A 72,089-nucleotide genomic window follows, 5' to 3' on the forward strand; every position below is an offset into this window, starting at 1 on the left:
ATGACTTTTGTAGTAATTATGATTTCAAGTTATGTATGCAAAAATGTAATTATAGATTTTTACAGGAATTGATGATTAAAAAAAATTAGTATTAAAAAAAATTTAATTTTTTAATTATTAGTGAAGGATTCAAATTCGTCACTAATAGTAGTGTATTAATGACGAATTAAAAAATCGTCACTAATAGTGAACTATTAGTAAATGATTCAAAATCGTCACTAATAGTAGAGTATTGGTGATGGTTTTCAAATTCATCATTACTAATAGGCTATTAGTAACGAATTTAAATCTTTCACTAATACCGTACTATTAGTGACAAATTTGTAATTCGTCACTAATAGTAATCAACACTAATACCCTACTATTAGTGACGAATTTGAATCATTCACTAATACCCTACTATTAGCGACGAATTTGAGTAAAACCGATATAGAATTTATAGTGACGGTATTAGGGTTTTCGTGACAATTATAATCGTTCACTAATATTGTATTATTAGTGACGAATTTAAAATTCATCACTAATAGTTAGTAATAACCGCAAATATAGCAACTAGTTTAAAATCATCACTAATACTGATAAATTTGTCACTGGTACTATTAGTGATGAAATTAGTGACGAATTTATAAGTATTAGTGACAGATTTGATCATTCACTAATACCCTAATTTTTTGTAGTGATCATATCCATTGCTATATATAGGTGTGTGTGTGTGTGTGTGTGTGTGTGTGTGTGTGTGTGTGTGTGCGCACGCGCGCATGTGTGTGTGTGTGTGGTGTGTAGTGTGTAATGTAGAAGAGGGGAGTAACCAGTGAGAAGAAGAATTCTGTATTTTGAGTGTGTTTGTAATTTTCATATTATTATTGAAATCAAAGAGTGTTTTGTGTGCAATTGAGGGTTTCCTCACTGAGTTCAATCACAATCAATGATTGAGTGAGTCTACTCCACCCATCACCTATGACTTGTTTGGCTCGAAAAAAATAGTTATTTATTGGAATAAGATGAAATATAATTTAAATTTTGAGAATCAATGAGTTTTTTTTCTTATATATTCCTAATATTTTCATTGAACATCTAACAAGAAAGTAATAGACACTCTCACGATGAAATTTGAGAATAGTTATTCTTTATTTATTTCTTATTATGGACTCATAAAATGATTCACATTGTTATTTATTTTATGGTACCAACATAATTTCTTATATAACTAATTTTAACTAACCTATTAAAATTAATATATTTTTGAGAATAGGTATTCCGCAACCCAAACATAACCTTAAAAAACTAAAATCGAGACTTGGGATAATTGACCACAGTATCATCCGTCCGAGAAAAGAAAAATAAAAGAAAAGTACATTAATGAATTTGTACACCTCTCCCTGAAATACAGGAGGGAGAGAGAGAAGGGGGGGGGGGGGAACTTCTCCCTTCCTAAAATCACCAAAAATTTTAAAAAATTTAAATGAATAAATAAATAAATAAATAACGAATGGGAAATTGGGAGTGTGTTTGCTTCATGGACTACCGATGCTAAACTTGACCAAGGTTCTATTAAATGCAATAAATCTAACATTCCTATCTAATAAAAAACCTTAAGTCACATTTGCCATTGAAACAAATGTAGCACAAAGATACAAATTTTATGACTCAATGGTGCTCCAATTTCTTAACTCAAATTACTCTCACATGTACAAATTTACAAATTTCCTGTAAAAGTCAACGCCAATCTGGAAAGTCTAAGCATGTGGTATTTGCACCCTCAAAGAGAAAAGGAAAAAAGAAAAGAAAAGAAGAAAGGTCCCTTGAAAGTAACCCAAAAATAACAGTAGATGAAGGATGCTGAAATTGCACGACTGCCAGTCTACGGTCTACCAATATATACTTTGATCTGCCCGACCAGTTGCTTTCGCCATCGCCATGTAGATGTGTATATTTTGACATGCAGGAGCTGAGGCTACTCATCCATCCGTCCATGTTAAAAAATTGTAAAACGCAAAAAGTGAAATGAAAGCTATTAGAGCACAAGGGAAGAAGAGGGTGATGGATGGATGGATGCATGCTTGGATTTTAAGTTCCCACAACCCAAGTCAAACCCTCCCAACCCCTGTTAGGCTGTTCAGTTGGTGCATGCCTCTCAATCACCCTTACGCATTCTAATTATTTGACACCCCACCCCACAATACTCAATCACCCATACACAGTCTCCTCTCATGTGACACTTTAATTTATTTTTTAATACTATTCACATCTTATACTTCTTCCTGTCATTCTCAAATCGAAACTTTTAATTTTAATCTCTTGTAACCGGTTATTTGCTTGATTTTCATTTATTTTTTATACTATTCACATATTATTTTTCCGAGTTTCGAAGTAGAGGCTTTCAATTGTACAAATTTTAGCAATTGGGATGTTTCCTACTAGCCTTTTAACATTAATAGTTTTACAAGTTAATTTGAGTTTTATAATTTTTAATTAGTATAGTTTGTAAAATTAATTAAATTTTAATTATTTTATTATTTTTATATTTTATAAATAATTTAACATATTAAATTATGCATATTTAATATTATTTTATAAATGAAGCCGTATTGAACATGAACAAATCGGGCTCCATTAAGTTGACCATGAATTTTAAGAACTATTGATTCAGACCCTTCAGTTAACAATCATCAGGTGGAGCAAATTCGAACCTAAAATCTTCAAAAGATTTGAATCATGTTGTCAATTACTTGAATCGATTGAATTCAGAATACACTGCAGTATTTGATCATCCACCATTTCTAATTATTTTTTATCCTTGCTTAGATACAGAGAACAGATCTACACACAGCAAGCCATCCTACCTCGCATGCTATTCTGGGTTAAAGCTCAAAAAGAGCAACGAGCCCAAACCAAAAAAACAAATCAATGATTTAACTAATTTTTGGATTTTGAATTTGTATTTTAGAGATGAAAAAGTTTATTGTTAACCCTCCCCAAAAATTTTAAAAAATGAAGAAAGACACTTCTTAAATTCTTGCTTTCTTAAATAATGAAAATACATATTCAACCACATTTTAACATAACATGTTGTCAACAATGTGTTGTATACGCTGTTTGCTAAAAAAAACTGATACATCATGGATTGATTAGAAATGAATCTTATTCATAATAGTTCAATAAAAAAGTACTGATCAATTTATAATCCAAAATCCAGGCTGCATCAGAAATTAAGACCAAATACAGTTTATGCGCAACCTTTCCTTGATAGGGTTGATATTTTGAAAGTCACTCCACCTCCAACAAAACCTGCATCGACATCAGAGACCACATGAAAGGGAAATTTTACTTTGATAGGTGAAACAAGAGAACCAACCCTTTTTAAGGGGAGAGATACCAACAGGCTACAGTTCCAAAACTGAACTTACCATTGCATAGTGCTGAATCAATCCATTTCTGAAATATCAGCGAACAAGAAGCGTACTTTGCACATAACCAGCAGTAAAATTAAATAGTTCGCATATGTTTTGCCTATAAACATCACATCTAAAACGCATTTCTACAACTAGGCGCTCCTTTCAAAATTAGCAGTAGCTGGAAAATACAAAGGTTGCTTCTGCTATTAAAATAAAATTCAAATAAATATACCCTCGTACAAAATGTACCATCTACACTACCTATACACATACATTTCAAGATTTCCGATGCTGCCTGGGCTGAAAAATACAAATGCAGATTATGCACTATGTAATCTTTAAAACCCCTTACGAAGCTCTCGCTGCACTCAGACAGCAGTCACTTGGTGCACTCAGACAGCAGCCGAGACTTCGGTTGTCATTGATTTTTCGCTTTTCTTGGGTGGTTCTTGAGCTTTCTGCTCTTGAGCTTTCTGTAGAACTAACTTATTTGGAACCAAAACTATGTTCATGTTCCTCTCACGGAAGTTTTTGCTCTCCTCTGTAGCTACCTGCAAATCATCCCAGCAATCAGGAAGTAAGAAACAAGCCACGTACTCCAGTCAAAAAGAGTGAAAACAGAATTAGATGCATCTAACATATATTGGTTCTTCAAGTGAAAAAATAAATAAAAAAATAAAGGAAATCTTGGATGGTATTGATGCATAAATCTAATACAAACTCGTGCGAAGTGTAACAGATATATGCCAACCAAAGTTTGTTTTTTCTTCTTCCTTGAAGTTTGTGCTTCCAATACTATTGCAGTTTTATAGTCAAACTTCATTTCAGATCCTCTGTTACAAGTTACTATGCCATTCCTCGAAGAGCACAAGAAAATGAAACAGTTTTTCTTACCCCAGAAAAATATTCAGCTGACAGAAGTGAAAACACCTCTGTTGACCAACCTATATCAATATGCATCTCAAACCAAGAATGTTCACAGGATGTGTCCATTTAATACAACCCAAGCAGGTGAACTAATTGATGCAACAATGTGAGCAGTTCAACATCACAGTACATTGAAAAAGGTTAGGGGATGAACCTGACAAATTTTCCCTCGCATTTCGATAAGTCATTTTTTTTCACCAAAATAATTTTAAAAAACAAAATTCAACAATTTACAAAGTGATTTTCCATGATAATTTATAATGGAACAACTATATTCTATAATGGCTCCATTTAAAATTTGGCATTTTCTGAGAGATAAAACAGAAAACAAATGGAACAGTTCAATCACTATGATAACAAACATGCCCCAATACACAATGCATCCCAAATGATATATTTGTCAATATACAATCCAGATTGATATTTGTAACTAACTTGTCCTGATGAAATTCAGAGGTGATAAGCAAAAATTGTTTTACTAAATTAGTTGTTCTGAGAAAACTAATTGCCAGAATAGGTGCTTCTGAAACTTGAAAACTAGTCTTGTTTGGGAAAAGTTAGCATGAAATAAAAACCTGATTTTTGTTGGCAACATATGAATGGGCCCCAACCAAAAAAGAAGACCTGACTTCTGTTAACAGTAGATGCTAGTGCGGCTCAATTAAATAAAATAAAATTTGGATGTTGAAAATCCAAAATTTGGTTCTCTGGCCTGACACCACACCTGTCTGCCAAAAGCAGCCATCATTTTCAAAAAAATAAAATAAAAAGCAAAGGATGAAGCTGAATTTGGAAGTTGAACTACTTTAGCTTTGACTTCCTACCAACTTTAGCTTTGACTTCCTACCTATTCTTACCCACCGTTTGATTGGTAGAATCAGGCCTGGAATGGAATCAACCTACATTTGGTTTGCAGAATTAAGGGTAGAATTGTATTCCGACCAGAATACGATTCCTGTGAATGGGAGAATCATGATTCCAATTTACATGGGCGGGAATTGATCTTCATTCCATGAAATCAAACTCATTTTATAATAAAAAAATATATATTCTAAAAAGCATTCGTGCTATAGGGGATGCCGAGGCTACACATAACTTTGTGTCCAGATGAAGCACAGAAACTCAACTTGAAGCTAGATAAGGACTCAAGATGCATGAAAGTAGTTAACTCTGCAACCCTACCTCCATTAAGAGTAACCAAGCACGTGAATGTGCAACTTGAACAGTGTTTAGGACATGCAAACTTCACACTTGTTCCGATAGATGATTTCCAAATGATACTTCGGAATAAAATTCTTAAGGAAGAGGAAGGTGGCACGATACCATTTGTTGATACCCTTTACTAGATGGATGATCACCCTTGCATAGTCAAGTTGTGGCACAAAAAGGATATAACGAGAAGGTCCTCCCTGCCATGCAACTCAAGAAAGGATTAAGGAGGGGTAAACCAACTTGTCTTGCCTCGTTGGTGGTGGATGAATATGTAGAACAAGAGTCGGTCCATACTACCATCCAAGATGTGTTGGATTATTATAAAGTTGTAATGTCATATAATCTAGCACACGATTTGCCTCTATGACGAGGTGTGGGGCATGAGATCGGAGTTGTTACTGAGGGTGAAGTCTCTTGCTACAAGACCATATTGAATGGCGCTCTAGAGTTGGCAAAATTACATAAGCAACTCGATGAGTTATTATAAGTAGGTTCTATACATCCTTCCAAAGCAGCATTTGGAGCACTGATGTTGTGTTAAGGAAACATGATGAGAGCATGCAAATGTGTATAGACTACCGCGCGTTCAAGAAAGAGACTATGCATAATAAGTATCCCATTCCAATAATCGCTAATTTGTTTGATTAGCTAAGTCATGTCAAGTATGTCACCAAACTTGATTAGCAATCATGTTACTATCGAGTAAGGATAGCAAAAGGTAATGAACCGAAGACTACTTGCATGATGAGGTACGCAACATATGAATTCTTAAGGATGCCCAATGGGCTAATGAATGTGCTAGCAACTTAGTGCACATTGATGAATCAAGTGTTTCATGACTACCTCAACAAGTTTGTCATGGTATATTGGATGACATTGTTATCTATAGTTCAACTCTGGAGAAATACGGAAAGCATCTAGGGAAGGTGTTTGATGGGCTAAAGGACAAAAGGTTTTATGTGAAGAAAGAGAAGTTCTCTCTTGCTCCAAAGAGTATAAAATTCCTTGGCCATATGGTTGAACAAGGTTGTATCTAGATGGATATGGGGAAGTTCAGAGTTGCTCAATATTGGAAAATCTGAATGACAATCAAAGAGCTCCATTCCTTTCTTGTATCCACAAACTACTATTGCAAGTTCATTGGGGGTATTTGAAGAGGATTGCCCCATTAATTGCATTGTTGAAGGGGGGTCATGGAACTAGACACAAGAATGCCAAAGAGCCTTTGACACCTTGAAAGAAGCCATGATAAAGGATCCAATACTTGCTCTTTAGGACATGACGCCCTCTAAAGTACAAATAGATGCATCCATAGTTGTTAAATCGAGATGAATTGAAATTCCAAATTTGGGAATCAAGAATCGAATTGATAGCATGGTTTGATAAAATTTTCCGAAATCAATTCTAAATGACATGCTTATGTTGATATACAAACAAGAAGGGAAATAGTATAATAAATTTAAATTTTGAAAATATAAAAAAAAAAAATCATATTTCATGTGTATTGTTTCCCTAAACAAATGAAAAACAAGGGAATGAGTTGAGAAATACTAACAAAAAAATGAACTGTATGCTGTTTAAGGTAAGGAATAAAGAAAAAACAATAAAAAATTGAACTTTTGATGTTTATGAACAATCAAAAGATATATATATATATATATATTTCAGGCATATTCTTCCTAAAATTAAAAAGAAAACAAATATTTAATTTTATAAATGATAATAATTGAACAAACTACTTAAAAAAACCAACTTTTGAATCTTAACAACACAATGAAAAAAGAGTACCACCATAGCCTATGATTGTTATGCTCCTTCTTAATGGTAAAAAACTATACTCCTCCAAGAGTGAAGAACAGTTTTGCGAAGGCAACATAAGATCTAAAGTTCCATTTCGCCTCTTTTTTAGCACGAAATTGACGTAAACAAGGAATGGAAGGTAGTTGTGTAAAACTAAAAGCAATAAAAAAAAATGTTGTTTTGGGAGTTTTAAACTAGTCTATCACAATATAATAGGTCTAGAATCGTGTGAATCAATGAATTCAGATCAATGAATTAGATTCATGAAGTGAACTGAGATTCGACAATGATTCAGCTGTTTATAGAATCACTAGTAAGATTCGAATCAATTTTGTGTGGAATTATACAATTCATATGAATCAAATCGCTAATCATAAGATTCTAACAACTACGGGTGCATCAAACTATGCCTTCAATTAAGTTTTATTGCATGATGGGCATCCTGTTGCATACGACAGTCATAAGCTTGGCAAGATTAAGCAGAAGTACACAACTCAAGAAAGGATATGTTATTAATGATTCATTAGTGGAGAGCTCTAAGTTTGTGGTGAAGAAGGATAACTAGGTTTTCAACCATTTCTTTATACAACCTAAAGCATCCCCTCGCATGTTGGTAAGAATTCCCACCTGATGGCAAGCTACCATGACAATGCAAGGGCACATTAAAGAAAACATTTCAAAGATCCAATTGCCCAAACCCTCATAAAGTTGGTGGAAGCTAGTGGAAAATAGCAAAGCGCTAATTTTGATTAGAAGATTGTCTATCTTGACACATGGAAGCTTTGTGCCTTGAGCTAGTGACCTTAGAAACACATTGTTGCAAGAGCATCAGGACATCACATAGTGTCACGGTCCGCCTTTTTCACACCGTTGTGAAGGGCCGTGCGGCGCTAGCTAAAGCACTCTTGCTTAACTAGCCAGCCTTTTGTTTACCAACATTCATCCACGGAACACTTTCATTAACATTCAATCAGATAGCAGCGGAAATTATAATCAATTCATGAAAGCCGTGGCAACCAAGCAGTAAATATTGAAGCAAACGTAATTCATTAACAAATCCTCCGTTGACATGTTGTACTTAGCGAGGGAGGCAAGTAGGCTAAGCACGTTGACAATTGCTAGTGAGTTTTACAATGATTGATGAACACTCACCCTCCCCTAAAGAGCTTTCTAGGCCATTCTCACTCTAGCACTAGGAAACATCAAAGTGACCGAGGAGTCATACTGCCTTATTTGGCTTACAATGAAAGAAATACTAGAAAATAACCCTACACTAGTATTTACATGATGGAAACCCATCCCAAACACACGAGATAAGCGGTCATAGGCAAGCATAATGCCCTGAACAAGCTTAGCCCGTGACATTCTCCCCCACTTATGCGGTCGACGTCCTCGTAGACTTTTGGCGGTAGGTACACTTCAAATTTGTCCACGAACAATTGAATATCTTCCGCAGAAATCCAGCTGATTTCTTTGTCATCAAGGCGCTTCCACTTCACTAGGAACTTCTGCCGCTTCTTCCTTGAGGATATGAACTTTCTGCCTGCAAGGATCTCTTCAACATCATGTCTGTCAGGTTGCACTGTCTTCAACTCTGCGCTGTTTGACTGACTTCTGCTCAGGTCACTGGTGTTGGCGTTGAATGGCTTGAGGCAATTGACGTGAAATTGCGGTTTTCTCTGTTGATCTGCCCACTTCTTCATCTGCTCAAAAGCTTTCTCCAGATAGGCTTGGGCAAACTCTACATTCTGTCCTCCTTCACTGGTGAAGATGTATGCCTTAGGACTCTTTCGTCTGTACGGCTCGCCCACTGTGTGAGGTAACAGCGGCAGCTGGTCTATAACAAGCTCAAAAGGGCTCTTTTTGGTTGTTGAGCGCCTTTGGGCGTTGCCACAGAAAGGAGCCACATCAAGTAGTTGCACGCCATTCTTCTGGTTGTCATTGACACAATGGCGCAAGTACTCATCTAGTAGCTCTTTGAATCCCTTCATCTGTTCGTCTGTCTGTCGATGATAACTCGAAGAGATGTCAAGATGTGACCTGAATATCCTGAAAAACCCTGTTAAGAAGTTGTCAGTGAACATTAAATCTTGGTCACAAATAATAACTTGGGGAAAACCCCAAAGTTTCACAATGGTCACAAGGAACAATTGTGTCGTCCCCTCTGCCGAACAGTACTTTGGTGCGGCCATGAAAGTACCATACTTCTTCCGCTCCCCCTTGTCTTGTTGGCAAGTGAGACAAGTTTTGGTATAATTAACCACATCATCCCGCGTGTGCGGCCAATAATACCTTCCCAGTAGTCCTGTCATTGGAGTCATTCTCCGCGAATACCCCTTAACGAACTTCCTGCAGTAACCAGTAAGGCCAAGAAAGGAACGCAACTCCTTCACTGTCGTGGGGATCTTCCGTTCTTGAATCCTCCTTACCTTCTCCATACCCCTCCGGATACGACCTTGTTCAACGACTTGACCAAGGAATTTGTTGCTCCACCGAGCGAAAGAGAAATTCTCCTTCTTTACATTCAGACTGTTTCCCTTCAGCCTGTCGAACACCTTCCGTAGATGCTCTTCATGTTTCCTCTGAAACGACACCGATGCTCCCAACGGTGTTTTGGAAGGGCGAACGCATCCCGCTTCCACTTCATCAAGCTGTTTCCCCAACTCTACTATCTCTCTAGGCGCAATCCAACATGGCCTTTTAGTAGGTGATTTCACTCCTGATAACAACTCGATCTCTTGCTCCACAGTCCGTCGTGAAGGCAAATTTTGAGGCAGCTTATCCAGCAACACCTCCTTATCCTCATCCAACACCGCTTGGATGGTCGTAGGCTCCAGCTCTTGGCCTACTTCTTTGTCTACCACCACTGTGGCTAGACGTGTCTGCTCACCCTAACCCAATCCTTCATTGAGTTGTATGGCTGAAAGGGACTTCCCTTCGTCTCCTTTCGTTGCAACGACTTGCACCATGCACGAGTGATCTCCCATCAGACACAGGGAACCAGCCGAAGGCATCAGCACTGCCCTCGTCCCCATTAGGAACTCCGTTCCTAGAATGACTGGATAGTCATCCAATGGAACTGCTGTGAAATTCGCATGACCTTCCCACTGTCCAAGCTTTATAGCCACTTGCTTGGCTACTCCCAGAGTAGGCTGGGCTACAGAGTTAACTGCTTTCACGCGTCCTGTATCCTTCTCTAAGGATAAGTTGAGTCTTCCTGCTTCCAACTGCGAAACAAAATTATGAGTAGCTCCCGTATCCACCATAGCGCGAGTACTCTTCCCATTTATCCTCAAGTCCACAAACATTAACCCTTTTGCTCGTGTAACTTTCGGTAGTTTGGCCTGCTTTTCCAATGCGTTCACCAACCGCACTGAACCCACCCTCGGGGCTTCATCCTCTTCCCCATCGTCTTCCACTGCCTGTTCTACAATGGAAGCCTGTAAGGCATTAAGTGATGCTTTGTGAGGGCACTCAAAAACTCTATGAGGACCTCGACACAAGAAACACTCAATTTTACTCTTCCCCTTTCCATTGGGTGTGTTGAACCCTCGAGACGACGAAGCTTCTTGTGAGGTTGATGAATTAGGGTCGGCTCCCCCACTCTTGGGTTTGCCATTCTTGAAAGACTTTCCACCGTTTCCCTCTCCGCCAAACCGTTTGGACGAAGTGGTCTCATCACCAGCGTAGTCTGTCAAGCGTTCTGCAGCCGCTTGTGCAGTTGACAAGTCTTGAACCCTTTGTCTATGAAGTTCAGTTCTTGCCCACGGTTTCATCCCCTCTAGAAAATAGAACAACTTGTCCTTCTCCGACATATCCCGAATATCCAACATTAAAGCAGAAAATTGTTTCACATAGTCACTGATTGAACCCGTATGCTTGAGATCTCTCAGTTTTCTCCTTGCATTATACTCAACATTTTCAGGAAAGAATTGGGCCTTGAGCTCTCTCCTCAAGTCTGCCCAACTATCAATCACACAGTTTCCATTTTCAATTTCTCTGTACTTGGTACGCCACCACAGTTTGGCATCACCAACCAAGTACATGGTCGCAGTATCCACCTTTGCCTGTTCTGAGGCCATCCTCACAACGCGAAAGTACTGCTCCACATCAAACAAGAAGTTCTCTAACTCCTTGGCATCTCGGGCACCCCCATACGTCCTGGGTTCTGGCACCTTGGTCTTGCTAACTCCCGGAGTGTTGGAGTTCCCCATAGCAAGAACCATCACATTTACCTTTGCATCCAGATCTGCCATCCGGGCTTGCAAAGTTTCCACAGTGTGGCGAAAGTCCTCTGACATGTCGCCTATCAAACCTGCTTGATGTTTTTGTGATCCCCTCACTTCATCAACAAGTTCTCTCATCTGGGCCACCTCCGCGGCCATAGTGTTGGTTGACTCTTCAACCTGTGCTTCCAGCACGCTGATCCTCTCAGCATTGTTTGGTGCCATGGTCACTTACCAAAGCTTTCCAAACCCAACAACGAAGGCAATCGAATTCACGTAGCAACTCAACCTTGGGCTCTCACCAAGTGTCACCGACTTGGGCTCTGATACCAAATGTCACGGTCCGCCTTTTTCACACCGTTGTGAAGGGCCGTGCGGCGCTAGCTAAAGCACTCTTGCTTAACTAGCCAGCCTTTTGTTTACCAACATTCATCCACGGAACACTTTCATTAACATTCAATCAGATAGCAGCGGAAATTATAATCAATTCATGAAAGCCGTGGCAACCAAGCAGTAAATATTGAAGCAAACGTAATTCATTAACAAATCCTCCGTTGACATGTTGTACTTAGCGAGGGAGGCAAGTAGGCTAAGCACGTTGACAATTGCTAGTGAGTTTTACAATGATTGATGAACACTCACCCTCCCCTAAAGAGCTTTCTAGGCCATTCTCACTCTAGCACTAGGAAACATCAAAGTGACCGAGGAGTCATACTGCCTTATTTGGCTTACAATGAAAGAAATACTAGAAAATAACCCTACACTAGTATTTACATGATGGAAACCCATCCCAAACACACGAGATAAGCGGTCATAGGCAAGCATAATGCCCTGAACAAGCTTAGCCCGTGACACATAGGCAGGTCACCCAGGATGCCATTGGGCTTCGACATTGTTGAATTAAAGGTACTACTAGCCACACATGCGGTATGGGGTGATTGATGCCAGCACGATGAGATTGAGCGAAAGAAAACTGCAAAGTTGTTTGAGCCTCTTCAAGTACCAATTAAATCGTGGGAGAGTGTCTCACTTGACTTCATCTTTTCAACACAGTCAAATAGAAGAACTGGGCGTAACTACTCAAAGCAGATAAATTCAGTTTCAACGCCTAAAAGGGATCAACAATTAATAAGAATCCTTTTAATCTTATATAACACCATTGTTACTCTTAGATTACCATGTTAGCTCACCACTTTACCTAAAAGATTAAGCTATTAGGTTATGGACCAACAACATGCACAAGCTTCAACACTCCCCCGCACATGCAGCCCAACAGCATAGGTAGAGATATACACACATGATATATTACATCCATTACAGGAATATAATAATTTTTTAAACACCACATAATAAAAGCAGGCAATGAGACTAGAACCCAAGACCTCCTAGTAACCAGCTTTGAACCATGTTAGATTACTACTTCCCCTAAAAGCTTAAGTTGTTAAGTTGTCAGTCAACGTGTCAATGGAACAGCAAACAGCAAAAGATTTCTTTCCTTATTTCAGCCCACAATTTTTTCCTTATTTCTTCATTCATTATTTTTTACAGTTAACATATATTTAGTTTACATGTATAGGGCTTGACATATTATAGTTTACATGTATAGGGCTAAAATCATGCTAGAACTTATTTACTTTTCATGTATAGCATTCTTGTAAAGTCTATATATAATATATAAAACTCAAGGTCAAACCATTCGGCCATTCACACAATACTTTGACATGGTATCCAAGCCTGCTGACTGCTAATTTTTTTTCCCCTCGAATTTTGTTTTTTTGTCTTCTTGGTTTAGAAGGTGTCTCGCTTTTTGTGCCTGTTGTGGGTCTATTCTCTTCTGGAATTTTTTGTTTCTCTGTTTTTTCAGTATTTCTATGGATGAGTGGCTGTCGGAACAGCTTTCTGTTGCTGTTCCAGTGCTTCTCTGTCCTCGTGATTCTCAACACAGCAGGTTTCTTGGTTTGCAATTTATTTTTAGTGCAGGCAGGTTGATCGGAACAGCTTTCTGTTGCTGTTTCTGGTGCTTCTCTGTCCTTGTGATTCTTGGCACAGCAGGTTTCTTGGTTCAAAATTTATTTTTTAGTGTAGGAAGGTTATCTTGGTTCTTTCTGTTGCTGTTTTCGGTGCTTCTCTGTCTTTGTGATTCTCGTCACAGCAGGTTTCTTGGTTCAAGATTTATTTTTTAGTGCAGGTCAGTTGATCTTGGTTTCTTTGTACCTGCGGTGATTTATTTTTGGGCTTCTTGATTTTCTGGTAGTATTTTTCTTTCGGCAGCGTCTATTTTTTTTTTTTTGTGCTTCTCTGTTTTTTTTTTTTTTTTTTTTTGGGGGCTTCTCAATTTTCTCCTTTATTTAGCATGGACTCCACACCTGTGTGCCAAGTTTACGGGCAACAATTATTCTACATGAGCTTTCAATTTGAACTTTTCCTAAAGGGAAAAGATCTTTGGTGTCATATTGATGGCACGGATTGTGCACCTAATCCTGATAAATCCAAGGATTCGGTGGCTTGTCCTTCATGGGTTGTGCTTGATGCTCAGATTATGTCTTGGCATCTTGGTTCGGTTGAGCCACATACTGTCCCCAACTTGCGATCTTATTGCACTGCTCAATCCATGTGGGCTTATTTAAAAACAATTAAAAAAAGTATATCATCAAGATAACGGTACCCATCATTTTCAGTAAGAGCAAGTGATTGCCATGTTTCAACATGACAATCGTTCCATCCAAAACTATTATTTGGCGTTTCTGACTCTTTGGAACGAATATTTTGATCTGGTTACCGCAGATGTTCCTGTTGCTTCTCTTCCCATTATTCAACGTCTTCACGAGACTAGTCGTCGTGATTAGTTTCTTATGAAACTCCACCCCGAGTATGACTCAGTTTGCTCTTCTCTGCTGAATCGCTCTCCTATTCCTTCTCTTGATGTTTGTTTTAGTGAGTTACTTCGTGAAGAACAATGGCTTCGTAATCAAGTTACTCTGGCACAATCTCATGGTAGTTCAAGGTCCGTCCCCATGGCTTATGCTGCTCAACGATGAGAACTACCTACGCATTCTAGCACCTTGCAGTGTTTTTACTGCAAAGAATTTGGGCATATCGCTACTAATTGTTCCAAAAAATACTGCTTTTATTGCAAGAAGGGTCACATTATCAAAGACTGTCGTATCCGCCCGCAAAATCGTCAAGCCCACGCATTAAAAACTTTTGTCATTGTAACCCCCCCTCCCCCCCACAATGACTTTTGAGGCCCCTGGCTCTTCAAGTGACTCCTCTATTCCTGCACCTCCTATAGCGAATTACTACACACCCAAAATGGTGTGGTGCAACAGATGCTAATTTCGGCATTATCAGCAATGGGGCTCTAAGGTAACAATTCTACTAAACTCTTGTATGTGGATTCGGGTGCCTCTAATCACATGACGAATAATCCCACTACTCTGTCATGTTCGGCCCTACGCTGGTCAATCTGCTATTCAGATTACCAATGGCAGTTCTTTGTCAATAGCTGTTGTCGGAGATGCCTCTTCTAAGTTCACTGATGTGTTTCTTGCTCCTCAACTTTCCACGAATTTTATTTCTGTTGGTCAATTAGTTGATAACAATTGTGCTATTAATTTTTCTAGTGATGGTTGTGTTGTGCAAGACCCGGAAATGGGGGAGCCGATCGCGAAGGGACCTAAAGTGGGGCGCTTGTTTCCATTACTTTTTCCTATTCCAGCACTTTCTCTAGTTTCTTCTATTAAGTCTTTTTCTTGTAATAATGTTTCAGATCTTAGTATGGTGTGGCATCGTCGCATCTCTTAAGTGTGCTTCTTGCAATTTGGTAAAAGCAAAACTCTTCACTGCCCTTTGCATGCTAGTAGAGCTTCTCAGTGCTTTGATCTAAACCATAGTGATGTTTGGGGACCTTCCCCGGTTTGTTCACATGGAAAATTTAAATACTTGACTTTCATTGATGATCATAGCAGATTTACTTGGGTCAACTTTCTTCACTCTAAATCTGAGGTTTTTCGTACTTTCACTGCGATTTTAGCGTATGTTGACAATCAATTTTCTGCTTCTATTAAGACATTACGAACAGATTCCGGTGGTGAATATTTGCCTACTGAGTTTTAGGCATTTTTGGCTTCTAAAGGTATTATTCATCAACGTTCATGTCCCGCTACTCCCCAACAGAATGGAGTAGCCCAACGCAAAAATTGTCATCACCTAGATGTGGTACATACTCTCTTGCTGGAATCCTCTATTCCATCCTTGTTCTAGGTTGAGGCTTTGAAAACTGTTACTTGATTAATCGTTTACCTTCTCAAGTCCTACTCATGGAGTCTCCCTATTTCCACTTATTTGCTAAGCAACCTAGTTACGATAACCTCCGTACCTTTGGTTGTGTATGTTTTGTTCATTTACCTCCTCATGAGTGACATAAATTATCTGCTCAATATGTTCAATGTGCATTCCTGGGATATAATGTGTGTCAAAAGGGATTTGTTAGCTATGATCCTATATTATATTGTACACGCATTTCTAGGAATGTTATTTTCTTTGAAAATCTACATTTCTTTCTTGTGTCCTCTATACCCTCCTCTTCTACTGTGATTCTCCCGTCCTTTGAGGAGTAGTTCTCTGATCCTCATCAAATCAGTTCTCGTTTTAAACCAGGTATTGTGTACACGCGACGCTCTTGCCCACAATCTCTTCCGGTGGCTCATCTGATATCCGATCCTAACACGCTCCAGATTTAGTCAGTGGTAGCACCTCCAGAGCCTTTGGTACATCGCTTTCCTTGAGTGTCGGTACCCTTGGATAGGCATGGGTTTCCCTCTTCCAGTGTTGGCAATTCTGTTTCAGCTCTTACTGCTACATTGTCCAATTTATATATTCCCACATCTTACTCACACGATGCCAAGCATGATTGTTGGCGACAAGCTATGCAGGAAGAAATTGCTGCTCCAGAGGCCAATCACACCTGGGACATTGAGCCTTGTCCTCCCACCATTGTTCCTCTGGGTTGTAAATGGGTTTACTCAGTTAAGGTCTGATCTGATGGAAGTATGGATCGTTACAAAGCCTGCCTTATTGCACTTGGGAATAATCAAGAATATGGTGTCAATTATGAAGAGACCTTTGCTCCTGTGGCTAAGATGACTACTGTTCATACGATTCTGGCAATTTCTGTTTCAAGTGATTGGCCACTACATCAAATGGATGTCAAGAATGTTTTCCTTCACGGGAATCTTAAAGAGTGTATTTATATGAAGCCACCCCCAGGCTTGTTTCCCTCTACGACTTCATATGTGTGTAAGCATCGTCGATTTCTTTATGGTCTTAAACAAGTTCCGAGGGCCTAGTTTGTTAAATTTTGCACCACTTTATTACAACTTTCATTTAAGCAGAGCAAGTATGACACTTCATTGTTTCTTCAGAAATCAGACATGGGTATTGTTGTTCTTTTGGTTTATGTTGATGATATTGATTCAACTTTACTTGCTCAGCTTAAGACTCATCTCTTAGAGTCCTTTCATATGAAAGATCTTGGGTCTCTCACATATTTTCTTTGACTTGAGGTGAATCGTAGTCCCTCTGGTATTTCACTCAATCAACATAAGTATGCTAATGAATTGGTGGCTACAACTGGGCTTCAGGAGGGTACTTCTATTGATACTCCTATGGAATTAAATGTCAAGCTTCGCAAAGAAGAGGATGACTTACTTGCTAATCCCAGTTTATACAGAAAGTTGGTGGATAGTCTTGTCTATCTCACCATTACTTGACTAGACATTTCTTTTGTTGTACAGCAAGTCAGCCAATTTCTTCAGACTCCTCGTCATCTTCATTTGGCTGATGTCCATAGGATCATACGCTATGTTCAAGGCACTTCTGCCCGTGGTTTATTCTTCCCTACAGGCAATTCTACTCGCCTTGCTGCTTATAGCAATGCTGATTGGGCAGGTTGTGCGGTTACACGTCGTTCCATCACTAGTTTATGTCTGTTCTTAGGTGATGCATTGATCTCTTGGAAGAGTTTGACGGAATTTGAATACCGAGCGATGTCTCTTGCTTGTTTTGAAATTTTTTGGCTTCGACGTTTGCTTGCTGAGCTAGATTTGTCTAAGACCGACCCTACACCTCTACATGCGAACAATACAAGTGCTATCCAGATCACGGCCAATCATGTCTATCATAAGCGCACAAAGCACATTGCAGTCGATTGTCACTCTATCCGTGAAGCATTTGAAGCTCGTGTTATCACTCTTCCACATATATCCACTGAATTACAAGTTGTAGATATCTCTACCAAGGCTCTCACTCGTCATTGACATTGCTTCCTAAGCAGCAAATTGATGCTTGTTGATCAACCCACGATAAACAAGCATCAATTTGAGGGGGGCTGTCAACGGAACAGCAAACAACAAAAGAATTCTTTCCTTATTTCAGCCCATAATTATTTCCTTATTTCTCCATTAATTATTTTGTAAAGTTGGCATATATTTAGTTTACATGTATAGGGCTTGACAGATTATAGTTTAAATGTATAGGGCTTGAATCATGCTAGAACTTATTTACTTTCCATGTATAGCATCCTTGTAAAGTCTATATATAATATACAGAACTCAAGGCCAAACCATTCGGCCATTCACACAATACTTTGACACAACAATATATAATAGGCCTTAAAAGTAACCTCACACAATGGACGATCCGTACAAAGGAAGGTGCCCAACAGCGTACATCTTCACCCAAAAAAATGGAGACAGAACATTGCCCAAGCCTAATTGGAAGAAGCTTTCAAATGGATGAAGAAAAGCATAGAAGACGGTTGAACTCTAATGTGAATGACTTGGTACTTGGGTAGAGATAGGAAATTATTTCAAGAACAGTCCCCTCTTCAGTTCTTTTTCACTTCTTCATCTTCTTCTTTTTCACTTCTTCTTTTTCAGTTCTTCTTCTTCTTCTTCCTCCCCTTCTTCTCCTTCTTCTTCTTCTTCTTCTTCTTTCTGCTGCCTGCTGCCTGCTGCCTGCTGCTTCTTCTTATAATATTATATGTAATTAAATATGTAGTTTAATGCAAGTTTATATCTAATACATAATACTTTTTCTTGCTGAATTTAGCCACTGTTTTGTAATTTGTTTTGTACTCTTTTATTTTGATATTGAACTATGTTGAATTGTTGATGTTTTTGGCCTTGGCAATTTCATTAAATTTTCAATTTTTCTATTGAATGTTTTGGCATTATAAATTCTAATATTACTACATATTCATATGTTCATAGATCAATTACCCCAAATAGGCATTTTACAGCATTTTAATAGTTGTACGCCTCACGATCGTGAGGCACACGCCTTCACCTCGCGCCTTGCGCCTCTGACTACTATGGGTGGAGTTCCTATTACCACAGACAAGTTCAAGTGCTTTTGGCCTTGTAATTTGTTTTCTTCTGCTGCCTGCTTCCTGCTGCCTGCTGCTGCTGCTTCTTCTTATAATATTATATGTAAATAAATATGTAGTTTAATGCAAGTTTATAACTAATACATAATACTTTTTTTACTGAATTTTGCTACTGTTTTGTAATTTGTTTTGTACTCTTTTATTTTTATGTTGAACTATGTTGAATTGTTGATGCTTTTGGCCTTAGCAATTTCATTAAATTTTCAATTTTGCTATTGAATGTTTTGGCATTTTAAATTCTAATATTACTAGATATTCATATGTTCATAAATCAATTACCCCAAATAGGCATTTTACAGCATTTTAATAGTTGAGCACCTCACCTTCGTGAGGCGTGTGCCTTCGCCTCGCGCCTTGGCTTCAAATACCCTTTGCGCCTCAGCTCGCCTTGCGCCTCTAACTACTATGGGTGGAGTTCTTGTTACCACGAACAAGTTCAAGCATCGCTTGAACTTGGTTTACGTCTCCAGGTGTTAGACGAGAGGCGGCCCCAATCTACTGTCACAGGTGGAGCAATGGTTATGCTTTCATTTTTCTCCAAAGCGGTGAATATTCGCCAAGGTGGAGATTGTTGGGTTTGTGGCTCATATTTTGAGTGGAACACATGCACCGAGAAAGCATCGTGAAGCGAAGAACAAGAGAGAAGTCTGTAGGATGAGGGATAACTGTCGACTATTTCAGGCAGAATGCAAGGAATTCTTCTCAACTTCAAACCATTGATGGTTTCGTTCGGCGCAAGCCACAAATTTTGAATCGGAGGCCAATAGATTGGGAGATTTTGGAGCATTGTCCTCCGAGGAATCGCTACAGAAGTGTTTTAGATGTAATCTAAGTCTTCTGTACGCATAGGGTTAGTATTTAATCATATTTTGTAACCCTAGTTTGATAAACTTGACGTAAGCTTCATTGTGATAGTGAAAATTCAGTTGCTGCTCCCATGGACGTAGGCAAATTGCCGAACCACGTAAATCTTGTGTCTTTGATTATTGCTTTCATTGATTCTCATTGTTGAGTGATTGCTTATTTTGTATAGTTCATTATTGAGTGATTGCATTGCTTGTTCTGTGATTGTTTCGAGTTTGTGTGAGGGCTTCCGCTGCGCGCATTCGGCAACAACAATTTCCATGGGGCAAAGGCCTCTATATAAACTCTATGAAAACCTTTTCAAAATGGGTTAAAGGTCAAATGTTCTATTTGAAAAAACTAAATAAAATATATATTAAAAAAAAAAAAAGTTGCAGTAGGTGGTCAACTGGCCCTCTATAGATCAACTGGCAAATGTTGCAAGTGGCTTTTTTCACTAATTTCCAATATTTTTCTCAAAATTTGAACTTCAAAATGGGAGACACACACTCACATAAGATAAGTGGAGTAACCATTCTTAGAATGGGTACTTTAGGGTGCTATGTCTTTTAAACCTTATTCAAAGAAGGTTCAAAAGTCTACCTTCTCTATTCACAATAGTACACTCGAACCAAATCTCTTTTAAAAAGGTCTTACTTTATTTTACCATTTCAAAAACTTAAATGAGTGGCGATCCGTTTTTGTAAACAAAAAGGATAAGTAAGGGAACCAACGATTTGGTTCATCTCGCTTGATTTTCATTAGTCACCAAAATGTTGAGAACCAAAATGGGCCACCAAGCCTCGTGTTGATAGCAAGCACACGTATGCTTGCATATATACACTCATGGCATGTAACAAGGATGTATGTAAACACACATGTATGAGTGCAAAGTTTATATATATCAATGATTTGAAAGGCGTAATTAAGGCGCGCCTCTTGAGGTGATTTTGGCCTAAAACGCACCAAGGCGGAAGTGAAAAAGTGTAAGTCCACAAAGGCGTACGCCTCAAGTGAGAAGGCGTACACATTAGGCAAAAAAAAACTCACTTTTTTACGCCTCAGATGCAAGGCGTACGCTTTTTGGGATTCTTGGTTTAAAGCATATATTTAAAAAGCCAGAACCCAGAACGCACGTGAAACCCTATCCTCCCTCTCTCTCCCGCGAAGCTTCTTCTCCTCTGCTCTCTCGACGAAGCCTCTACCCTCTCTTTGAAGCCTCAACAGAAGCACTCTCTCAACGATTCCTCTCTCAGCGAAGCTTCTTCTCCCTCTCCGACGATTTGACAACTGCCTCCAACAATTCGTCCAAGCTTCGTTGAGAGAGCCTGGCTAGCTTCGTGCTGACTGCCTACATTTACTTTTCACTTTTTATCTATCCAACATATATAAAGCAAATTTTAAAAAAAAAATATCTTTTAAATGTATATATAGATATAAGAAATTGAAAGGATGTGATATTTTGTATTAAAAATTGGAATCAAAATATAAATTATTTTTTTTACAACTAAAAATTTTGAGGCATGTTGTAGAAAATAATTCTTATTTAAATTTTTAATTGTGTAAAATTATAAAATAATAATTGAATTTCCAGTTTTTTCAACATTTATATAAGAAACATAGCAAATATATGTTTTTAAGGATTTGTTTGATAAATATTTAAAAATTAAAAGAAAATTTTATAATATATATAATTTTTTTATTTATTAATTATTTTAAAAAATACAGTCCCAAAATGCTTACGCCTCAACGCCCTAAGGCTTATGCCTCGCCTCCCGGAGGGTAAAACAGCGTGCCTTACGCTTTCAACTTTTAAAACACTGATATATATAAACACACGTGTATAAAGAAATTTTCAATAGGACAATTTTCTGTGCTAATGGAAATTAACTCCACCAACCAAGTATTTTCAAAAAACATGCGAGGTGTAGTACCATTTTTAAAAAACTTAATGGGATATCAAAGGATTTTATCCTATTTTCGATAGTAATATTAATACAATTTTTTTATTTCTTTAAATAGTATTATGAATCACGCTATATATTATTATCAATAGTATAAGCATAAGGTCAAAGCTAAAGTTAGAGGTCAACCTCCAAATTCAGTTTCAACTTTCAAATAAAATTGGAGGTTCAAATCAGAGGATGAACCTAGGATTTGTGCTTATGTTGCTTCCCTTTTTTTTTTAAATTGCAGCAGGCTTTGCCTGACATAACTAGTGTCAGGAAATTGAAATTGATTTTTATTTTCTCAAAATTTTTTCTTGCAACAGTTGAAATAACATGAGGCAAGGGTGAAGGGCCCACATGCACAAAAAGTCGGCAAAAATTGAGGCCCACTTGACGTAATCCTGATTAATGCACCTTTACAAATTTGGTCAAAAAATCAAAGAGGTAGTGCTTAGAAGTTAGAAAATGAATAGAAGTGTAAAATTCGAAGAGCAAGTACAAAGAAAAGAATATGGTCCCAGATAGATTGAAATTCTTAGAAGAGGATGCTGAAGCTGATATCGATTAACAGAGTTAAAAATTTGAATCATAAAACTTGTGCAAATCTTAATCCAAGTCTTTAGGTCTACGAGCCTTTCAAGAAAAATCTCGAACCTTCTTCCCACTATGAAGTCCTATAGTGAGTACAAAGCAAGCACTAAGCAGCAGGACGAGCTGCACAACAAATATCAACCCAAAATGCAAAGGATCCCCATCACCCTGGGCTAATATAGAAACAAATACAGATCCAGATGCAGCATCAATGGCATCCAGCACTTGTCTGAAAACTGTTTTATGACTCAAAACATGCACAAGTTCACAATATTATGGTATTGAACAATTTATGATATTCCACACATAAGGATATATGCAGCGCAAAACCTAAAAAGAAAAAGCAAGTCATGCATACCTCCCCAACATCATTTTGAAAACGTTTGATAAGCTCTACAGCAATATTCCTAAACTCATTTTCACGACCCTTCAAGTTCACTATAACCTTGACCTGCATGAAATAGCCAATAATTTAGTAAATCCAAAGACACAACCGATGATATGAACGTGCAAGCCAAAAATTTATAAGCTAACATCATGAGAACTTTCGAAGCTACCTTGTGGCCATCTTTCAAAAATTTCTTTGCAGCCTTTAGACGGACAGAATAATCATGTGAATCAATGTTGTAACTGTCCAAACAAAAGAACTCATTAAATAAAACATAAATTCCCCTGATGAGCAAAACATTATTAGCATTCTACATCTTTTGGGGTAAAAAAATGCAACACTCAATGCACAGAGCTCCAATGCCACATCAGGGTCTAGGCAGGGCATGATATATGATTCTGTGCAGCCTTACCTCCACATTTTGGAGGTATTTCCTTTGAAAATAAGAAAGTTTTCAAGAATAAGCATTCGATTAAACTGCACAATACATGCACATGTAGAAACTAATTTGAACAACTTGGGACTTAACCTTTTGCAAGTACAGAAGTAACTAACAGCAACTTGGAACCATGGTTCGAAATCGCGGTCGTGGGTAACGTTGCGTAACGGTCGCGGGTGTCGCGGGAAGCGGGAGACGCAGGTGTTACAAAACGGGAAGCGGGCATAATGGTTGTGAATTTTTTTCACACATGCATAACCATGCCAAAATCGAAAAAAAAGCATGAAATCCATTAATACATGATTTTTAATGAATTTTAAAGGTCTTCATTCAACCTACAAATGTTTTTAATAGGCATTATGATTTTTATATTAATTTTAGTGCGCTGTTTACAAAAAAAAAAACATATTTTTTAACAATTTACATTACTTTAAAATTTACAATTTAACAAAATAAATATGAAATTGTAAATCTTACAATTTAATTATTTAAATGGTAATAGACTTGAACTTGAGTCACTTAAGAGTTGAGACTTGACTAGTTGTGTACAAATTAGAATTTATTATAAATTGTAGATCTAATATTAAATTATTAATTGTCAAGGACCTCAAGGTATTAAAAAAAATAAATATGTAGAATATTAGTTAATAATTTTTTACTAAATCTATACTCTAAGTTTCTAAATTCTAAGTTCTAGGTTCTAACTCTCTAAGAGTCTAAGTAATTCTATAAATTTTATATTTTAAAAATTTTATACTATTTTTTTTATTTTAATTAAAAAATTCTACTTATACAATCATTAATAATTCACAATTGTTAACTTGTATTCTAATTAAATAATAAATAAACTAAATTTATATACTAATTATATTTATAAACTGAAATTTTAAAACAAAATTTACGACTTATATACTAATTAGTAATTAAATAAACTGAAATTTATAATTTATATAAACTATAAATTGAAATTATAAAACAAACTAAATTTAAAACTGAAATTTACAATTTATATACTAATTAAATGAACTGAAATTTACAATTTATATACTAATTAAATAAACTGAAATTTAAAACAAATTGAAATTTACAATTTATATAAAGCAATAAAGCATAAATTGAAATAATAAAACAGAATAAATTATTAAGCAATAAAACATAAATTGAAACAATAAAACAACAAACATACTACATACCCACTGGCCACCACCCACTTCCCAGTTACCACTTACCCACTCCTGACTCCCACTCCCACGGAAGCTGCGACCCTACGACTGCGAGAGAGCTGCTGGCTTGCTGCAGCTGCAACCTGCAAGCCTCCAAATTTTGGAGGAATCAAAGGCTTGCTGATTTTTGGGTTCTTGGACGAAGGAGACGAATGACGGACTGAGGGAGACGAAGCTGTACGAAGCGGATTTTGGGGGTTTTAGGGATTTCGAAGCTTCAAATCAGTAGATCGAAGCTGTACGTATGAAGGAGGCGAAGAATCGAAGAGTGATCAAGTGAAGAGGGAACTGAACTCAGCTTGCGGACAACAGATGTAAGGGTTTGAAGGCTCGAAGCTGCGTAACGGACGTTACGTTCCGTAACGTTAGTGTAACGGCCGTTACGGGCCGTTACGTTTCCGTAACGGCCGTTACCCATGTGAATTTTTGGCTCGCCGCTAATACGGCCTGAAACAGTTTCAGAGACCTATTTTCCGTTACGTAACGGCCGTTAATACCATGCTTGGAACTCCATCTTTTACAAATATAAAAGTAACTAACAATGTCCCTATTATTAAGAAGAAAAAAAAGCCAATCAAGAAAGTGTCCTTTGTTGTCTCCCCCCCCCCCCCCCCCTCTTTTTTCATCGCCATTTCCTGGGGTTGCTTGAACAGGCTTTTGAAAACTACCACAACAAAGACAGCACCTTTAAGAGATATGTATGGGAAGAATGACCAACATGGAAAATTTCAAACCTTGAGAAAGTGTGGTGTTTTACAAATACAATATCAGTGTTTAATTGCCTGTTCCCAACATCCAACTGATGCATATCCACAAATTGCAACAGACCAAAATTTGAACAGAAATATACAAGAATATAAATAAATAATAAATGATAAAATATTAAGAGATATGCCTGGTATAGATATAGTTAGTGTCATATATTTTATTGATAAGGGAACAACCAGGAAATAAAAAATAAGAACATATTTGGGCTGAAAGCAGAATGATAAATTAAAACATCAAGACAAAGTACTTACCCCATTTTAAGCTCCTTCAAATCCATGCGATTGGCTAGAATTCAAGAGCAGAGTTCTGTCAGTATTTTTTCCCATAACTGAAATTTTTACTCATAAACCAAAGAAAGCCAGCAAGTTCTAAACAGAAAAAAAGGGTTCACCCACACCTTTTTTCTGCTGTCCTTTTTTCTTCTTTTGCTGTTCATATCTATATTTGCTGTAAGAAAAGTAAGATAAAATGTTCATATATATCAAGTTTGAAGAGTTTCCAAAGCCAATAGGGGGGAAAAGGAATAAGGCATAAAAAAATAAAAAATTTAGAGAGTTGATTCCAAAAGAATTACTTTACATGACTTGAACACCCCTCTTAGTCCAAAGACTAAGAAAATTTCATCTAAAATATGACAATGCTATTTCTTCAATACTTTGTTCAATTTGTGTGCTCATGTAGAAACTTTCAATGTGTCAATTAAGATATCTGAAATCACAGCAGACAGGCACTAAAAAGAATGATCTGGTGCAAATTAGAACTGTAACACGGGATATGGGAAAGGCAGGGATTGAAAAAGAAGAAAGGTCACTGCCATCAGAGCATAAATATGACTTAACAGGAGCCTATAAGTGGAGAAGATGGACTTCATTAACTTGGATATAAAAAATATGAAAGTAGAAGATAAAAATGGCATGAAGTTAATAGTAAATGTAAAATTCAAGCACCATGCATTTTCTTCTCAAGACTACACCCACAGTAAAATGTTAGTAGGTTTGCCCTTCGACTGAAGATGATATAAATTAGGGAAGGCAGTAACAACAAAGATGCTATGGAATCTCAGAATATTAGTCTACTAAGATATTTTCTTTTATTTGTTTAAATGAGTGAGTCCCCCTAGATTTTTATTTTTTCCTTTCACAACCCTGGAACTCTTGACTTGGAATCAGGGATGCTCCAAGTTGCCAATAATTGCCCAAAAATACACAATGGAGGGCCACTAACGGAGACCTTTAGGAACTTATATTGCAGCTGTAGATTTAGAAATTAGGTTTTAGTTTGGAAATTTTGGTTATTTTAGATTACACAGCTATGTGTAGTTTTTGGTTAAGAGTGCAGCCGCACACTTTGAATTGAACTCCCCTCTCTTCCTGTCACTCCCTCTTCCATTCCTTCATCTTCTTTCATATTATCCTATCCTCCCTTCTTGTATTATCTCTTCTTTCCCCCCATTTCTCTCTCTGACAATATAAGAATCATCCTAAATTCAAACCACAACCACAGAAATTTATTGCTGCATCAGTCACAAACCAGAGCCACTTCAAATTCTTGTCCATTGCATACTGTTCATCATCTGCATATTTTCCAGAAGATTGCAATCACTGCCCATGGTCTTCAAACATCACTTTGTGTTTTCACAACACCTCCACCACCAAGAGAAACAGAGTTCCCTCCAAAAGGCTCCTTCCTAAATTTTCATTGCTGTCTGATCACGTGTGTGATCCCATGAGCCATCTGAAAATTTTTAGACAGCCACCCATTTATTTTTCCACTTTGGCTGGAGTTAATTTGACACACCACCACCATCAATAGGCTCACTGTGCCCCAATCTGTCTGCATCCAGAAGACCATTGCCGGAAGCTCTCACACCATCAATGCAAGTGTGTTTTTTCAACCTTTTGATGCTTCCAGTATAGTAAAAAGTTAATTCCAAACATGAGAAATTGGAAATTTTCCATGATATTTTGACCTATACTGTAGGATCTTGAACTGCCAGTGCATATTTCAGAGCTTTGGAGGATGAATTAACCCTGCCAGCATTCATATTGAGACTCAACTGCGATATTTTGAGATTTACTGGGCAGTTGGTGAATTTATGCGAGAGATATTTAGAATTAGTGTTGAAAATTTGAAGGAACTAGAAGTGGGAACCAGCATTTGTAATACTTGGTAGGACGTGAATTTGGGAAATGTTACATGGGTTTCAATGCCTGCCTTGAGGATAATCACCTGTTCCAACAGTAATTTTCCTAGAGAAAATTTTTAGATTATATGTTTTATCTTGACCTTTATTTTGATTGTGATGGAGTATCAGAAGTAAAAAGGAGTTGATTTGCGTCTTGTAAGCTTGTGAGCTTAGTGGCTGAGTTGTGGGATGGAAATGGAATTTGTAGAATATATGCTTTATCTTGATCTTTATTTTGAATGCAATTGAATATAAGAAATAAAAAGGACTTGATTTGCATCTTGTAAGCTTGTGGGCTAAGCAGCTGGGTAGAGGGATGGAAAACATTACTACAACAGAGAGCGAAGCAAAACTCAAACTTACTTTTGGTCAAGAATCAAAATTTTGCTAATATCATAGATTATGATAAGATCTTTCTCCATCTCAGGAGAAACAGTTCTTATTTTGAGCAACACGAGCTTGACATTTCACAACAGCCAATCAAAGATTAACAAAAAATATTGCCCTTTTAGCTAAGTGGTTATGGCTTTTCCCCTTATAAGATCACTCTCATTCACATAGTCTGATTAGAAGCAAATACGGGATGGGTGAGAATGGGTGGGATACCAATGGTAGTTTGAGATGTTCACCGGAGAGCCCTTGGAGATATTTTTCAAATTTATCCCTTGTTTACACCTCACATTAAATTTGTAGTGGAGAGGGGTTCTCAGATATGATTTTGGAAAGATCTGTGGTTGGGGAATGATATTCTAGCCACATCTTTCCCATTTCTATTTCGTTTGAGCTCAGGGCAAGATAGTATGATTTCTTTCTTTGTGGTTGATTTGGGTAGCCCTTCGGTTTCTTGGAATTTTCATTTCAAAAGACCTCTTCATGATTGAGAACTATTGGAACTATCATCCTTGTTATGGTTATTGGACAAGTGTCATCTTTCTTCAGATAGGGATACTTGTTCTTGGGTTTTGGATCATTCAAGGGTATATTCTTATAAATCATTTTTTGAGTTTTTGAGCAATTCTAAATTTTGTTTTCCCCTATATTCATCTATTTGGAAGGCAAAAGCTCCCCCAATAATTAAGGCTTTCAAATGGCTGATTTTGCTTAATAAAATCAACACTAATAACCTATTGCAGGTCAAGAGACATTTGAAGGCCTTATCTCCAGAAGTATGCGTGTTATGCTATGTGAATTCTGAGATGGTATTTTTACACTGACAATGCTTGGAGAATTTGGAATTATTTATTAGGTGATGGGAGAATCTTGGGTCTATTTGGCATCGGTGGAGACATTGTTGTCTATTTCTTTTCAGGGGCTTAGTAGATGGAAGGAGAGGACAACACTGCAGAAATATGGCATTTTTGCAGTGTTGTGGGGATTATGGTTGGATCATAACGCACATATTTTTTCAGGGAAAAAATTGAATTGGCAGCTGGATTGGGAGAAGATTTATTACCTGATCTCTTTATGGTGTGTTGGGTTCGGTTGCTTTAAGGGAGTTAGTTTTTGGGATATTCAGTGAGATTGGAGGAATCTTTTGTTCTGATTTTTATGCATATTTCCAGTTTTGTTTTATCAGTTTGTTTTTCCTGGATTTTTCAAGAATTTTGATAAGAGAAGTCATTTTATCCTTTTTGTAAATTCTCCTCTTATCAATGAAATCTCTTCTTTTTTTATTATAAAAAAATAATTAATAAAAATATAATTTAAAACAAAATGAACAAAAAATATAGTTGTTATGGACTACATATGATCACATTTAAGAGGAAATTGCCAGTGAACCCGAAATTATTATTGTCATGGATTATCACTGTGTAAATGAAGATTTTATTGACTCGGGATAATAGATCACACAATCCTAGAAAAGCAAGCAAATATAGTGGAACACAACGCTGTTCATGGCCTACAAGAGACCAAGAGCATGCAGCAAAGTTCAATGTATAAGTTAGGAAATCAATTCAAAATAAAAAAATTTTGGACAATCTTATGTTGAGTCTGCAACACATTGGCCTCATGCCTTGATTCATCTTCCAAACTGCGACAATCTCTACTTATCAACTTCACTAGGATTGCAAATCTTGATGAGAATTTCAGTAATCAATTTCTGATACATGCATGTAATATGAAATTGAAGTTGCATGTTGAAGGGTTCATGGATACATTATCCCATTTATGTTGCACCATAAATGGGATTCCGATGGAGAATTGCCATTGGAGAACAACATTAGGCACTTATATTGTAGTTGTAGACTTAGAAATTTGGATTTTATTTTGGTTTTGAAATTTGGGTTATTTTAGAAATTTTAGCTTATTTAGGATTTTTTTTTTTTTTGAGAATTTTAGTTCATTAGGTTGCTTTATAATTATTTGTTTTACTTTTAAGTGAGGTGTATAATGCTATCCTAATGTGTATTATGTGGGTAAAATCCAGATGTAAACTTTGAACCAAACTTCCCTCTCATAGTCTCCCTACCTCCTTTTCGTTCCTTCTTCATCTTCCTTGTTCTCCTCTCTTCTTTTCTCCTTTTATTATCACTTCTTCCCCCCTACTACTCTCTCTAATCTCCTCTATTTCTTCTTTCTCCCTTCATTCTCTTGGCTGTCCTACATCAATATGTTGCACAAAATATAAAAAATGGGAATTCACATACACACTGTTAAACAATCATCTGTACTCATTCTTTGAGAATATGCTCAAAAAACAGTGGCAGGACAAAAATTTCTGTACTTCAAACTAGTAGAAGGGCAAAACTAAACATGTAAAATATATCATACCTGTAATCCATTATTCTGACAACAGGGGGATCTGCATCAGGGGATAATATAACCTGCAAAAGCAGCAACAAAACATTAAAACAAAGTTTCAAATAACCCAATAGCACTATTCCTTAGTCACATAAGATCACAAGGAAAATTTTTGAAATTTCTTGAAATAAAAATGTTAAAAAACCACAAAGCTATAGAACTGCCTTGTGCATCTGTCATCATCAAACTTTAATCTTATTGACTGTTGAAACACATGTAAAGAACAATGTTGCAGGGACATGGCAGGCAGCTGCGGCATATTATGTAATTATGGACACATTGACATGATAAATTTTAGGGGAGAGAACATGGGCATGTAGAAGACACAGCAAGGTTCTATCAATAAACAGATATTTTATATTTATACAACTTCTAATCCCAAACTTATGTGTGTTCAAAAATAGTATTCTCTACCTTTGTTTTCCTCATACTCCTATAACAAACAGCTAGTTTTCTTCTACTTTTTCTCCTAGTTCATTGTCCATCTACATCTAAAAAACGGCATGCTGAATGCAGTTATTGCATGTTTAAAACGTATCAACCATGCACATACTCCATGTTTGAACTGTGTTGACCATACATAAACCGTGTTAAAATTTATACCAAATTCTTCTAGAAACATCTGGATTCGGGACCATGTTTGATACATATGCAAGCATGTCAAACAAGTGTTATCTTCCGACAAATACATAAGTCTCTTTTCAACGTGCTTGTACTACAGAGTCAAGTGCTGGTGGAACAAAGTCAGTCAACCAGAAGACTTAAGACTGTAATACTCAGCTCATTGTTCTTTTGCCATAGACTCCTCAGTCCTCAATTTTGAGTAGCAAATGAACTAAAAATTGAGATTTATTGCACACATCAAAATAATAAATACAATCAAGATTTAAAATATTTAACTTCATAATGTAAGCCTCAGATTCACTGAAGTGTCACTATCTGAACATTATACACACATAAAAGAAAAGAAGACCCAAGGACTCAATAAAACACAAAGAAGCTACTAAACTAGTCAAGAACTCTTTACTGGTAACTCACTAAAACAAATGAGTTCACAAAATACAAAAACTCAAACAATATCTTCATACAGTGCCTAACGTACTTCTCAACAACCCAAAAAAAAAAAAGAACCACTAGCAGAATTTATAATTAGGAAAAAAGAACAATAATATTTCAAACAGTCAACCACTTTAAAAATGAACGTTCCTAAAACTTTGTTCTCTACACAAGATGCTTCATTGAAACTGAACAAATCTAAACTGAATAAATCTAAATGTGAAATTAATTTTAAAAACATGCATATAAAAAGAAAAGAAATTAATTACAAAATGTGTTGATAGTTGTGAGAATCTCTTCTAATGTTCTTAAATCCCCTCTTAAGCTCACAAGAGTTGTGAAATCCACAACCAAAGAAGATATGCTATACATAGAAACTAAAAACAAGAGCTGGTAAAAGGAATTGCCAATGTGAAATTGGTTTTAAAAACTTGCACATAAAAAGAAAAGAATTAATTACAAAATGTGTTAATAGGTTGTGAGAATCTCTAATGTTCTAATAACCCCTCTTAACCTCACAAGAGTTATGAAATCCGCAACCAAAAAATATATGATATACATAGAAACTAAAACAAGATCTGGTGAGAATCTCTAATGTTCTTAAATCCTCTCTTAAGCTCACCAGAGTTATGAAATCCGCAACCAAAAAAAAATGCCATATATAGAAACTGGAAACAAAACTGGTGAAAGGAAGACGGTAGTCATCAAGAGGAAGTCCTTTGACCTACTGCTTGACAGAGCATGTCCGCCTCCTTGCTGCCATGGAAGATTTAGGAAGTTGAAGAAAGGAGAGGCTCTTGCCTTCATCATGGCTGCACCCCACAGGCAAAGAGAAAACCTGGATGCTCCAACTCAAGAAGAACAGATTTGACAAGTTCCTTGCCCTAATAGAGATCAATGCCAGAGATTGGCAGTGCTTGGCATTTAGGGATAGAGAAAATCTCCTCCAAAGCAATAGAGCTGGGAAGATGAGTGATTGTTAACCAGAAATTGAACTCCAAGGCTTCCACAACGAAGCAGGGGTCCTTGATCAATTCATGCCAAGTGAAAAACCAAGTAAACCCCTCTCTTCAAGTAGCATCATCTTCAATTCCCTAATAGGTCAAGTTTCCCTGTCCCAATTGCAGTTGCACCATCAGCCTAACTCTCAAGGCTGTACAGAGGGCTCAGAAGTCAGAAGTAAGGGCTGGAGAAGCCAAGTGAAGGCACAGTATCCTTCATGCGTCATTCAGCAAGAGCATAAGGGTCAGATCGCCTCAAAAGATCCATTTTTTTAAATTTCTGAGCCAAGCCCCATTTGGCCCAAGGTTTTTTCTGGCTTTGTGGATCTAGGGACAGGCTTCCATTTGGGCCCCCCTTTTCATGCTTAGTTGATATGAAGAACTTGCAGGATAGCCCTCCCTCTCCTAGTATTGAAGAGCTTAAAGGGCTAGACATTGATAGAACCAGTTTCAAGAAGCAGGTGTCTGACTAGTTTTTTCGCAAATGGAAGCTGGTTAGTAAGACAATTGAAGTATCTTTTGAAGGTTTTGAAGATTGGGTCATATGTTCATATAAAAAAATAAAGAAGAAGAAAAAAGAGAAGGAAAATTCACAATTAGAAAACCTCAGGGCAGAAGCAGGAGGAAGGACACAAACAGGGAACTCTGGAATTCTCAGTTATTATGATAAGAACGGAAGGGAACTCAGGTTTGGTGGAGGCTGGAAGCAGCCAGGTTGCAAAAAGGGAGGTGTGGGGGGGAAACTTATGTGGTGGAAATTGACATCATGAATGTGTAGAGCCTTAATTAGAAAGCTAAGAGGACTTTAATCAAGTCCTTTCTCAAGGATTGGAGAGGATATATAGTTTGTCTTCAGGAAATGAAATCTGACTATTGAACTGTATGGTCAACAGCTTATGGGTGAAGAAGAATTGCAGGTGGATTTCTATTGGAGCTGCTGGAAATGCACGAGGTGTTCAGTTTCTAAATGCCTTCTTGGCTTCCTACCTGCTCAGGAACTTGGCAGACAACTTAAATTGGATTTTGACTGGATTTATGGTCCAGGTGAAGGCTCTTCCAGGCAGCTAAAGTGGAATGAGCTCCTGGAGGTTAGAGGCAAATAAGATGTCCCTTAGGTCACAGGGGAGACTTCAACATGGTCTTAATGTCTTATATCAACATGAAAGAAGTGGGAGAACCTCCAAGACAACTAGTATGCAGGAGTACCATGATTTCATCAACCTTTGTGCTATGACTGACCTCGCTCTCATTGGTGGCCCCTTCACGTGGTCATGCGCCAAGGAGACTCCCTCATTTTCAATGAAGGATAGGTTCGTAATTTTCAAGGAAGAGCATTTCCCTAAGTTCATTCAAATTTTGCTCCCAAGACCCATCTCAGACAACTTCCCCTTCCTTCTTGAAATGGATATAATCAAAAATGGGTATTTGTGATTTTTACGAGAACCTTTATACCGAACCAGAGATATGGAGACCTACAAAGCAACCTTAGCCCTTCCAAATCCACAGTTGCAGTGGCTTGGAAGGCCCTTCAAGAATCAGGAGGAAATTTATCAAGCTCTTAAGGGCAGCAAAGGAGATAAAGTGCCTAGTCCTGATGGTTTCACCTTGGCTGTTTTACAAAAGAATTGGGGTCTTCTCAAGCAGGATATAAACTTTATTTTTGATGATTTTTTCAGAACAGACAGATTCGTGACTAATATCAACTCGACCTGTCACCTTGACTCACAAGAAAATTGGGGCTTGCACCATCAAAGATTTCTGCCCAATCAGCCAAGTGGGCAGCAATTATAAGCCCCTTTCCAAAGTCATCGCTATGAGGCTTAAAATAGCAATGTTGGAAGTTATCAGGCAGCCCAGCATGCCTTTTTAGCAAGCAGGCAGATCATGATGTAGCCCTGATCATGAACAAAGTAGGGGATGCCTACAACAAGGAGAGGAAAAGAGAAGTGCTTTGCAAGCTGGGCAAGGATTAGGCATTTGGTCATGTAAAAATTGAAATTTTCTCCTTCGCATTCTCAGGAATGGGTCTTTGGGAAGTCTGGTAGATCTATCAATGTACTTCTACCCCTTCCTTTTCTGTGCTCATTAATGGCAGCCCTTAAGACTTCTTTCTCTATTCTTGAGGTCTGAGGCAAGGGGATCCCCTCTCTCCCTATTGTTTATCATGGTCATGGAAGTGTTGCACCTCTTGATTAACAAAGATACCAGACAAGGCCTCCTCAAAGGGCTTAGTGCCAGAAAGATCAATAGAATGCTGGAAGTCTTACGTCTTCCTTTTGCGGATGACACCATCACTTTTCATGAAGATGACCATCAGCAAATCCTCAACCTCAGGTGCATTCTCCTTAGGTTCAAAGAGGTTTCCGGCTTGAAAGTGAACTTGGGTAAAAGAGAATTATTCCAATGGGGATCAGCAGCAAGGGGCCTTTCCTTGCGAGTTTGTTAGGGTGTAAGTTGGGGGCTTTTCCTATTACCTGTCTAGATCTTCCTCTGGGTGCCAAATTTAAAGACAAGGGAGTTTGGGACACTATCATTGAAAGATTTGAGAGAACACTTGCATGTTCGAAAAGAAATCACCTATCAAAAGGTGGGAGACTTCTGTATCAAACCTAGTCTATTTTATGTCTCTCTTCCCTATCCCTAGTTCACTTGCTAAAAGGTTGGAAGGTATTCAAAGGAGATTCCTCTAGGGTAGCACGGGTGAGGAATTTAAATATCATCTTGTTAAATGAGGAGTGATTATACAATATATACAAAATGGACTGTTATGGAGTGTTAGGACTAAAATTTCTTCCTACTTTCAATAAGGCTCTCCTTGGGAAATGGCTATGGAGATTCATGAAGGAGAAGAATCATTTATGAGAAGCCATTGCCTCTAAATTCTACACCATAATGGTTTGGCCTCTTAAGAGGCGATCAGAGCTTATTGTGTTGGTGTATGGAAATTCACAAGGAGAGGATTGGATAATTTCCTCTCTCTCATTTGTTTTCAAGTGGGAAACAGCGAGAATGTTTTCTTTCGACATGATATTTGATGTGGCAAGTCTCCCTTAGCACAAAATACTCTTCCATCTTCAGGCTAACCTGCGACAAAGAAGCCCTTATTAGCAGACACCTCAAGCTCATTGACCATGTGACTTTATGGAATATTCCCTTGGTTAGGAACACCTTCAATTGGGAAATTGTAATCTTCCATAAGGTTACAGTAGCCTAGCCTATTCAAAATCCATGATCCGTATTCGTACTAAAAATCAGAATCAAATGAGCTTTAACCACTTTGTTCCACACGAGATTTCTATTCTCGTTGAGCTCCTCTTAGGAAACCTACATTATCTTTTAACATATGTGCCGCTCTCACCAAAATCCCTGCCAGATAATGTCTTCTGCCCAGATTAGCTCATCAAAACAAGCCTAAGTCCAAAAAGAGGGGTAATAACTCCATCTCTAATTTACGAAATAAGTAAAATAAAATTTAAAGTAATGGTATTTCACTTATCCCGTTTCCGCTCTCCCATGTCAGTCTCAAGTAATTTCATAAAAGTCAGACGAGGGATAAAAATGGGAATTTTGCAGTGAGATACTATAAATATCTTACCTCTCCTGCAGAAACCGGCAGCAGATTCCTCTGGAAGCTCATATGGAGAATTGCGGCCCCCACAAAGGTTTCTTTCTTCACGTGGGAGGCAACACTTGGAAGGATTCTTACCATTGACAACCTCCAAAAAAGGAGCCTGACTCTAGTTAACGGGTGCTACTTATGTTTGGATTATGCTGAATCAGTTGAGTACATCATATTGCAATGCTCCTAGACTTAGAATTTTTTGGAACCTGGCCATTTTTGTTATCAGGCAATAGTGGGTTACAGCCAGAACAGTGGAGAGGGAGTTATGGGCTAGGAAAATTATCCACATTACAAAGCAAAGCGTGAAAGCTCTTTCCCTAATTTTCCTTGCCATTTCTGGGTCAGCATGGAGGGAAAGAAACAAGGAAGCTTTCGAAGGATGAGCTATGTCCCTCCATGCTGTTAAAGATTGTTAGGTTACTACGGTCTCTAATTGGCACAGTGGATTGTTTATGAATGATACCCACGTAATCCTTAAATTTTTTGACACCCTGTAGTGCTGTGACGTACTTTTGTTTGTTTGTACTTGGGTGGCATCCCCTTGATGCCCTTTAATTAACTTTCTTGACAAAAGTTGAATATTATCCAAAACTTGAAGCAATCATGTAATACATCTGTTCCTACACCTCTTTTCTCTGGCCCAAAAAAAAAAGGAGAATGAAAAGAAAACAAACACAAACTAACATAAGCTCAGGTGGTAAGGACTTGCATCAGACAGCCTTGCACAAAGGTGAAGTCTGGGGTTCAAACCCTGCCGCCTGCAGCACACATCCGCGATTTACCTCCTACGTGTTGGTTGAGGGCACGACCGGCGTAGGCGTGGGATTAGTCTAGTGCATAAGCCCAGGACACCTGGCGACAGTGTTTTGAAAGGCATTTTCAGGGCGCGCCCCTCAGAGCGTTTTGGGAGAAAAACGCACCAAGGCGTATGTGCAAAGGCAAAACTCCACAAATGCGTACGCCTCAGCCAAAAAACGCCTTTTTACGCCTCATATGATATGCGTACGCCTTTCGGTATCCTGGGTTAAAACACAATTTTATAAGTCCAAACCCAAAACACACTGAAACCCTATCCTCCCTCTCTCTCCCGCGAAGCTTCTTCTCCTTTGCGCTGTCGACGAAGCCTAACGAAGCCTCTACCCTCTCTTTGAAGCCTCGACGAAACTCGGCGAAGCCACTGCTCTCTCTCGAAGCCTTGACGAAGCTCGACGAAGCGTCTGCTCTCTCTCAAAGCCTCTGCTCTCTCTTAAGCCTCGAAGAAGCCTCTGCTCGAAGCTCGAAGCCTCTACTCTCTCTTACGCCTCGACGAAGCCTCTGCTCGAAGCCTCTCTCTCTCGAAGTCTCTGTCTGACGGGATATTATTTTTACAATCAACCAGAGTTGACTAAATGAATATTAAAAATTATTCCCATTTTCTCATTATAGTTGGGTTCAAGGCTGGAGTTCAGCCGTCTCCCAAACAGCCCCTTAATAGCTAGAGAAATTTGTAATTTGGCTTTTTGTCATCTATTTGAAAACTTATGGCTTATTTTTAATACTTAAAAATCATATTTTTATTTTTTTTCTCCATTATTCTAACATTTTTCTCATTTTTATACTATATTTAAATTTTTTTATTTATTAATTATTTTAAAAAATACAATCCCAAAATGCTTACACCTCAACGCCTTGAGGCTTACACCTCGCCTCACGGAGGGTAAAACGCCTCACCTTACGCCTTCGCCTTTTAAAACACTACCCGGCAATATCAAAAAAACATAGATTGTATATAATTTGCCCCCACAGGCATGGCACGGTGGTAAAGCAAGCAAGGATAACATGAGCATCAGAGTTCAATTCCTAATGGTGACAAGGTCTTGGTGCGCTTTGTAGCCCCTCAGGGGGTCCCATCCGCATGACGTAAAGGAGAAGCCATGGGAGAGTAACCGCTTCACGAAAGTCAACCCAAGTGTGAATAAGCTGTGACCGCATCTAGATTAACATTGGGAGGCGCATCAAGGGGAAGGTCGCCGACCCATGGGTTTGGTGCCATACCGAAGTGTCCAAAGGGCGCATCGGAGGCTGGAGTTCCCACATGAATCAAAAATATATATATTGTATATAATTTACTTTCTATTAAAAAAAAAGATTTGATATTATTTACTAAGCATATGGATAAAATTATAACCCAACAAAAAGGAAAAAGGGAAAGAGTAGCAGGAGAGTTCTCATATTTTATGTGAACTGCCTCAAGACATCCACCGCAACCCACAGCAATGCATTACTGCAGTCACATAAAAAATGAAACTTAAAACGATAAAATTCCTACTGTTCCGCTCAAACAGGAGGAAAGATAGGTAGCATTCCATCCAACTTAGTAAATTTTAAAGTATGTTGAAGGGGAAGACAGATATAAATGGACATCCTCCTCCATACTAAAAACTGGTGAAAGGGAAACTTTCACCATGATTCAACTCAGTCTTCTATGTCAATTTGGAGGGAACTTTTGTTTAGAAGGTCTGATGTCAATTATATAAATCAGTTTGCAAATAAAAATTGTAGGCACAAAAAAAAATATTTGGGGTCATGTGATGGTGAGAACTTTTTTTAATGAAAAACTAATCTGAAATTCCGTTTGATGAGTCTCTTCCACGAAGATAAGCAGCACAGTGAAAAAGAGCCTGTCATTAAATTCAGTTTTTGAAAAAGAGGCATAAAAATAAGTTTCACTTTAATGAATTTCATAATCATATTAAAGGCATCTATTGAAAAAAAAAATCCGCAGGTCATTGCATTATAATGAGTAAAAATTTTAAGATTAGCCTTATATAATCTTCATTTTAGAGTTTTCTGCTTTTTTTAAAATAAGTTGATGTGTAGAAAGTTCTTGTTTCAACTTTGTTTTATTCTTTGGAATTCTCAACCATTTCCTTCTGTAGTTTAACCTAGTTAAACGTACTCTTCAGGGATCAGGTATGGCCTGCCAATTGTGCTTTTAGTTATTTATTTGAAAGTTATGTTATAACAGCTACTCAATGTACACAGTATTTTTTTAGAAATGCATTCCAATGTCAAAACCTAAAAAAAGTTAAACACGTTATACAGAATGCCCCCAAGACTCATCTGCAGAAGCATGAAGGATAAAAACAAACATGCACAGGCCTTTACCTCTTTCCACCCACCCAACTTGGGTTTTCTAAATCCTATAACAGATTAACAGGTCATGAAAACATTTTGAACATGCACTGCCACAGGAAAAGTGGGGAAAAAAACCTAAAGATGCTTTAAAAGAGCAAAACCCTACCTTCTCAATAGCCAAGAAAACACAAAGATGATGAATTTAACAAAATTTTCCGAAGCTTTATTTTTTTTTTTTTTTTTGGCTGCCAAAAGGTGGAAATTCATTTCTGTTGTGCCTAATAATAGAAATATGCTAATATTAGTTTTTCAGGTTTTGCTTCTAAGATTCATAACTTTAATTTGCTTTTTTTTTTTTATCAAAATTTTTGCAGCAAATAAGCAGAAAGCAACTGAGGACAAGAAAGAGTTCAGATTCAAATAACTAATGTAAATGGATTAATTAAGGAACAATTCATCATAAATGCATATTAAATTAAAGGCAATGTGTTAGGGAGTGACAATGTAATGGGGAAAAGAGGAAGTGAGATACTGCTATTATTGTATTCTCCAGGGATTTGGAATGAATATATGATTATCTGTGTAATCGTTTGTATGATTATTCTCTTGTAGTTGAATAATACAAGTAGTCCTTTTCATTGTGGTGTTTTTGCCTTGGATTGTAATGGTTCTGATTGTTATAGTCTTATTCGGTGTATAAGAATATATTGCTCGTGTGATATCCTATTATTCCTTGGTTTTCTTGAGTATTGAGACTCATCAGGTGCTCGTGATTGCAGGCTTGAATGTGTGAGACTTGGCTGACTTGTCAAGGCAGAGCTCTCAACAAGTGCCACACGGCCCTTACTTGAGTCCCATTTTGGGGGTCTGTGACAGTTGGTATCAGAGCACAGTGTGTGCGAGCACCATGAGTGGTAATATGAGAAACAAGTCAGGAAAAGTGGAGCGCATTGAGGCGCTTGAGACGAAACTTGTAACCCTGAAGAGAACGTGCAGTGAACTCCAAGGGTTGGTGACAACATTGATAAAAAAGAAAAGCGTGCCAACGGAGCTTGAGGCCGCTAAAGAAAACCCTAGAGAAAATCTCTATGGGGTATCAAAAGTTGTAAAGAGACTTGAGGAACTTGAAAAATTCATTCCACGTGTGAAATCCCTGGAGGAACGGCCAAGAGAGCTTGAGGCCTTCCAGAAGAGTATCGAGCAGTTGGAAGCCTTTGAGAGTAGGTTGGAACATATTGAGGGCATATTGCCATCTCTTTCGTCCCAACGGGGAGAGCCAATAGAGCTTGAGGCCTCCTTACGAGAGCTAACAGATAATTTTGATTTCCTTGCAGAAGATGTTAAGGAATCCATTGCTTCTTTGAAGGAAGATTTGAAGGAGATGGGCAATGTCCAAAGTGCGGTGGTCCAAGTCCAGAGGGATTTACAAGAGATCACTGTGAAAGTGAATGCAGTGGCACAGATAGCCCGAAGGTTGGTTGCAAATCCAATTAAGGGTTTTCGATTGAAGGTACCGTAACCTAAAAGTTTTGGGGGTACGCAAGATGCTAAGGAGCTGGATAATTTCTTCTTTGATATGGAGCACTACTTCACGTGCTCACGAGTGGATCTAAAAGTGGATCGGGTAAATCTGGCAACGGTATACCTGGTAGGGGATGCAAAAGTGTGGTGGAGAACTAAATGGAATGATATTCAGCACAATAGATGTGTTATCAACACATGGGAGGGGTTGAAACAGGCGTTGAAAACTCAATTCTATCCCGAAAATGTGGAGTACATAGCAAAGTGCAAAGTAATGGAATTGCAACAGACCGGCTCAATAAGGAGCTATGTGCGAGAATACCAAGCCTTGATGTTGGACATTATAGACATGACCGAATCAGACAAACTAATTCATTTTCTTCAGGGTTTGAAGACAAGGCCAAGGAATGAATTGCGTCGGCAGAGTGCTGGTGATCTCTCTCTGCCCTCGCTGCTGCCGAACGGTTGGATGATTTTTCAGATAATTCTGGGAAGCGAAATTTCCCTACATCCGCCAATAATGATTTCAGGCCCAGTAAAGTGTATAAGCCCACAAATAGGGGAAGGGATAGGGAGACAAATAGTTCTTAGAAAGATAAAAGAGCGCCCATGGTTAAGGAGTGGAGGGGCAGACGAACGAGGGGTGGAGAGCGTCGACCGATCTCTTGTTTTCTTTGCATGGGACCACATCGAGTGGCGGAGTGCCCTCAACGTAAGGCTTTGAATGCTATAAAAGCCCTTCGAGGTGAAACCGAAACCCCAATAGCAACCTCAGAAGAACAACCGAATATGGTGGGAGCATTGAGATTTTTGGGGGCATTAGAGCCTCAAGTAATTAACAACAAGTCTCAGGAGAAGGGACTAATGTACGTTGATCTACTTTTGAATGGAAAGAAAATCAAGGCCATGATTGATACAGGAGCCACCCATAATTTCATTGCTGATTCTGAAGCTCAACGGTTAGAATTGCATATAGATAAGGATGTGGGCAAGTTAAAAGCAGTAAATTCTCAAGCGTTAACCACGGTGGGGGTGGCACCTAAAGTGGCATGCAAAATGGGAACATGATCTGGAACAATTGATTTCACTGTGGCACCCCTTGACGACTTTGATGTGGTATTGGGGATGGATTTTCTTAAAGTGACACACTCAATGCCGATCCCAGTTGCGGATTGTCTTGTGATAATAGGAAGTGCACCTTGTGCGATCCCCGCAGCCTACAACAATTTCGATGAGAGGAAGTTGCTTTCAGCCCTCCAATTCAAAAAGGGAGTAAAAAGGGGAGAATCTTCTTTCGTGGTTCTACCGATAGTCTCAGAAGATGCAGAGGTAAGGAAATATCCACTTGAGATTAAGGAAGTTTTAGAAGAGTTCAAGGAGGTGATCCCGGAACAACTACCAAGGGTTTTACCACCTCGACGACAGATTGACCACAAAATTGAACTTTTTCCAGGAATAAAGCCGCCAGCACGTGCCCCTTATCGAATGGCGCCGCCGGAGTTAGCTGAACTTAGAAGGCAACTGAATGATCTTATCGCAGCAGGGTTCATCCGTCCTTCAAAAGCACCTTTTGGGGCCCCAGTGTTATTTCAGAAGAAACAAGATGGTAGTTTGCGCTTGTGTGTAGATTATCAGGCTATTAATAAGGTGACGGTGCGCAACAAGTATCCCATTCCACTGATTGCTGGTATTTTTGACCAGTTAAGTACAGCTAGATATTTTACGAAACTGGACTTGAGGTCGGGATATCATCAAGTGCGCATTGTTGAGGAAGATGAACCGAAGACCATTTGTGTCACCCGGTATGGAGCATTTGAATTCTTTGTCATGCCTTTTGGGCTAACAAATGCACTCACTACCTTTTGTTCTCTAATGAATCAAGTTTTTCAGGACTACCTTGATCAGTTTGTGGTTGTTTACCTTGATGACATATTGGTTTTCAGCGCATCCTTAGAAGAACATAAAGATCATCTTCGGAAGGTTTTTCAAAAACTCAAAAAAAATTAGTTATATGTAAAAGGGGAGGTGTGCATTCGCTCAAAAGCGTATTAAATTCTTGGGGCATATCATTGAGGAGAGCCAGATATGGATGGATTCAACTAAAGTAAAAACTATCAAGGAGTGGCGAGCACCTACATCCGTTAGAGAACTGCGATCTTTCTTGGGTCTAGCCAACTACTATCGAAAGTTTATAGAGGGGTACTCCAGAAGAGTTGTATTGTTAACAAATTTACTGAGGAAGGGGGTACCATGGGGGTGGTCAGAAGAGTGCCAATCAGCATTCGTTGAATTAAAGGAAAAGATTGTAGGAGATCCTATACTAATCCTTCCTGATGTGACAACCGTTTGAAGTGCAAGTAGATGCCTCAGACTTTGCATTAGGGGGAGTTCTCTTGCAGGAAGGGCATCCAGTTGCTTTTGAAAGTAGAAAATTATCGGGTGTCGAACGGAACTATACAGCACAAGAAAAGGAGCTTCTCGCAGTGGTACACTGTCTTCGGGTGTGGAGACACTATCTCTTGGGGTCCAAATTTGTGGTAAAAACCGATAATGTGGCAGTTACTCACTTTTTGTCACAACTTGGACTAACGTCAAAACAAGTCTGTTGGCAGGAGAAGCTAGCTGAATTTAATTTTAATTTTGAATATAAAGTAGGGAAGACGAATGAAGTGGCTGATGCTTTAAGTAGAAAAACCGAATTGGCAGCATTGAAACTCATCAGTCATCTATCAACTAGTAGGGTAGCGTTACCTTTGAAGAATCTTATCAGGGAACATTTAAGTACAGACCAACAGGCGCAGTCACTAAGTAAACTAATAGAAGAAGGGAAGACACGACAATTCTGGGTAGAAGATGTGCACTAATAATGACTAAAGGCAGGAGAGTCTATGTGCCCAAAGCTGGAAACTTGAGGAAAACCTTACTAAAAGAGTGCCATGATACGTTGTGGGCTGGTCATCCGGGATGGCGAAGAACTCGGGCATTGATTACACAGGGGTATTATTGGCCGAATATGCAAGATGATGTGATGAGTTATACCAAAACTTGCTTGATCTGTCAACAAGACAAGGTAGAAAGAAAGAAGACCTCAGGTTTATTGGAGTCATTGCTAGTGCCTCCAGGCCATGGGAGAGTCTCTTTGGACTTTATTTCCTCGTTGCCAAAAGTAGAGGAGTATGACACAATTTTGGTGGTGATTGACCGATTCTCTAAGTATGCTACTTTCGTACCAGTCTCGAAGTCATGTTCAGCAGAGAAGACAGCTCAGCTATTCTTCAAGCATGTGGTAAAATATTGGGGTGTTCCAGAAAGCCTAATCAGTGATAGGAATGTTAGATTCACAAGGGAATTTTGGGGTGAACTCTTTCGTTTGATCGGTTCAAACCTTAATCTGTCCACCAGCTATCACCCACAGACAGATGGTCAGACCGAACGTTTTAATGGGATGCTGGAAGAATACTTGCGACATTTTGTTCACTCCAATCAGAAAAATTGGGTTACTTTACTGGACACGGCACAATTCTGTTTTAACTCTATGAAATCTTCTGCGACTAATAAAAGCCCTTTTGAGATTGTGACAGGTCAACAACCGACTCTCCCGCACATTCTAGATGGTCCATACAAAGGAAATTGTCCGAAAGCATATCAATTCACGAAAAATTGGTTGCAAAACATCGAAGTCACTCGAGCTCAGTTAGAAAAAGCATCGAAGCGCATGAAGAAATGGGCTGACAAAGGGAGACAACCACAATAATTTGAAGCTGGAGATCTGGTTCTTGTAAAAGTGCCGCCGGAGACATTTCAATTTCTTCCCGGCAAGGATAAAAGGCTGTTACGCCATTACGAAGGTCCAATCAGAGTGATCGAGAAGGTGGGACATGCATCTTATCGGCTTGAGCAACCCAAGTGGATGAAAAGCCATAGACGTCCAATCCATCCTATGTTTCATGTAAGCAATTTAAAGCCATTCCACACAGATGCAGCAGATCCGCACCGACAAAAGTCAAGGAGATCAACAATTTCCAGAAGGCAGCCTGTCAACAAGGAAGTCCAGGAGATCATTGTAGACAGAGTTGTCAATGCAAAAGGTCGTCAACAACAACAATTTCTAGTTCAGTGGCTGGGGCTGGGGGAAGAAGAGAATAGTTGGGAAAATGTGGAAAACCTTCAGCATGCCATACAGAAGATTGAAGATTTCAGAAATTCGTAATCAACGACATCTACTTCAACATCAGCAGAGTGCGCAGCCCTTCTACAACACATCGACGAGGACATCAATAAAATAAATGGGGGAGGATGTTAGGGAGTGACAATGTAATGGGGGAAAGGGGGAGTGAGATACTGCTATAATTGTATTCTCCAGGGATTTGGAATGAATATGATTATCTGTGTTATCGTTTGTATGATTATTCTCTTGTAGTTGAATAATACAAGTAGTCCTTTTCATTGTGGTGTTTTGTTGCCTTGGATTGTGATGGCTCTGATTGTTATAGTCCTATTCGGTGTATAAGAATATATTGCTCGTGTGATATCCTATTGTTCCTTGGTTTTCTTGAGTATTGAGACTCACCAGGTGCTCGTGATTGCAGGCTTGAACGTGTGAGACTTGGCTGACTTGTTAAGGGAGAGCTCTCAACGAGTGCCACACGGCCCTTACTTGAGTCCCATTTTGGGGGTCCGTGACACAATGCTTCTTTTAATGCAAACAAGTTGATTAAAAAAATAACTTATCCAGCTAAAACAAAATATTTGGAGACAAAAAATACCAGATCAAGTTCTGCGTCTTCAGCCATTTGGAGGGCCTCACTCTTAGACATCACCCCAACCTACAAAAATAAACAACAAATCATCTTTCCAATCTATGAAGCAAAAATAAAATAAAATAAAATTTAAATTTAAATTTAAAAAAATTGAATGCATAATGACAAATTCTAAAGATTAAATCAGAAGTGTTGTTTGGTTATGAAGAAAAAGTAAAGAAAAGCATTAAATTTTCAAATTGTAAATTACTTAATACACAAGAAAACAATATGTTTACCCAACTACGCTATCTAATAACCAAACAGATGAGCCTTATGGAAGAAACATAAACTGTAATTGTAAACAAAAATTTCATGTCCAGAAACAACAAACAAAATAAGTTGAACAAATGTGCAATTATCTGTGATTTTACACTGATTAATTTACTGAATAACTAGAACAACATGCAATTATCTGTGATTTTACACTGATTACACTAGTGAGCCTCTGATTCAGTCTCCTACACAGATCAACCCAAGGACTCTTAGAAGATTGATATTGGATGTTCATATGGTCTTCAGTCGATAAGATCTAAGAGGCAGTGATTTCAGTTCAAGGACCTGATGCTGGCCATTGAACACTTGTCATTCTTCTTTCAAATTTTGTGCATCAAAAGAAGATGACTTTTAAGATTTCACCTACCTTGTTAAAGAGAAGATTACTCTTAGTTTATTAAAATTCTTCTTTGAATGATCTTGAAGAGCTTTGGCAGAGTTCTACAAAATTATGTTTAAAGTGAAGCAGAGGTATGTCAATATATAAAAGCTCTGTTGAGATGATGCCATGTGCTGCAATCAAGATCATTGAAATGAGCTTCTTGAATCTTGATGAGCCTCAAACCAATTACTCTGTGCATGGATATTTCACTCAAACTTGGTCCCATTGAACTTTATCTTAATCCACTTGCCTTAAGCCTACTCCAACTCAATTCACTTAGTCTTTTCAATTAAGCCCAAAGGCAAATAAATTTTGTTGTATTATTCTTTTTCTATCCAAATATTCTATTAAATCAAACTTTTAATATCAGACTTGACTGGATTTAATCAATGTTGACCCATGTGCTCATTGGTTGTGACTACCTCAGCATACATATATATCGACTTTTTCTATTTTGACTGCCAATGAAGCAATTACAAAATTTAAATTGCTCCCGCTTCATAGCACACTAAGCATGCATTTTCAATTTAACATCTTCAACTATTTGCTGAGTGATGACATTAACCCCGGGAAAATGCTGGAATTCAATGAATTTTGGCTCCCCTAGTATGATAGACTGAAGCAATCCAAATCAGTTCTCTTATAAGTTCAGCAACTCTATTTCCAAGAGAGGAAACCCAAGATAACTCCTCATTCAAAGAAGAGAAAGTTCTTGGATGAGATAGAACAGCAGCAGCTTTCTCATAAATCAGTCTTGTTGTAGCACAGCTGAAAAAGATATGATCTCTACTCTCAGGATCAACACCACAGAATTTGCGATTTGATGAAATCAGACCCCAAGAACAGAGCTTCTCATGAGTAGAAAGTCTATTGAGGATAGATAACCAAGCAATCTTGGCTATGCAAAGCTTGAACCATATAGCTGATCTCCAAGAAATTTCAGGTTTCTTTTATCTGATTTGATATCAAGTTGAGGAAAAGGAGAATTTTCCTGAGGAAGTAAGCACTACTCGATCTTCAATGTCAGGGCATAAAGAAATAGGAACATTAGCTTTAATTTGGCTAACATTGGATAAGTTCTCCTAGGCCAATTCCCAGCATCATTAACAAACAAATCTGCGACACTTGCATCTATATGAGTGCCCAGCTCAACTAAGGCAAACAACTCATACACATTAACCCACCTATATTCACCATAAATAAATGGGTTAGGGTACACCCATATAATTATATGGGTTATAAATGGGTGACCCATTTAGACTCAAATATTAAATGGGTAAAATGGATCAAATAGGTTTACCCACTTAACCCATCAACCCATAATAATATAAATCTATTAAATGCACCCTATTTCAACCACAATACGATTATGTAATTAATATTATAATTAATTTGGATATCTATTTATATAGTAACATAATTATGGATAGTTTGGCTTGAATATTTATGTTACATAATTGTTTATATATGTAATTGATTTGATTCGCCCAAATCAACTATAATGCATGTGTACATAATTACTTAATTGTTTCAATTTAGTTATGTCCGTAATTATGTAGGTGTGAAATGATAGCATTAATTGCACCTTTCTATTAAAACTAAACTACATAATTATGTAATATGCTATTATTCGGATATCAATGTACATAATTTTGTAATTATGGACATCTTGGTTCGAATATGTACATTTTATATAAGTGCATAATTAGTTCGGTTTAGTTATCCAAACTATTAATATGCATGCATGTACATAATTACGCAATTGATTCGGTTTAGATATGTCTGTAATTTTATAAATATATAATTATAATATTGGTTACAACTATTAGTTGAAATTAAATTACATAATTCAATAATCAATACTAGAAGTCGGAAATCTATATACATAATTTTATAATTGGTTCAAATATGTACATAATTATGCAATTATGAATGTAAGTAATTGGTTCAGTTTGGTTATTCAAAACAATTAATATGCAGATATGCATGCAAATAACTACGTAATTGGTTCAATTTAAATATGTTCATAATTATAGAAATATATAATTATAGAATCGGTTACAACTTACAACTATCATTTGAAATTAAACTACATAATTACATAATCAATATTATAATTCGGAATCTATATACACAATCTTATATTCATGGACACCTCAATTCAAATATGTACGTAATTATGCAATTATGAGTGTACGCAATTGGTTCGATTTGATTATGCAAACAAATTAATATGCATGCATGTACGTAATTACGTATTTGATCAGCTAAGATATGTTCGTAATTATATAGATATGCAATTATAGTATTAGCTACAATTACCATTTGAAATTTATATAATTAATTATTGAATGCCATAATTTGAAATCTATACAAAATTTTGTAATTATGGACACCCCTCAATTTAAATATGTATGTAATTATGCAATTATGAATGTATGCAATTTCTTGGATTAAGTTATGCAAACCAATTAATATGCATGCATGCATGTACGTAATTATGTATTTGGCTGATTAAGATATGTCCGTAATTACGTAATACGTACGTAATTATAGTATTGGCTACAACTACCTTTTGAAATTGAAATATATAATTAATTACAAAATCAATACTACAATTCAAAAATCTATATACATAATTTTGTAATTATGGAGACCCCAGTTTAAATATATATGAACATATTTATGCAATTATGAGTGTACACAATTGGGTTCAATTATGCAAACCAATTAATATGCATATGTGCATGTATGTAATTACGAAATTGAATGGTTAAGATGTCTCTGTAAGTATATAGATATATAATTATAGTATTTGCTAAAACTACCATTTAAAATTAAAGTATATAATTAATTATGCAATTAATACTATAATTCGTAAATTTATATATAATTTTGTAATTATGGACACCTCAATTCAAATATGTACGTAATTATGTAATTATGAGTGTATGCAATTTGTTGGGTTCAATTATGCAAACGATTAATATGCATGCATGCATGTACGAGATTATGAAATTGATTAGTTATATGTCCGTAAGTATATATACATATGTAATTATAGTATTGGCTAGCTACAACTATTATTTGAAATTAAATTATATAATTAATTACATAAGCAATGCTATAATTTGGAAATCTATACATAATTTTGTAAGTATGGACACCTCAATTCAAATATGTACATAATTACACAATTATGAGTGTATGCAATTGGTTCAATTTGGTTATGCAAACCAATTAACATGCATATATGCATGTACCTAATTACATAAATATCTAATTACGTACATATTTTTCAGTCAAGCAATAGATCAAATAACCTTCAAAAATAGCAGAAAGATGTAGAAATGATCATGTTTGAAGATAGTTCTAAATTTCACCTGGTATTCAACAATTGATTTCACATGCTTTAAAATTAAACGGGTAAAAATAGGTTGACCCATGTTTAAATGGGTATGGGACATAAATGGGTCAAGTATTTTATATATAAATGGGTCACAAATGACCCAACCCATTATACCCTACCCATCTTGACTCAAACCCACCCATTTAACATGTCTACTGAGAGATGATGGCCAAAGGTGACTAAAAGAGGGCTTTGAGGTTGCCAATTATTAAAGAAGATAGATGTTTATTTCCCATTACCAACCACAGCTTTAAAACAATGATAAGCCATATCCCTTATGTTTAAAATCTTCCTCCTGACCCAAGTAAGGTTCTGAGAAGGCCTGACAGCCCATATACTCCTGCCTTTTAGCTTGTAGGTGTGTATCCATATTGCCACAAGAAAATTTTTTTATGAACAAATCTACCAAAGGAGCTTATGGCTGTAGTATTTTTCCAATTTGAAAGCAATTTCAATCCCAACCCACCTTTCTTAAGGTTTGCAGATATCAGTCAACTTGACCATACAACAATTTGAAGTCTGGTCATTCCCTCTCCATAAAAAAGGATTTGAGCCTCTTCTCTACTTATTTAGTAACAGCTTTTGGGAGGAAAAGGGCCAAGGACCAGCACCCCTGTATACTCATGAGAATGGAGTGAATAAGTTGCAGTCTACCAGACTATGAGAGAAATTTAGGAGCCCAATAAGTCAGAGATTTCAACCAATAAATCACAATCTTGCTTACAGACTCTTTTCATAACTAATGGTAGGCCAAGGTACATAATGCTATAACAGTAAGATTCCCAATGCCAGAATAATTCAGATTAGGCAGGACTACATTTCAGGCAAGATAACTAATAAAACAAGGAGAGAGTATGCTTGATACTTGTTGCAGAATCAACATCCCCTTTAGCAGGAATTAAAGGATCCCCAACGCATAGGTTAGTTATACCCAACCTGCTACAATTATAATGACAGGAGAACTTTCCAAATCTGGCAGAATGATTTAAGAGTCTTGTTAGAATCTCCATTACCATAACAGAGGTGAGGACATATAGGGTCTCCTTATCTCACTCCCTTTTCACCTTTGAAAAAGCCCTTCACTGAATCATTAACCACAATGGAATAGTATGGGGTAGTTATGCATTCTTTACTCCAACCAAAGAAACACAGTGGGCATACTTAAACATTCAAGTGAAATCTCATTGAACAGAATTGAAAGCTTTCCTTAAATCAACCTTGAGAACCATTTTAGGAATTTTGAGTCTAGATGATAAAGGTGATGAAATTCCTGTGCCAAAAATATAATCTGGAACACACCTCCCTTTGATGAAAGCAGTTTGGTTGGGATAAATAAAAGAGGATAAACACAATTAGAGTCTATTAGCCATAATCTTAGTAATACACATATAGATCAAGTTACAAGAAATCACTTGGATGAAAGGAGTTCTTGACTTTTGGGACCAACACCTTATGAGCAGTATTAATTACACATCATGCCCGAAGCACTTCTCCATTTTACCCAACCTAGTTACCTCTTTGTATCATATCTTCTTCCATTTCTTCTCCAGCTTGTATAACAGATCCAAGGTATCAAAATCTGTTAGTGCTATTAATTGCTTGACCATCAAGTTATTGTTTTCTCCAACATTCCTCCTATCATGACTGAAATTCTGTCTTATTTCCGCTTATCCTGAAACCTCTACATTCTAAAGCTTCTCTCCATAATTCAAAGTTAGATTCTACTCCACCCCTTGTTTCATCAATCAAGACAATATCATCTGCATAGCAAACAGCAAAACCTCATTTTCTATACTCCTAATTTCAGCATCTTTGTATCTTGAAATAAAAGAAGTGACAACTTTGATGACATTTTCTCTGACAATATCCCAGCAAAAATTAAAGAATTTGGCCCTAAATCTCTGTGGACCAGGTGCCTTGTCTTCAGAAAAAGAAAACATAGCCTTTTTTATCTCTTCTTCTTCCATATTCTTCTGTAAAATGACCTTACAAGTAAAATTTAAGAAACCCTTAAAACAGGATACAACATCCTTGTTCCTTTTCCAAGAAAATTTTCATAATAAGATATGACAGCTCCTTAGTAAGCGTATTACCCTTTGAATCAACTAGGAGTCTGATTTGGGATCTTTCCCTTTTATCACTAACCATCATAGAGAAAATTTTGTTGTTCTTGTCTCCAAGCTTGAGCCAATCTACTCCTGCCCTTTGCCTTAACATATCTCCTTTTGATTTTAGAAGGTAAATATTTCCTTGAGCTTGGAATTGACCTCATTAGAGATTTGAGTCCCTTCCAACTGCTTAAATATGAGAAGAGACAAAATCTTTTTTAATCTGTCTAATCTTGCTGTTAGTTGCTGAGAAATGCTTTTTTTATGGAAGTACTCTAGAACTCTTTTTAGAGCTTTAGCTTACTGCAGAGAATATACATAAGAGAACCAAAGATCTTCACAGTCCAAGTCTGAGATAAAGAAAAGGAATATTACCTTTGTTAGGAAGTGGATCAGAATTCAGAACGGCTAAACTTGGGCAGTGATCAGATACATGTGGAAGAAATCCAACTTCCATTGAGAAAAACTGAGCTAATGTTTTAGAAGAGGTGAGAACCCTGTCCAACTTTGCTGCTATATATCCCTCACTCCTTTTACTGGTCCAAGCAAAAGGAAAGCCAGTAAAAGAGAAAGCATCTAAACCTGTATCAAACAGAAAATTTTTCTGAAGTCATCCATTCCAACTAAACTACCAAATGACACTCTATTTTACAAAAGCTTCTTTTGTTGAGTTGAAGTCCCCATCGCCACCCATGCAGAATTTTCTATATGATGAGATAACCTTTTGAGACCCAGCCAGAGATTTTTTTTTTTTCTTTTTTTTTTTAGGGGGGGGGGGGGTAAGAGAGAATACAATTTAATTTATTAATGTCCAAAAAACCGAGTACAAGGATTCAAGGACAAGAAGTCCTCTCGAAAGATCCAAACAACAGAAAATACAGGTATTAAAATTACAAAAAGTGCTGCCTTCCAATCCCTTCTGGGATAAGAAAGCAACAAAACCCAAAAGAAGCTGAGAGAATGCACCCAAAAGGAAACAAGGAAGATCCCATAAAAACCATGAGCAGGTTGTGATACCCTTAAATAGCAAAAATTCTAGCATTCCTCTCAATCCAAAAGGCCTAAAGAATGGCAAAAACTATTGCACTCCAAAGAGCTCTATCATTTCTGTTTTTGCCAGAGCCCCTATACCAACCAGTAACAGCTCTACCACATTCTGTGGGGCCACCCACTCTTCACCTGCATAAGAAAAGAGTGTTCCAAATCTGTGCGGCCACCCTGCAGTGCACAAAGAGGTGAACATTCATTCTATTGCGTTTGTGGCACATGATGCACAGGTCGGGGCTGAGAGCCTTGTAGGGTGTAGGGCCTTCCTCTCTAAAGCAGATCATGCATGTTAATTGTATCCAGGATCACAGACCAAACAAAAGTTCAGATCTTCTCAAGAACCTTAACCCTCCAAAGGATGTGGGCTCCAAGGGAAAAGGTTAGGGGACAGAGGCCCAGCCAAAGATTTTTCCTCTCGTGATTATAGTTTCAACCATAATTAAAGGTAAACCAGCAAGTAGTATGATCCCAACTGACTTTCACAGAAATATGCTGAGAGGTTTTGACAACCTCTAACCAGGTTAACACCAATTCAAAATCTCCCCAATTTCTCAGAATTATTGTAATTGTGAAGGATGATCCATTCTTATGATTTTCTTTAGAAACTTTATTGAAATTATCATGCTTAACCTCAGTTTCCAAGAGCCCAATCACACATAGAGAGCTTGCTTTTAGAAAATTTTTCACTTCTCTCTGTTTTATTGGGTTATTTAGACCTCTCAAATTCCAGGAAGCAACTGAAAGCACATCATAAACACTGTTTTAAAATGTCTCCTTCTTTGGCCTCGGAGGCCTACCTTTCTTCTTAGCCTTCCTAGAGATGGGGTTTTCAGGTCCACTTTATGAAATTGAGAGACTCTTTAAAGAGGGAGATGACCCTTCTCTGTTGAAGATGATTTGAGAACTTTATCCAGAAAAGAATTATGCTTTGAACAGGATGGCTTCTCAAAGTTATCAATCTTCAAGGTACCAAAGTCATCAGCTTCATCTTCAATTTTATAAAGGATGGAGAGATTATTAAGGATAGAGAGAGTTTGCATCATTTAGACTGGCTGTTAGAGCATAACTTTTCAAAAATGAAATTCAGGCTCTTCTTTCCATCTTACCAGAGAGCCTAATTGCTGAAGATCCATCAAAGAATTACTAAGGGCCTTGCGGAAAAAATTTTCCATTTTCTGTTTTATTCTTCCAAAGAACTATAAACATTCCAACAATTTTTTTAGTTTTCCAAGCTTCATATTAGAAAGGTATAAAATTAAGAGTTTGTTTACTCGCGCAAAATAGTTTTTCAATTTTTATTTCTATATTTCAAAATAATTACAAAGAAGATAACTTGTTTTTCAATTTTCCAAAAAATAATATAGGCAGTATTTGGGATAATGGATTTTGAGACTTGAACTTAGATTTGAGTGGATTTGAAGAAAATACAATTTTACACTATATTTTGCCATAATCCACACAAATCAAAAATCATGATCCAAATTCCAGGCTCTCAAACACATAATAAGAAATTGGAAATCTACAAAATAGAAAAAAAAAAAAAAATGTTTTCCAACTTTTCTATATAAATTTAGAAAATTGGAAAACATGGTGGCATTTTGTAATAATTTGAGAAATTAGGAATTGAAAATAAAATTATTTCCACAAGAAAATAGTGTCAAACTGTTTATTGTTTTTCATTTTTTTACACAAATGTTGTAAATCTAAAAAATTAGCTAAATTTTTTGAAATTATTTGGAAAAATAAAATGAAAAATATTTTCCACAACTAAATGGCCTCTAGAATTCGGCTGAACAAAATCAACACACTTCCTTGCTTCAACTTGCTCATGATTCTCTTCATTACTAGGGAATATCCCAGAGTACAGAATCTGAGATGGTTTCAGTGTAGATTTTGTGGTAGTCTCTTTTTTAACAGTAGAGACAGGGTTCTGATTTTCCTTTTCCACCCATTGCTTTTTAGCTTTACAAGCCCTAACCACATGATCAAAAACTAAACAATTAGCATTTCTCTGGCCACCAACCATACTCCAATTCAATACACAGAATATTCTCATTAACATCTTTAGCAGCCACTGTATCTGGCGGAGCTGCATTTGCATCAATCTCAATGCAAATTCTAGCAAAAGTTAGGCTTCTCATCTGTCAAGTGAAAGCGTCAAGATAAAAGGGTTTTCCAATAAAGCTTGCTATATAACTCAACCCTTCATAAGTCACAAAACAAACAAACAAATAGGAATCCTGCTAAGCTGAATAACATGTCTTTCAATAGATGGACCCCACAGAGATAAGGAGTGCTCCCTATAAACCATGGGTCATTTTCAAGTATCCGCTCTTTATGCTTTATCAAGGATTCCAAATAAGAATGCACCCGAGTCCAAATCCCAAACTCTCCTCTAGATTTTTGCAATTATTTTTCTCACACAAGAAAAGAAAAAGGGGAAGGCTTACCAACAAATTGCCCAATAAGTGCATCACTCCACTTTTCAGACCCCATCATAAAAATTTCCCAGGCAAGATCAACAACCACTCTACCATTAAAGAAGGCAGGCTTGTCATATTGAAGCTCAGCATCTCAAAATCTATTAAAAGAACTAAACAGACTCCTCCAAGTCAGAAAAGGATTATCCTTAGAATACCCAGAATCATTAGCCATCAATCCTTTCAATTTCAAATTCAGATTGGCCTTCAGTACAGCTATTAAAGATCAATGCCAGTATATTTGTGCATTTCACTTATAGATGAACTTAATGAAGACACATACAGCCACAACAACCAATAATTGAGATAAGAAGATGATCAAAAACAAGCAACAATCAAAATCCCTCCCAATATTGAGTTGCTGAAGAACAAAATCAAGAAATTCTGCAAACAGCTCAAGTAAGTTCAAACATGCTAACATGCGCTGAGAGGAAGTAATAAAATTCCCCAAAATAAGCAGCAAAATTTTCAAAAAAAAAAATTGTTTATTTTTAGGGCTTACTTTGCATTTGGGTAAACATGCATGTCTTATTTAGATTTTTTCCCTTGTTCAAATTTAAAATTGCTAAAATTCATAAAAATAAAAAATAAGAAAATTAAAAATGGCTTCTTTTGCACATGAAATATTGCTGTCTTTTTGTTTTTCTCAAGGATTTGTCCTCCTTTGACTTGAGATCTTCATTTAATGGTATATAGAGTTTAGGTTTCTTGATTAACAATTTAATGACATTTCCAATTGTAAAATAAGAAATTTAGTATATGAATATTAGATTGTCTTCTTTGCATTCGTATTTTAATTTAGATGATTTGTTTTAGATTAGTTTCTCTTTCCTTGTTGAGTGTGAGTACTTTATTAATAGGAAATTTGAATCAATCCAATGACAAACTCCCCAAATGCACACACTAGTGCTCCACTAGGTTTCTTAAGGTGCAATGAAGCTCATTACCTAACAAAAGGGGGTTTTGAGACGATTCAATACTAAAAAGTAAAGCTAAAATTTGAATGTGCCTCCACCCAAGATAGCATTTTGATTTTGACTGCCTTGTTTCCAATTACTTTCTTTGTTGAATTGATTCCTATATTAATAAGTAATTATCTAAATGAATCTGAGCACACTAGTGCTTTGCCAGGATATCATAAGGAGAGATGAACTTCATTGCTTAATGAGACGCTTGAGTTGAGTCAACAATAAAAGGAAAGGTAAGATACAAGATGGTGACCATCGATTTTGTTAATGATCATGCATACTTTATGGTATTGTTTACGAACAGAGGTGATGAGGGCGCTAGTACCTTCCCCACATTTAATTGTACTCCCACCTAGTTTAGCAAACCAAACCCTACTAATTATGTGACCTATTTTTTACTTATAAATGGTAATTAATTAGGTAACCTAACCACGCTTAGATTGAATTAAGGGTTAGCGACGACTCCATTAAACATAGAAAGATAGGTAAATTATGATCCCACGCGTACTTATCTTGCCATCCATCGAGGCATAGGACCTCTGGACCTGCTCGCGTTGACATGCATCAAAGTAGCAAGAAATTTAAAGATTAAACTCCCCTTCATTGTTAAAGACAAGATTACTCTTAGTATCTAGGAAAAATAATCTTGCAGGGGTCTGGCTTGCCTTTGGATTCTCCAAAATTGCAACAACATGAAATGCAGTAGTCTCTTTCATGTAGTAGAGACTCCGATGAGATTATACCATGTGTTGCAGTCAAGATCATTGAAAAGAGTTTTCTTGATGGGCATTAACCAAGAATTTTGAGTTTGGTTAATTCACTTGGTCTTGGTCAAATTAAACTGTTAACTCAATCCACGTGCCTCGAAGCTAATCCAAGTTAATACACTTGAATTTTTCAATCAAGCTGAAAAGCATATAATTTTGGTCCTATTAGGTTTTGTTTGGCTTGTCCAAATATTAGATTAGATAAAACTTTTACTACAAGAGTTGGAGCACCTAATTAGTGTGGATCGATTGCTAATTGGATTTTTGATTACCTCAGCATATGTACTTTGACGTTTGCTATTTTGACTCCTGATGAGGCAATTGCAAAATTTCACATTACACTGGCTCCATTAATACATTCAGTTAAACCATCTACTAACCCCAATCAATCGTCTTTCTTTTAGACAGACATAGCAACCAAACAGATTGAAATTGCAAAAAAGAAAAAACCAGTAGGCACTAACCATGTTCTGCTGTTCATCTATGAGCCTTACGGAAGCTGACCTATTTCAAGTCGCAACAACAAACAGACACATCAGTCTCTAGATTCAACTCAACCGAGCACAAAATGAACTCAAATCGGTACCTTATGCCTGAAATATCGAGAGCTCGATCGTCGTCGGAGTCCCTCCGCGGGAACCGGCTAGGCACTGACCGTCCGCCGTAGCGGGCGAAGATGGGACCGCCGGGACGGGAAGAGATGGTGATGAGCGAGTCCGATTGGGAGAAGGCAGCGTTGTGTAAGCGAAGTCCAAAGAGCTTGCTCGATTGGAAGGAGGAGAGAGAGAGGGGATATGGAGATGGAGAAGCTCTGGTTCGAGAGAGAAGAGGATTGAAGGGGTAGCTACTGGTGAGACCAGCCATGGGAAGATCCGACACGACGTCGTTTGGAGAGATGATGGCGTTACAGAAAAGAGAAGAGTTAGGCCATGACTGGCTTTGGTTCTGCCTGCTGGAATGGAGTAATGAGTGACGCAGCCATCACTACGGCAGTCATTCAGAGGATACCTTATCCACAAACACACGCTCGTAAAAAGTCTCAAACAGCTTACTGGGCCTTTGGGTTAAATTTAGATCGGAAAAGAAAATAATAAAAATGATGAAAATTTTCGTTCGATATTTTTCCTTATAATTTAAGTAAAATGATAAATTAGCACTTATCGAAATTTATTTTGATTCTAATATTTTAAATTAATACTATATACCCAAAAGTATCCCCATGAAAAAGGAAGACTGGCTGTCAATTCACTCATTAAAACGTCTTCCATAAACACGAGAAGACTAAATCACTTCATTGATGGGACCAGTTACAGAACCACTCAAGTCATTGTCTAACCAAAACAATTCATGTAAGCACTGTAATGACCATAAAGACTGGAGCAATTCACACCGGCGCCTTAATACACTCATAAATGGCACATCATTATAGGGTCAAACTCAACCACTATAAAAGGGGACACGGGGAAGAGGTAAGGACATCTCATTCCAACATATTATTTACTATTACAATAAACTTCTCAATAAAATTTCTTACTTAGTTATCAGAGTACACCCCTGGTCCTCCAAGCTATTTATACTTTTTCTCTTTTCCATATGGTCATGATCGAACGTCTCCAAAGATCGTTCAGTTTTATTCAACAATAGTTGGTGCCGTCTATGAAAAATTCTTAAAAGGTTTTTTTTTTTTTCCAATCTTTGAGTCATGACCACATTCGATAATTCAAAGTTGAGCCTGCCAGGGGTGATTAGTTACCCCAATCCATTCACTCTGCACCAGACGACCATTCTAGCGTGACGAGAGGTGAGTTCATTACTTTTTAGAAAAGGATGGAGGACATGGCGGTTTCCTAGAAGAAGATGGAAAACATGCTCAATATGATCCTACAGCAAAAGTGTCATAAAGAACTTGTTCCCCACCATAAGCACATAAATCCTGAGTCGCACGGAAAAGCTACAGTTCTACAAAAGATAAATGAAAAGGCTGACCCCGCAAAGAATGTAGAGACCCAGAGAATTATAGCAAATAAATAATAAAAGAAATGAGAGAAAAGGATTTTTTTAAAAGGGACTCAATAGAGTCTCGTCGACGAACGTAGAGCGCTCGTTGACGAGCAGCCTTCTTGGGCTCATCAACATGGACTTGTGTCTTGTCAATGAGAACTTACCGAGAGAGGTTTAGTGGAGCCTGAATTTTGTCGACGAGGGTTACGAGTTCATCGACGAACTTCCTTCATGGACTCATCGCGCGAGGTGATGTGTCTCGTCGATGAGGCCGCACTTTATAAAAGCATCAACCTCGAGATTTCAGCGAAATTTTCATGCAGCCAATTTCTCTCTCTCTCTCTCTCTCTCTCTCTCTCTCTCTCTCTCTCTCTCTAAAATCCTCTCCACTACATTTTCAGCTTCGTTATTCACCGATTTGACAATTGGAAGCCGCCACACTACTATTGGGAAAGATTCTCTTCAAGCCTGCTGGAGTAGTTCGTTGATTAGGTCAACTTGGGCACCATCCAAAAATTTAGGTAAGTTGGTTATTTTAAGTTTTATTGGTTACTGGGTATTTTTGAACCGAGGGAAAAGTGTTATAAGGAATAATACTGCAATTTTGTTGGGAAAATGTGAATTTCAAGGTATTGAGTTAGGAACACCGTAAGTGTGGGTTTGGATTAAATTGTGAGCACCTTAGTAAGTTAGGTAAAGGGGATAAATTATAATAGATATTTTTGTGAAATACTAAGTGAATTATATGTGAAATGAATTATTGTATTTTCCTTAAAATTAATATGATATGATTAATAAATGAAATTTGTGTGGCATATGATCATATGAAAATGATGAAATGTTAATTGCGAATTCTGGATAATAATGAAATGGGATAAAAGGATGTATGGAAATAATTTTTATGAAAACAATGAAAGTATGAAATATTGATATTTGTGTATATAGAGAAATGTAGAATTATGTGAAAAATGGAAAGAGTTTTATAAAATGAGGTAAATATGAAATATTGATATGTGTATACTATAAATGATGAAACATGTGATATGTAATATATTTTCATATATATATGCATACTGTTGTGAAAGCAAACTGGTATTGAAATACTAAGAATTTATCGATAGAAAAATGTGAATTTACTGGGAATATTGAAATGTGAATATTGCAACTAACAACTACAATGAATATTGAATTTGAAAATGCTGATATAAGAAAAGCAAAATAGTGGAAAGAGGATCCTGATGGAATGAATATGTAAACCCAAGCGATGGGTTAGGATATCGAGCACGGTACTGATACTAACGAATGAAAAGTGCAACCACATGAACTCGAGGAGCATGTGGCGAGACAGTATGAATGGACCAGAGAAGAGTTATATATTGCCCCCTTGTGACGCCCCGATTTTCATACAAATTTTTTTTTCAATCAATAATAAATAAATATTCATTCATAAATCGATCACGTTATCAATCTTACTATCATTCGTACGACCCGATCCGCATTGGGTACTAGGTAAAAAGTTATTCTATTATACAACCTAACAGCAGAAGACAGTATATTTATATCATTCAAAATATAATACCCAAAGTATCTACATACACGCATATACATCATTATCACAAATTCAAAAACTACCCAACACTAGGGGAATTACACCTCCCCTAGTCTAGAAACTCACCCTGTGTGTCAGGGTCTCAGCTTCTAATGGTCACGGAGCTCTATCGCCTGGTCTATCTTTGTCCCCTGAAAAATTTAGATAATTTGGGTGAGACACATTTCAGCAAGAAAGAATAAATTATTTATAGTATGTGGTCATATGAGTTCCGTTATAATATGCTTTACTTTTAAAAATAACATTTCATTTGAGAAAATACACTCGCAGATATATTCTCATAGTCATATAGATATACAACCCAAGCTTTTATAAGCTTTAAAACCATTTCTTAAATTCAATGATTTCCAACACATAATTATCTGCGAAGTTCCTGAGAATAGGGAAGAATACCCTGTTAAGATGTGTGGCTCGTATGAGTGTCGGCAGCCGCACCACCCAGTAGAAAATGTTGAAGCTAGAGATGGACGGCCACCAACAATCTACCTATCACGTTGACATTACAGCTTCCATATTTGACTTCTTCCCCCTCCCATGTGTATATATATGTGTTTGTAATTGTGTGTGCTAGTGCGGTGAATTGCAGCAGTGTGTGGTGAAGTTGCAGAGAGTTGTGCGGTGCTGTGTTGTGTCAGTTGCAGAGTGATGTGTGTGAGGCAGAGTGAATCCTTGTAGTGAGAGTTGAGAGAGGAGTTAAGGGCAGTAGCCTCCTCATTCTCCTTGTGTAATTCTCCAGATGATTATAATGGATTTTCTGCTCTCCCGTGGACGTAGGTCACAGTGGACCGAACCACGTAAATCTGGTGTTCCATTCTTGTTTGTGTATTTTTGCTCGTGTGCGATTATTGCTCATAGATCTATCCCCAACAAATGATATCAGAGCGAGGTTGGAGTAAAATCGTCGGATCGAAGCAAAATTCCCAGGTTTGAGCCTCTGCCCAGTAGCTCGAAACTCCGTTTTGAGACCACCATAACATTCCTCTCACCAAGATGAAGCCAACGGCAGTAATCGGAGCTCAAACGGAGCTCGGACGAAGCCACATGTGCTTCCACGTGCCACCGACGTAAAAACCACGTTGTCAGACACCTTTAAGTGCTGGCAACTGATCGGAAGGTGTCCTCATGCGCGCCCATGCACCGGCGAATGTCTGGCATATGATTCAAAGGTTGAAGATGCTGACGTTAGCGGCCACGTAAGCGCTGAGTCAGCGCCGCGTTAGCCAGCGTCAGGCCATGTCAGTGCTGGGTCAGCCACACAGTCAGCGGCCATGTAAGCAGGGGACTCGATGACACATCAGCAGTCCGTACAGTCACGTCAGCAGGTGGGCCCCACAGGAGGTGGTCCCGTGCCACGTCTGCAGTGGAGCCCACAAAAGGTGGGTCTTAGGACACAACAAGAAGTGGGGTCCACTGTGCCATGTCATCATACGGCATCAGTGGCCATCAACGTCGTCAGGGATATTCCGTTAATGGAGGAATATTCCGTTAAAGTTAACGGATAGTTGACTTTTCTTGACTGATTTGACCTGAAGTTTGACCAGCCTTTTCAGAGCCACTTCGGGTCAATTTTTCAAGCGGCTTGAACCATTTCTAATGTTTTCATTCGTTATGGAGCCATTGGCGGTGTCCGTTTTTTGCGATTCGGAGCATAATGGCAAGTATTGGCACTTCAAAGTTTGAGGTGGAGAAGTTCGATGGGCGGAACAACTTTAGTTTATGGCAGAGCACAGTGAAAGATATTTTGGTTCATGAAGGCTTGATCAAGCCGTCGATTGGGAAGAAGTCAGATGATTTCAAAGATGATGATTGGACCGAATTAGAGATGAAGACGGTTAGCACAATTCGATTGTGTCTGGCAAATAAAGTTAAGTACTCAGTGTTAGACGAAACCTCACCAATGGAGCTCTAGAAGAAATTAGAGCAAAGGTATATGGCGAAGTCCCTTACCAATAAATTGTTTTTGAAGAAAAAATTGTATCAACTTCGAATGAACAAGGGAAGCAGCCTTTTTGATCACATAAATGATTATAACAAGATTTTAACCCAGTTGTTGAGCCTTGGTGTAAAGATTGATGAAGAAGATAAGGCAATTCTACTTTTGTCGTCTTTACCAGCTTTATCTGATGGTCTGGTAACTGCATTGCTCGTGGGGAAGGAAACCTTGAAGTTGGATGATGTGATGGCATCACTTCAAGATTCTGAGACGTTAAGAAAGTCAATTGTGACGTCTCGTGATCAAGCTTTGGTAGCTAACAGTCAGAGACAAGGAAGAAGTAAAGATCGAAAGTTCGAAGGTAAGCAATGGCGTTCAAAATCAAGAGGACGAGATATGAGCGAAGTCGTATGTTTCTGGTGTGATAAAAAGGGGCACTTCAAGAGGGACTGTGAAGATAGAAAACGATATGAAGAAGAAAAGAAGACACGATACTGTGTCAATGTATCGGAGCATGTCTCATGGCATGCCAATGACGAGGTCCTTGTAACGGTGAGCAGCTCGCGTCAACAAATCAGTCGAAGAAATGTGCAGTGTCGATACTGCAAAAGGCACGGCCATATGAAGAGAGAGTGCTTAAAATTGATGAAGAAGAACATAAATGCACATAGCAATCCAAACGATGATAGATGGGTTTTGGACTCTGGGAGTTCAGTTCATGTTTGCTTTAAGAAATAATTTTTTTATTCTTTCAAAGAAGTTCACGATATGGTATCACTCGGTGATGGGTCTTCATGCGATGTCAGAGGGATCGGATTTGTGAAGCTGAAGATGCCTATTGGAGCGGTCTATATTTTGGATGATGTAAGCTTCGTACCAAGGATGCAAAGAAACTTGATCTCCCTTAGTCGGTTAGATTCTAAGGGCTGTCAAGTCTCTGTCGCAGGTGGAGCTATGGAGGTGACATGATGTGACTCAAAGATATTCACTGGGAAGGAGTCTCGTGGGCTATATCAATTGATGGGAACCACGGTGGTTAGTGGTTTGACCTCAGATGATGATAGCAGCACGTCATCAGAAACGAACAGATGAGTTTGGTTTGCTGATGAAGAAGGTGGTACTCTCTACATGGTTCAGACGTTTGAACCAAGCTATGAAGACTTGCATTGATGGAGTTCATATCAAGGTGAAGCTGTGGACTTGGGAGTTGATACTCGCCAAGGTGGAGATTGTTAGGATGTGTAGCTCATATAAGTGTCGGCAGCCGCACCACCCAGCAGAAAATGTTGAAGCTGGAGATGGACGGCCACCAATAATCAGCCAACCATGTTGACATTACAGCTTCCATATTTGACTTCTTCCCCCTCCCATGTGTATATATATGTGTTTGTAATTGTGTGTGCTAATGCGGTGAATTGCAGCAGTGTGTGGTGAAGTTGCAGAGAGTTGTGCGGTGCTGTGTTGTGTCAGTTGCAGAGTGATGTGTGTGAGGCAGAGTGAATCCTTGTAGTGAGAGTTGAGAGAGGAGTTAAGGGCAGTAGCCTCCTCCTTCTCCTTGTGTAATTCTCCCGATGATTATAATGGATTTTCTGCTCTCCCGTGGACATAGGTCACATTGGACCGAACCACGTAAATCTGGTGTTCCATTCTTGTTTGTGTATTTTTGCTCGTGTGCAATTGTTGCTCATAGATCTATCCCCAACATACCCGCCCATACAAGTAGCTTCCCTCTGCCCTAACACGTTATGCACTCAGGTATGACCACATCTAATACCTACTAGGGTACTCACCTTACTTAGTAAGCCCTCAAGCAAAGAGTTTCACTTCGCCTCAATTATTTATGTCATTAACTCACACAGTTCATTTTTCATATTTATCATTCTTTATTTCTCAATTTCCATTCTTTCTTTCATTTTTCATTTTAACCAATTTTATCATTTTTTCACTTTTCATTTTCATTTTTCTTTCCGGCTCATGAGTATCCTTGGTATCAAATACCAACATCGCATCTGTAACTCATGGCCACCCTAAGGATCTTTCTATCCACGTCATGCTTTCCCCCATGGTCAAGATTGTGTAGCCCAAAGGCTGGATCTAACCGCAGTTGGCTGACCCGGTTAGATCAAATATCATAGCACATATCGCGTTTGTAGTATGACTTGTTTGCCTATAACCCTGATCCGGACTCAGGGAGCCCAACAATCCTACAAAATGGCTTAGTCGACTGTCACGCCACACACTCCAAGAGTCTGTGTGGTTGTACTAACACCACTAGCAACGGTACCATACTCAATATCATAACCATCCATCAAGGTTCACTACCACATACCCGCAATCATTATGCGGTATTGGTATTTCATCCATCATATTTCAATATATCTCAATTTAGTTCAACATAAATATTCTCATCATTTTCTGTACACATTTCATCATCTCGTAATAATATATATCATATTTCACGTATTTTCACATTTTCCCAAAATACTCATACCAGTAATTTGTACAAACTCATTTCTCATGCAAATAATTTCTACTCACAAATAAATATCACATTTCATTATTTTTCACTAATCACATCAATCATTCTCATTTCAATATTTTCACAAAAAATACTCATTGTTATGTTTCACATCTTTCAACACATATCATGTGCCGCACAGTTTTCATCTAATATTCATAATATATTAGTTTCAGACTCCAAAGCATCACAAATTAATATTACTCAAATGCCACACAATTTATTTGATATTTGTATCATAATAATTTTCAGGCAAAATACAATATGCTCATTTTCATATATTAATTCAAACGGTAATTTTAAAAATGCTGCTATAATTTATTCCACTTACGTGGCTTACTAAAAGTATCGTTAGGACCCAAATCCTACGCCTTTGGCACCCGAAATTCAAATCCTGCAGTTTACATTTTTCCCAGATTAATTAACCTATTTTCTCAAAATAATACCCATCTAACCTTTCCTAGACTCCATATACCTCAAATTAACATTAAAACTAATATTTAACACCCCTACTTAATTTTTTGAATTTTGTCTATAGGTCCCAAAATTACACACGCGTTGCTCACCCAGCCCTAAATTCTGAAAATTATACTTCAACTCCAGATGCTCAACATTTTAGTATTTCCAAATTAATTATAATTAATTAAAAATAAGCCTCTTTATAATCACCGTACCCCAAATTTGGGGTTTTGCTCACGACGACCCTACAAGAATTTTGTCCCACTAGACTTGTAGAGAATCATCCCTAGATTCTCATGGTGGTGTTCGTTCGTCAATCAGGCTTATAATTTACAAGAAAATAAAGAAAAAAAGGAAAATTGACTTACCCTAGGAGATATAGAGTCTAGTGATAACTTCCGATTTTCGATCGGGCGAAAATCCGCCACGAAATCGAGAAGAGAGGGAAAGAGAATAAGAGGAGAGAGAGAGAACCTGCGTGCATAGGAAATAGAAGAAGAAGAAGAAGAAACAAACAAAATAAAATAAAATAAATAAAAATATTCAAACCTCCTTAAGCTAAAAGCTTCAAGAGTGTTATAATAATAATAATAATATATTTAATTAATAATAATAATATATTTTATTAATAAAAATAAAAATAAAATAATTTTTTTATTTTAATTTTTTTATAATTTTGATTAATTAATTATTTATTTTTCTTTTTTTTTTGTGGAAATCACTCCACTAATCTTCTATATCCATTTTTTTTTTCTTGGGGTTATTACACCCTTGGATTCTGGACCAAGGTATAAGACTGGTCATTCGTTACTACAGACAAGTATTTGATATAACTGGGTCGGCCAACTATGGTTAGATCCAGCCTTTAGGCCGCACAACCCTGACCATGGGAGGAAACATGGCGTGGAGAAAAATCCTCAAGGTAGCCATGAGTTACAGACATAGGTGTATGGGTTATCGAGGATACTCATATGCTAGATATGGATATGGTAATGGAAAATGGAAAGGAAGTGGGAATATGGAAATGAAATGAAAACAACAAATGATATTGCGTGAGTTAATAAAATGGATATTGTGTGCATGTAGAGTCATTATTTGTTATTATATTTGTTTTATTATTTCATATTCAAGCTATATGTTTAATATTTAGGTTTTCTTTTCATGCCCATTGTCATACAGCAAAGTTTTTTTTATTATTGGTTTGTTATTTCTGATTGTAATTATTTCGTGTTTATAGTTATGCATATTTAGGTGATTTGAACCGGTTTCTTATATTTTCATATTTATTTATTTGGGTTTTAAAATAAATAAAAAAATTAAAAAAAGCAAAAGATAAAAATAAGAAAAAATCAGAAAAAAAATACAATTCAAGAAATTCAAAAGAAAACTCCAAAAACATTTTTGACTTTATTTTCATGGTTTTTCTTTAGTTGTCTTTTTGTTATTTCAAATTTTGGGGAAAATATCAAAAATGTTATAAAAGTTCAAAAATTGCATAAAAACACAAAAAATATTTTTGAAGTTGGAAATCTATCTTTGCAAATTTTTCATCCCCGAATAAATTCAAAAAAAATCTCCTGAAATATTATTTTTCATACTTAGAAAAACCCTACAAATTTCAAAAAAATAAATAAATCATGGAAGTGTATTTTATTAACCTATTTTCTTGATTTTCTTTCCTATGATTGTAACAAAAGGATATGAGCTTTTTCAAGCTTCATGTACCCCGGTTCTAAGGAAATATATATATATAATGTAAATATTTGTGTGATTCATTCATATACATTTGGATTTTGTCAATTCTCAAAAGGGGTAACATAAAAGGCTTTTGAATTTACTTTGAGATAATTTTATAATTAATTAGGTTCTATTCATAAGAATGGGCGTATGGGGGGTGTTAATACCTTCCCCTTGCATAACCGAACTCCCGCTCTCGACTCTGGTGACGCAGACCGATTCTACCCTTAATTGGATAGCAATCAAGTGTTCTAACCACACTAAAAGGTTAGTGACGACTCCACACTATATTTTTCCTGAAAAATTATCAATCACATTTTTCATTCGCCTCGTTCCGTTAGGGATGTCGCGACATACAATATTTTATACATTACATATATATATATATATATATATATATATATATATATTAGTGTCTCTCCAAATTTGAAATATTCATTTTAAGTTCATGATGTCTCCTTTCTAATTATCTATTTGTGCCTTACTTTTTTGTTGTTTTCTTTACACATATTAATTTCTTTAGGTTTTAATATTTTCAACAATGGCAACAAAGAGTCTCACTAGAACTTTAGTTGTCCTCATCCATTTGAGGTTTGCAAGTTTTACTAATTTATAACTTCTTTTATATTTTATTAGTGACCACTAATGTTTGATCAAATCAATGTCAATACTCATCTCATCTTTACCAATCTTGTGCAGTTTAGCTAGTTTTGCAACGTCAAACACATTAATTCTAAATCCTTTGTTTCATATGTCTATGGGATTTGCCTAGTCTTAGTCATAATCAATTTGGTAATACTTGGAAATCATATATCATTAATTTCATGTCTTTCTCCTATGGGTCTTATAAATGTTAATTTTTGATTCAACCTATCTTCTATTCAAATCAATTGTTTCACCTAATTTTGGTGTATTTGTTGACTAATAAAAAAAGTACGAAAAAATGTAGGAATGAATACATTATTTTAAAACTTTGAATTGAAAAAAAAAAAAAAAAAAAAAAAAAATATAGACACTACCTAAATTTATATTACGTCATGTACTTATATTTATATCCTTCATACCCATAACATGTCTTTGTTTTACAACCTACATATCTTTTCATACTTAAAAGTCATGCAATGAACTCTATTAACTTAGTCACCCGTTAACAAATCGATCAATCCAAACACGAACCTGTTTAACTTCAACCCATTTATGATGCGCCTGAACTCGACCCGTTAACTCGTTTTGCCACCCCTACTTATAGTGATAATTTTTATCATTTTTTACACAATAAAAAATAATATGATCACCATTTGTTCAACAAACACAATTATATTTATGCTATGTTTGAAAGTATGAATTTTGATTCTTAAAATTGGATTTTGATAGATTTAAACACAATTTAATATAATTTTGTATTACATTTTATCAAAACTATTGGCCAAATGAGGCTTTTCAATCTTATTTTGACGATAACAAATGACGTTGGTATAACTTGCTTGTTGAGTGATTTTGTTTCAAGAATATATATATCTCAACACAAGAGAAAGAAGTTATGAATTAAAGTATCATCAAGAGAACAAGTTGTGCATTTTTATCATGTCAAAAGAACAAGTTATGAATATCAAGAGAAAACTTCAATAAATCTTTTCAAGCAGTAAAGAAGAAGACTTGAAGCCTCAATATTTAAAAGCTTAAAGATAAAGAGGGACTTGAAGTCAAGAGGCTTATCAAAGACTTGAAGCATCATGTTTAAGAAAAGTTTGATGTAAGTACTTCATATCAAGTGACAATTTAGAAAATATAAAGCTTTTTAAGGGACCAATATGAACTTAAGAAACTCATTTTTTAAATCCCTAAAATATTTTATGAAAAATCAAATCACAAGTGTAAAGCTGAAATGGAAAAATCAAAAAGAAAAAAAAAAAAAAAAACCAATCTTTTGTCTGTCCAGCCGACTGACTTAACCAAGGCAAAATTATCAAGCCAACTGACAGTCAGTCGACTAACTCAAAATGAACTGTGTTTTGCCAGCCGACTGACAATTTCTTGAAATAATTTTTGGGAGACAAAATGGTGCTAGTCACCTGTCCAGCCGACTAACCCTGTGATTTTTTAACTACCCAGTCGCCTGTTCAGCCGACTGACTCCACGGGTTTTACTTTTTAAACCCCAATGGGCAAATTTCAAAAATTGGTTTTTCAAAATATGAACGTTGTAAAAACTTGGAAACCACTCAAAGATACTTATGGAACAAGGAAACTAAGCCAAGAATGCCTATAAATACTCCTTTAATCTCAAGAATTCAATCATCCAAGCAATTACTCAGCTCTCTTGAAATTAAAGCATTCAATATCTTAAAGCTTTCTATTACTTACACTCCATCTGGGAGAAAAGTTCTGAAACTCTGCTAAAGTACCAAAGCCAAGATTCATACACTGAGTTTGATTATCCAAAACAAACTCTTGATGATCTCTAAATACTTGAGCTTCATAATTTATTTATTGTTTATTTGATTGAAGTATTGATTGTGCTCTAACTTGTACAATTCTACTCTGTTTTGAGAGTTTCTTTTGTACACAGATCATTATAGCAATCTTTTTCTATTGTTGATGGTTCAAAGATTGTTTGGATCGTTGCACCAAGTGAAGATTATTCGCTTGGAGAGGTTTCTCTACCTAAAAAGAGGGAATTTTTGTGAAGGCTTGCTCTGCCCGGTAAAAGAGCATACTTAATAGAATCTTTTGGTGGAATTGACCAAAGGTGAGGACGTATGTTGGGAATAAGCCGAACCTCGTAAATCTTGGTGTTCTTCTTCTCCGTACTCTCTTCATTTTCCACATTATATACTGTGTTTATCAAGTGCAGGTTGCAGGGCTTGTACATCATATTCGAGGAAGTCTCTTGATTTAAGAAAGTACGTTTTTAATTAACCGTTTGCGGAAACCTAAAAAGGAGTACGTTGATTAATTTGCGGAAATCTTGGTTAAGAGATAAAGCAATAAAAATTCATTCAAAATAGGCTTTGCAAAACAGTTGCAGGACTTCTATCAAAGGGAAAAATTATTCTTGAATGATTGGTTGAGTTTTATATTTGATTGGATTGTATTTTGTTTTAAGTTTGTGGTGTGATTTGGTTTAAATTGCAAATAAATTAATTTACTTTTATTGTTTTGAATTAAAACAAGTAAGAATAAAAAATAATAAGTTTAATCTAAATATACCAATTCACCCCCCCTCTCGGTTGCTATTCTAAATTTCAAAAACCAAATAAATTTAAATATAAAATCTCTTCGAAACATGGGTCCAATATTTCAAAATTTATTAATCTATGAAATTTGATGAAAAATTACTATAAACCTAAAGAAAGAGAACATAACACTATTTCTACAAATCAATAAAAAAAAAAATTTAACCATTCATCATTTACATAGGCTAATTTGATTTTCTTAATTGTAAAATTATGCACACCTAACATAGATTACAAATGCACCAAAATAAGAGCAAAAACAAGTACAGTCAGCTTGATTGCCCATCAAACATGCATTTGTAAACCATTCAAAAGAAAATGTGCACATACAAGTATGCATTAGTAAACTTTGCAACACCAGACATTGTATTTTTTTTATTTTCTGAACTTTTTCTTCATATTATCAAGTGACCATATTCTTATTTCACCATTCCTTGGTCACATCTTGTTGAGAATGTGATGAACAATGAGGTCACTTTTGACCTTTATGCGTGTCTGAAGTGGTGCAATCCATATGTTATTAAGTTGCACTCTTCTTGTCACAATTGTAGCAGCAAATTCCTCCCTAAATCACATGCATCGGATTCTGGTTTCCAATTTGGGAACTGATGAATTGTTGGTGGATTCATAGTTTCATTCCCAGAGGGAATCTCAAAAGATTTTGGGTTGAAAGTTTCAAAAGTTCTTATTATTTGGAGCAAAGGTTAAAGACGATCTAAATTTTGACAAAATTTCTAAATGGCTTAAAATATAATCTGTCAAAATACTTGAAGTTCTGCTGATACTAGTGCCAAAGTCAATGGTTAGAATATGTGGTTGTATTAAGTGCAAAATCAGTTTCTCAGCTTTTGCTTTGTCACAGGTTCGAAGAGAATCCTCTAACACACGTTCTGATGCTGCTCAAGCAAATGAATGTCGACTCAGAAGGGTAAATTAACCCTGATTTTGCTTTGCATTTGATTAAATAGCTTATTGTTAGAAGTTTGGGTTGTTTGATTATCTATTGAGCTATAGGAAGAAGCTTGTTGATGACTGTTCCTTTCACAATTATCATTCTAATTTGCATAATGATATCTGATACTTGAATTATTGGAAGGTGGCAGCCAAAGACCCAATGAACTCAGGAGATCGAATCTTTCTTCCTATCACTGTTCAAGAGACACCAACTGAGAAATCGGAGTTGCCATGCCAAGAAGAAGAAATAAATTTCATACGTAGCCTTGTGTTGTATAAGGTCCTAATTTGACACTTTGAGACTCTACATGAATCACATTTCTCTGCTTCCAACTCATTATACATTCTGCTTTTGTTGATTTAGGATCCACCCATTATTGTTCTAAATAAACCTCCTGGAATGCCTGCCCAAGTGAGCTATCACATATTCATACCTAATTTCATTATATACAAAGTTATTGTATTATAGCTTATTGACCTGATGTGAACACCTGGACAGGAGTGGCACAGCAATGCTGCATGATGCACATATCCAGCAAGTCCAACATTCTAACTCAAAATATGATAGAATTTATATTGGGACGGTCCAAGTAGGCCTGTTTCCCCAAACAAGGGCAAGATTAAACAACCCAGTTTGTGTCGTCCTTCGTGATGCAAGGCATCATGAATTCAACGATTCCCTATTAGGAATGTTAGAATCAAACATAGCTGAGGGACCAATATATTTTGAATGTTATCCAAACATAAGAGCAAATTTTCCAGATAAATCATTATACAAACTTTTAACTATCGATATTCAAATCAAAGGATATGATATGGATTCAAGAAGTTCAAACCTTGAAATGATTTATCAAGTTTATTACATAACCACAACTTCAACAGTTCTTCCAAACTC

General features: G+C 37.0%; 1 protein-coding gene across 1 annotated transcript; it reads right to left on the reverse strand.

Annotated features, from left to right (window-relative positions):
- Positions 1-3,463: 3,463 nt before the first annotated feature.
- Positions 3,464-57,791, reverse strand: LOC131157450 (translation initiation factor IF3-4, chloroplastic). The gene is made up of 9 exons (XM_058111623.1): positions 57,335-57,791; positions 57,213-57,252; positions 45,279-45,338; positions 30,166-30,218; positions 25,606-25,655; positions 25,460-25,493; positions 22,948-23,020; positions 22,749-22,841; positions 3,464-3,946 (listed from the first exon to the last, which is right to left on the reverse strand). The coding sequence occupies exons 1-9, from the start codon at positions 57,610-57,612 to the stop codon at positions 3,788-3,790; spliced, it is 840 nt and encodes a 279-aa protein (XP_057967606.1). The 5' UTR covers positions 57,613-57,791; the 3' UTR covers positions 3,464-3,787.
- Between the last annotated feature and the right edge of the window lie 14,298 nt (positions 57,792-72,089).

The sequence above is a fragment of the Malania oleifera genome, chromosome 6 (genome assembly GCF_029873635.1).
Source record: "Malania oleifera isolate guangnan ecotype guangnan chromosome 6, ASM2987363v1, whole genome shotgun sequence".
Classification (NCBI taxonomy): domain Eukaryota; kingdom Viridiplantae; phylum Streptophyta; class Magnoliopsida; order Santalales; family Ximeniaceae; genus Malania; species Malania oleifera.

Coding starts and splice junctions, on each gene's coding strand:
- LOC131157450 (XM_058111623.1), bottom strand. CDS start 57,612: ATGGCTGGTCTCACCAGTAGCTACCCCTTCAATCCTCTTCTCTCTCGA. Junction 25,656..30,165: donor GTCAGAATAATGGATTACAG/GTATGATATATT, acceptor CTTTTCTTACAG/CAAATATAGATATGAACAGC. Junction 23,021..25,459: donor TTGAAGGAGCTTAAAATGGG/GTAAGTACTTTG, acceptor TTGTTTGGACAG/TTACAACATTGATTCACATG.